Genomic DNA, 72089 nt, shown 5'->3' with positions numbered 1-72089 from the left:
CTGACATGCAGAAGTGACACATCCTAAATATCCCATTTCAGCAATGTGGCTAATGATACGTTCAGTCTAAAGACAAGTATTAAAAACCATCTTTCTTACTAGATAGACAGTCCAACATTTTAGGCCGTAGTTCTTACAGAGGCATTGGGTCATCTTCCAGGAGAGCAAAGTCCTTTCTTGGATCTGTCCCAAAACTTCTAGAAGGAGGACCAAATATATCCCAAGGTGCATCAAGCACAGCATGGCTAGCTGGTTGAGGGAAGTGATTGTACTGCTCTACGCTGTGCTGATGCAGCCTCACCTCGAGTACTGTGTGCAGTTTGGGGCACCACAGTATAGGAAAGATATAAAACTGTTATAAAGCATTCAAAGAAAGGCAACAAAGATGGTGAAGTGTCTGGAGGTGAAGATGTGTGAGGAATAGCTGAAATCACTTGTGGTGTTCAGCCTGGAGAAGAGCAGACTGAGGAGAGGCCTCATGGCGGCCTGCAGCTCCCTCAGGAGGAGAGTGGAGGGGCAGGTGCTGAGCTCTGCTCTCTGGGGCATGGAGCTGGGACGGGGGAGGGTCAGGCTGGGTGTTAGGGAAAGGTTCTTCACCAGAGGGGTGGTGGGGCACTGGGACAGGCTCCCCAGGGCAGTGGTCACGGCACTAGGCCTGTCAGAGTAACCAATAAATGGTTACACAATGCTCTCAGACACATGGTCTGATTTTTTTGGGTGGTCCTTGGGGGACCCAGAAGTTGGACTTGATGATCCTTGTGGGTCCCTTCCAACTCAGGATAGTCTATGATTCTGCTTAATATACTTGCAGGAGACATCTGCAATACACCTGAGCTTTAGCTTCTTACTGGTAGCTCTAGGTGACTGCGTGCTGAGTTTGAGCTCTTAGCTTAGCTTCGCGAAGCCTGATCCCAGGATTTCTAAGTGCATAAACTACAATCTTACATCTTAACATGTCAAAAGACTACCTGAAACTAAAAGATGTTTTTGATGCTCACTTGTCTCAAAGATACTGATATCACAGGACAATCATCCAGTTTTGTAATTCTTTTATTTTTTCATTAAAAAAATGCAGTCACAGAGCAGGAAAGGTGGAGGAGGTGGAGTGGATGCAGAAGGTTTGTAGGAGGACAGAAACTCTGGAGAGCCTGGTCTTTTACTGCTGGAAGTGGGAAGGAGAGATAAAAGTGGGGTCTGTCACTGTTGGGAGGCAGCATCCTCATCCATACCCCAGACACTGTAACCCGCACCCCATGCTCAGCCTGATGCATTTGTGCAGTATTTTACATCTGAAGAGTGTGGGGTCATGCCTGCTTTAGGTGGTAGGGTTTGAACTATATGAAGTGAAGAATCTCCTGCCTAAACTGCTCTCTCTGCTAATCACTACAATTCCATAAAAATTAGTTTTAAAAATGCATTACATTTTAAACTGGTTTTGCAGGATTCGTGGCTACCAGATCCCTAGGAATTTAGGAAAAATAAAATAAAACAAAACAAAAGAAAGAAAAGAGAGAGAAAGAAAGGAAAGAAAAGAAAGAATGCTCTGAAATGTTGGGCATCTGCATCCTATAACAGAAAAAATGCAAGTTTAAAACTGCACTCCTGTCTGCTCTAGCTCATGATGCACAGACCTGTAGCAATGAGAGTGTTTCCCAACAGATTTCTGGGGATTTAGATGAAGTTCAGTGGCAGTCTTGGCGATAGATGCTCTGACGTAGTTGAATAATTGATGAAAACATCTGCTATGAAACGATTAGCTAGTCACTGAAATACACCTCCTGATCTTGCTTCTTTCATTAGAAACACTTGCAGAAACCAAACCCGAGCCCTCCCCACCACCTGATGCTGAGCTAATTGCCTCTTGCCTCACATGACAAACTTCTCTCCCCTTGCTTAATGCAAAACTGCTGACTTGGCTCCTTTTCCCCCACTCTGCTCTTCAGTTTTAACCAAGAGCTGAGTGCAATCCTTTTGAGGTTGCCAGTGTGCACACTCACTCTGACATTTCAGTATAGTACCATCTGATTTGTATGCACAATCTCTAAATATTAAATGTGACTCCTAGATCATTCTGATTTTTTTGTTGTTGCTTTGTTACAGCATTTTAAATTTTTATTTATTTATTTATTTTGAAGGAATCCTAAGCCTGGAACCTCAGCTGCAATGCAGTGAATGTTTACAATAAACTTCACTTCCCTAGCCCCCAAGCCCACTCAGTCCCTAAAAAGCCCAGACCATTACAGACGTATGCTGGTGGGCAGACCTGGAAAAAAAATGTCTGTGAGTACAAAGCCACATACACAATGAAAAATTTCTAGCTTACAGGGTGATAGTATAATTATGGTGTTTCAATTTATTATTATTATTATTATTATTATTATTATTATTATTATTATTATTATTATTATTACTTAGCTGTTGGAGAGTTGGAAGTGTTAGAACTAGCTACAGTCTAGTTTTGCCTAATGAGAAAGGTTAAGGTGTGGGACAGACTGAATCTTTTAGGTTGGAAAAGACCTTGGAGATCATCAAGTCCAACAGTCTGATGTGGAAAAGTTGGGCCATAACTACTGGGACTGGAAAGCTGGCCATAACCAAGATGGTCTCTGGGCAAATGTCTCTTATGGGTCCTTGAGTAAAATACCAAATCTAGATAAAAAATCTTTTGAAAAAATAAACAATTCTAATAAAAAGGAGCCTTCTTCTGAAAATTATAGGTAGGAAAATTCACATAGCAGATTTAGATAATTCCTTTTTTTTTTTTTTTTTTTTAGATTTTGTTTTCAGTGGATATAGGCTTTTTAGGACCTTGATATAGTTCATGTAGTGTACAATAAGCAGCTCTCATAAAATAAAACGACCCTTTTAAAATGCTGATTCACTTCTTGCAAAAGTTCTTTTAAAAACTACTAAAAGCATTCAAAACATGACTTGTCATTCCTCATCAGAAGCTCAGAAGCTTCAAAACACACTGAAATGGACATTTAGAATTTATTTATTTATTTATTTATTTATTTTGGGGGGGGGAGGGGTATGGAGGGGAGAGGGGAGGTTGTATCTGGGACAATTTTATCTGTTTCACACCCAATGGTGATCTCGGCGGACAACATGAGGGCTTCTCCCTGCTCCAGGAAGCCTGCTGATTTGTCCACAGAGGTTCAGCTGGGTGTCAGCACCTACTCCCAGCTGCTTGCCCCATTTGATGTAGACACATGACAAATGCCCTCATACTTCATGGCAGGATCCAGACATCGCCTCACTGGTCCTCCTTCAACAGCACTTCCTTAAATATCAGCTACCTATCAGTCATGGTCTTTTGAGCCAGCTTTCCAGGAAGACAAAAGGTGTCTCCCCACCAAAGAAAACTGACAATAATCAACACTGGGCACATGGACAGAGGAATGCTGTCTGGGCAAAATACAAAAGGCAGCAATAAAACATCCTGCTGCTGTAAAGTGTTCCCGTCCAGCCTTGTGGAAGCCAGCCTACAGCCAGAGAAGCCTGTCTGTGAAAGAGGTGGAAAATTTCACAAAGTGAGAAAAGCTTCAATCTTTGAGAAGAATTTGGGTTTGCCCTTCAGAGCAGAGTGATAAGCATCAGTCCTGCACATGGCTGGGGATGGTGGTGGGGGGAATGGTCTCAAGTTTCCATTATGGTCCTGTGAAAAAGATATTGGGTCTGTGTGCTGCAACCACGGGGTGCTGGCAGGGGCCATCAGCTGCTAGCCTTCCTCCCTTCACTTGCCTCAGGAGCCTGCAGGGCTGCACAGTAACTTGGTACATGGGAAGCAGAGTGCCTTTGGGGAAGCAAACAAGATTTAATCATAACATCTTCCTAGAGGGAGCACCCAACTCCACTTGGCCATCTTCTCATCTTGCCCCACTAGTGGGAGCTGTGCTGTGTCTTGTAGTATCTTCCTGTCCCTCTCTGGCACAGCAAATCTCACACCACCAGGTAAGTCCAGGAAAAGCAAACTCCCTTTGGGAAACCTTGTCTACATTAGCCTGCAGGAATGTCTGACTGTGAGTTGTAAGAAACATCAGCTAGTAAGCTCACACACTTTAATTTTAGGTGGTGTAAGCCACTCTCATTTTATCTAGGAGTAATTTTTCTTGATATTTGAATGGCTGGGGCTGGCAAAACAGCCTCAATGGTTGACATTTGGCACTTCATATATTTTCCATGCAAGGTGAGCCAACAAACCCAAGGAAGCTGGGGCTGGCCAAGTCCTCCTCCCTGTTGTGCAGACTCACAATGTGCCAAGGAAGTTCCACGAGTAGCTGCATGAAGGTGGGAAGACAGCAGGGGGGAGAGAAAACCTTGGCTGCCAGTTTCACTGCTCCTCAAATGGCTCCCATCATCCAGGAAGAGACACTGTGGTGGAAACCTCTCTCTGTGCCCATAGCCTGGCTAATGGGAGACCTTTCTACTCCAGCCCAATATGTTATGGTCCTTTATTTGGATGCAGTTTCTGTCCCACCCCCTCACCACTGGTGATGACAACCCCCAGATTTGTCCCTGAAGCAGTGTACCTGACTGTGTGGAAAAGGACAACCGTCTGCTGTGGAAAGAACAGCAGATTGGGCTGTGGTTACTGACCCTGTCTGCGGCTGAGGGCTCTATTGATAGAGGAGCCTCCGTCTAGCCCTCAGTGATGCTCCTGCCTTCCAGAGGTGGCTGGCAGATGTTGCTGATGTCTTTGGCTGCCCTGAGTGTCCCTTGTTCAGGCCCTGAAGAAAATTATCTCCTCTGCCAAGAGATTTTTAAAAAAATGAAAAAAGAAAAAAAGAAAAAAAAAAAAAGAAGAATTAGACTTACATTTAAAAAAACACTTTGGAAAATATGTTGCTTAAAGTCAACCCCCATTTAAAAAAATTAGTTCAAGATGTTGTCACTTCCCAAGCCAGGAGACATTGGGAGCACAATGCAGGAAGCCCGCTTAGCCCTGGCACTCCCCTCGGACAGAGACAAGTTATTGTAGCGTGGGTGAGATAAAAAAGGCTTTGAGCACCCAGACATTTTCCTTTGGCTGTGTGCTGTGTATGTGTAACCCTGTATGTGCCCTGCACTGACCAGGGGGATGGAAGAAAAGTTCATGGTCCTTTCTTGACTATAGCCCTATGAGCTCACCTGTTTTGGACAAATTAGAAGCAGCAACATGTACCTGTTTTCTGCCATGTCACCGGTGGAACATTATGAAAGATGGATGTCATGGACACCCTTCAGCACCCCAGCTAAGGGCTGGGCAGGCTTACAGCCAATCTCTGGCTTACAGCAGTGAGCAAAACCCTGCTGCAGCATCACAGAAAAACAGCACTGCAAAAAAAGCACCGTGACACTGTGTTTGAGGCTCCCGTTGTTGTCTGAAAGCATGGCAAAAGGTATCTGGGAGAGCTGATGGAGGAAGGCAGCAGCATGGTGCAAAGAGTGGAGCAAACTGTAGGACTGTCATGTAGAGATGCCAGTGGGATGTTGATGCCAAGGAATGCAAAGAGAAAGTGACCGAAGCACAAAAGACTTAGGAGTAACTAAATGTCTTAAGTAAGCAAGAATACTGCTCTGTACATGTGAGCACATGCTAGAAGCACTGAGACATAAGGTGCCTGTTTATTATCTGTTATCACAAAATATATCTTCCAGCGTGACAGTGCAGTCACGTTCATGATTTATTTTGGAAGGGGGAAAAGATAGGAGAAATAGCTGTTTTTTTTTTTTTTTTTTTTCCCCTTACCATTTCAGGACTAGATCCAAGTCTAAAGTCAATGGGCACCTTTCCAGTGCTTTCACTAGGTTTCAGCACACATCCTGATTGCAGTAGAGCAACCTGGCATTGTTATATAGGCAGAAAAACCTCCGACACCTTTAATTAGTAGTAGGTTTCAGTGCTAGAGAAACATAATTCATATCTGGGAATTGGCATATTACTTAACAACTCTCTGGCAACACAGTATGTGCTTTTGGAAGACTCCCTAGAACTGAACATCCCAATGAGAGGAGAAATGTAACCTGGCATCTGCGGAGTGTAATGTGTTGCTTCCAAATGCCCTTTGTTTTTCTTTTCTTTTATTCACTTTTTTTTTTTTCCCCTTCTATTTTTCTTTCTTTTTCTTTTTGGTCATTTCTATAGCCTGCCCAACCTTTCCTTTTATCACAAGTTTATTATTTTGGTGAGCCAATGCTCAGTGTGTACAATATGGACTCCAAGGTGAAATTTTTGGTAACACAGTTTTAAGGCAACACAGATTTGATTTTTCTTCATTCATTAGCATTGCAGATATTTTCAGTATCTTGTACATTAAATATATGTTATTACAATATGAAATAATGAGTTATATGACACAGCTGAAGAAGTGTAAGTTCCATTCTTAACACATATTTTAGTAGACAGAACCACGTGTTCATTAACTTAAGGAACTGTATAATTTAACAAGAAATGTTAATTGTTTATAAGGAGAACTCAGAATTATTTATTCTCAATTCAGTCTGTATACGTTTCTGAAGAATATAAAAAAATTAGTTTGAAAAGTCTAAAGAATATTTTAAAATAACTTTTAGATATAAAATATTATAGTATGACTTTGGATCTCCCAGGATCCTCCAAGGACAGTATTTTCTACTTTTAGGGTTATCAGAGTCTTGACTGTAGTTTTTGAAAGTGAATGTCACAGGTTAGGTTTCAAGTTAATTTGCTGGCATTTGATTTTATTTTTTTTTTCAGGAGTGAACATTTAAGAAACTACTGCGTTTGAAATTATCTTATTAAGTACCTAAACAAGAACTTAAGAAGCTGAATTTTGAGAGTTGGGTGACATCTCTTTGGTTTCATTTAACTTTTTTTTTTTTTTTTTTTAAGATTGTTGGCTGCATTGAAATATTGGTTGATTGGAATATATATCTATAAACAGACAAGGTTTAATTTCATAAAGTGATTTGAACAAAACAAGTGTTTTTCTCTCTCACTTAGAGGCAATGCATCACAGAGATTTGCAAATATTAGATAATTGCCTCCTCAGCTTTTGTTAAAAAAGGAAACAATCAAATAGTCATTTTCTCACTGAAGTAAAAACCATCTTATTTTATCCTCAGTTGTAGGGGTATTTGCTCCATATTTAAGTGAATGAAAACCCTGGCTACAGACTACAAGGTTTTAATTGCAGTTCAGGTAATAATGATACTAATATACTAAGAAAACAGTTATGTGATAAAGAAGGATGGAAACAAAAGATCTAGAAAATGAATCACTACACAGTGTAAGATTTGTATCGCTATCCAAGGGGGAAATCATAGCAAATGTTGTTAAAATATGCAGTATAAGGCAATAATACTTGCACCAAAAAAAAAAAAAAAAAAAAAAAAAAAGAAAGAGTTTGGGTGCCTAAATCTGGGAATTTTGGGCATCCAATACCCTTTAGCAGTAAATGGAAAAGAGACAAGATTCTTGTGGTCCAAGGGAGATGTCACCAAAGTTGCTTGTATTGCAGTAGATGAAGAGATTCCTTTTTAGTCAATGAAGATTACAAACAGGCATTCTGAGAGACTAATTTGTCTCTGCCTAAAGCAGACTTCTCACCTAGGTCATATAGCTTACTCCATAAAGTACGTCTTTGTATTCATTACCTCCAAAGAGAACCGAGATTGCTCAGCCACATGTAGATCTTCCCATGCTGGTATCTAAAGTTAGGTACAATGAATCCTACCAAAACTGTCCAGACTGTGTGTGTAGCTTTGAAAATATTAGAGCAATTTTTAATTGAGAGACCTAAATCTTCCCCTCCATTTTTTTTTTTAACAGATGCTAAGTTTAAAAATTCTTTCAGATCTGAAATATTTGTTTATTTTCATTAGAGAGATATGAAATGAGTCAAGAAGTCTTTGACCTAAATGCCTGCTTGTTTGCATAGGTTTTCTCCAGGAAATAAAACTAAAAATAATTGTGCTTTAGGTTCTTTTTCAAACTATATGCTACTTTCCAAATTAAATGCCAGAAGAATTTCTAATCAGTTTTACATTTCTATTGCTTGCAGTTGCTTTGCCCTCTCTTTCATAGGCACATCTGTACTGCGCATTTCTCTCATAAAAATAAAAATAAAAATAACTTCCGATCAAGTTTTCTTCCTAAATCAAAAATATAGGCAAACAACATCAGAAAAGAAGAGGTTAAGAATAATTTCTAACACTACAAAATCATTCAAGACATAAATAACAAGGTGATTTGGATTCTTAGTGTTTACTTTGAATGTAAAACTGATAGAAACAAGATTAAAATGCCAGAAAGTTGAAGGTTGTTAAGAGCTGGGAAAAGCAATCAGAATTTAGATGTTAGACATGAGGTATAAAACAAGCAAAAGCTGTGCTAGCTCTGAAGAAATAAAGGTCAGGAGCAAAACTTGCTGAGTTTATGCCAGAGAAATGCTCGTTTGAACAAATCATTCCGTGAACTCTATTGCATGTCTGTATGCCAGCAGCTTTCACAAAGGCAAGACATCACAGCAGGAAATTTTCCTGCTTGTCCCATGCAATCTAATATGCCATGTTTTAGATATCCAGTTCAGACTGAGACGTGTCATGCCAGGTGCCACAAAACCAAAAACCAAACCAAACCAACCAACCAACCAAAAAAACCAACAAACCAACAAATGGGAATACTTGCCCAGAGCTACCATAAAGGTCTCAGATTAGTTCCTTTGGCCTTGAATTAGAGGTGCCCATTCCCAGTTCTCTGGTTAGAATTTGGGCTCTTTTTTTTTTGGTGTTCATTTACACTGAATGGGTGCACAGCTCTTTATCTTGACATCCTCATGTCAGCACAGGTTTTTCAGTGGCTTTTCTCAGTTTTTCTGTTCTGGTTCAGGTCTTCCCCAGGTATCTTTACAAACATCTTTGTGGCTGGAATTTTGATTCTCTCCAGACATTTCCCGTGAGTGGAAGAGATTGTTCAGATTATTAATAAAGGATCCCACACGCTGCTTCAAGAAGCAGAGGTCTCTTGGATTTGCATACATGCCAGTACATGCACTACACTTTGGAAAGCCAAGAATTGATTATTCTGTTTTATTGGCTTGGGACTACCTTCTGGGGAGCTCCAGATGCACAGAGGTTAGACCTGTAGGGTCTGAGCAACAAAGAAAACCAGATTTGTGCAGAGGTCCAGCTTGCATGGCTTCTGAGCCTTAACCTTGTAAGACGCATGGCATGTCAGAAAGCAGCTGTTTGCTTCCCCTTTCTTTTTCACTATATCTGTGGCTTTAATAACAGTGACTGCCACCCCTGAGTGGTCCTGCATGGGTTTGTTAGGGGATGCTGAGCTCCAGGCAGCCTCCTGCCAAGAGTTCATTAATTACAAGAACAGTAGTGCTGCCTGTGTGCTGCGCCAGTGTGCGGCTTCCAGGTCTTTGATGGCGTGTGTTTATGCAACTGTGGGCAGCTCTGGCGTCCACTGTGCCTTGCAGGGTGACAAGGAAATGACAGTAAATTTAGGGGTGTGCTTTTGCTTGTGCGAAAATGTCCTGCTTTCATCATGCCGGAGAGGGGACAATGTCAGTGCTCAACGTCACAAGGAAACTTCACTGGTGTCATGTCCCGTGTTCCCCAGGGTGGTTGCCTGGACAGAATAGCAAAGTTTAGGGGATTAGCATTTTGTCTCAGGGAGTTGACCAACACGCCACTCTTTAGTTCGGTGAAAACTGAGATAAAACTCTGCAGGCTGCGTAATGGGGAGCTAATTTGGCCCGCAGAGCTCCCTTGCATCTGTAGCCCAGATAAGCTGTCCGCCTGGATTTCACAAAGACCAAATGGTAGATAAGAGTCATCTGCTTGCTCGGTGCCAGCCAGCACAGTTCCCCTGGACACTGTGGACTGACTCTGGTTTGTGCCATGCAAGGACCTGGTGCATCATCTTTTGGGCCTCCTGATTGCTGTGAGTCATCCACATTCCAACTGGAAAATAAACTCATTTTAAGACAGTTTAAAAATGTAAAATTAGTGCTTAGTTTCTTGACTGCTAGCACCAAACCTAGCCAAGGCAGCTATCTGTAATTTTAGAACGTCTCAAGAAGATTTATAGATCTCATGAAAACACTCTTTTCCATCTCCCTGGTGATTTAGCCTTCCACTTGCTTTTTAACTTTAGTCCATCTTTAGATCCAGTGGAAACAACACCAAAGTTAAACACAGAATGAGAATGAGCACACACCATCTGCAAAGACTTCTCTACTGGAGATGCCGTGTTTAACTTAGGAAGACCCCTACCAGGGCAGCAGGAGTTCAAATGAAAAGCTTTCTGTAATAAATGTATTTTAAGGGTGTATACAGTGATACAAAGCATCATATTTGCTGATATCCTTGCCAGGATTCACTACAAAGGAACGTGAAAATAGAAATGAGTTTCATGAGCAGAGGTCAACCTTTTTTTAGGTGTTAGACCAAAACACAGTTTTGCATTAAAAGGAAAATATAGGAATAAGATTGGATAAACTCAATGCAATGACGATAGCAGTGGTGCTCTTTCAAACATAGTGTTATAACCATTGTGTGTGAGATGAGCAGGTTTCTTAACAGTTCTTATGTAAATAACCAAAGTAAAAATGATTAGCGCTTTTATACTTGGCAATTACATATGCTATCCTTACATGTAATGCACATATAGATATAACATTCATCTATTTATATATATATGTGTATATACACATATAATATGTTGCTAAGGTTGTGGGTTGAGGTGTTCTCAACTGTCCTCTGAAAAGGGATTGACCGTTTCAATACCATAAAATGAGAGGGTTACGATAAGCCTGTGAGTAAGGTAGCAAAATGCCTCATTCCCTGTCCATCATTCAGAAAATGGAAGCAGTGGGATGGAGTAATAGGAAAAATGAAGTGGTATGAAAGAGCTTGAAGCAGAGGCCAGCCATGACAGGGGTATAGAAGAAAGGACTTTTGACAGGAAAAGATAAGCTGAAACTTCAACAGGTGGCAGCTGAGCTCTGCAGCTACCACAGTTAACTTGAAATAAAATACTGGGAGCTGCAGAGCCAACAAGCCTGTGCTCTTCTGAGAACTGCATAATTTTAGGACACTGGGTTTTCTTTTTAGAGTTTTCCAGTCTTCCAGAAATAAATTTTACAAGGGAAAATCAAAACCTGCAATGAATAATGAACAATCAAGGAGCCCAAGTCATTGCCATATTGGACCTGTAATCAAAGATATTTAATATTCTTCGTCATCAAGCTCCTTTGCGTTCATCTGAAGATTACAAAGCCCTGAAGGCTCCTGCTACTGAATGTTTTATTTTCAGTCTTAAATTGTCTGGTGGGATGTCATACTTGTCAGGAAAACATGTGGATGAATGTCTGATTTAAAGCTAACTACTTTACTTCTGTTACCTGATGCTACTCAACGGGCAACACTAACTTTACACTGTTACTCAATGAAATACAAGAACAGACCCCTTGCATACATTTTCCAAAATCTGGTATGAAGAAGATTTGAAAGTCAAACTAAATTGTCCATGGCCCCGTACTTGTATAAACTCATATAATGTTTAAGCTTTCTAGAGAAATTGGATAATATGTTAGTTCCAGTGCTATCCACAGAAGGCTATATTGGAAGTATATTACCCTTACAACTGGTGAAAAAGAGCTGTGTTCTTGAAGGCATTCTCAAACTTCCTTTTTGCAGCCCAGAGAAAGTTAGCCAAGTATGCTACTCCAGCAAACTGGTGGTGGAACCATGTGTTTTTATACAGATGTGTTTATTTACAAGTCTTTTGTTGCTTTCATAAGTCAAATAATGATGAAACTGTGTTTTGCCTGAAATACCATGGGTTTTTTAGCTCCAGAATCATGTTCAAGGCCGCATATCAGAAAAGTTTCAAGTAGTAACAGGATTTTATTTTATTTTTCTGAATCTCTTTCTGAATTCCATCTTCTGAGCTATTCAGAACAAGCTGCAGCCAAAAAAAAAGTACCTAGAAAAGTTCTTCCAACCCTCCTTGAACAACCCTAGCAGCTCTACATTTCTATTTACTGTGGATGGGAATATGAGCATTGCTCTTTTAACAGGTATCTTGCATCTTAGGTTTATTGCTTCCATTTTTGAGTGGTGGAAAGGAGGTGACACAACCTGTTAACTTCACAAGTACTTTATAAGTGCTCATTTGCTGGTATTAAAATACTAGCTGCCTACTCAGATGGTTGCTGTAACAGCTGCAATATACTTTAACACACACACAACAACACACAGAGCTTGGGATTCATGGGAATCAACTCAATGTGCATGTGTTGCCAGGAGCAGGCTGATGCAATCCTCATTTCAGCTTGAAAAAACTATCACTTGAAGTCTGGCAAAGTAAAGTCATAGAGCTACAGAAAGTTGCAAATCCTCTACGTCTTGTGGAGAGCTGTATGCTACAGAGACAGCACAAGGAGTACCCATTTCTGTCTCATTCATGCATCTCTTGTGACAAGGAATTAACAGCACAGCTAATATCCAGAACAATAGCTCTGAACTCCACCTCTCCAGCCACGTTTTCCCATAGAGTTTCTTCCAATATCTTGAGTTATGGGGTTTTTATCTTCCTTGTGAATGTCCTTCACCCAGGCATTGCAGAAAATGAACATGCTGGTCTGTAAACATTCCTTCATAGGACGTACTTTATTTTGAACACAGTTCCTTACTGAAACCCGCCTTGTAGAATAACCCAAACAATGGGACTGCCTGGAGCCGAATGAAGGGATGTCAGCTGAACCCAGCCTCCTTCAAATCAGAAACAGGCACTGGGTCATCCCACAGGCAATACAGTAATTCTGAAAATATGCAACTGATATTGAAGAAGGAAAAAAAAAAAAAACAAAAAAAAACAACCCACACCTATAAAATATTAACTTTTGCCAGAAACAGGAAAACAGATAATTGATCAATGAACAGAGAAGGCTCTCTCTACAACAAACTTAAAAGTTTTAAGAATGTGATTTTTTTTTTTTTTTTTAAGAGGGTAGTGAAGGTTTTTCACAAGTGTTTTTATTTTGGCATTAAAGAAAAAATTCCTACACATGGTTTATAACTATTTTCTCTTGTGTTTATAAATTGTTTTTTCTCTTAGCCTTTGAGAAGAAAGGACTTGACCAATGCCACGTGTCACTTAGGATGTGAAAACTCAAGATTCATGGCAGCATGAATGTAATCCAAGTGATCACTGTCTCCCAAAGAGTAAGAATTTGAAAAATTAGGAGTAGTACTGATTGCATACAGAAGAGCTGTGTGGTACTGCGCTGTGTTTTCAAAAGTGTTATGCATATCAATGACAACCATATTTCTTACTTGAAAAAAAAAAAAAAAAATTCTCTGTTTTGTTGTTTGGTCAGTTCTGCATGAAAACCACTCTCATGCATGCATACTCCCATGGTGAAGAACCTTAAAGGAGCCAAGCTGGGGAAGAAAGCCATTGAGCATGGACAAAAGCAAGTTTAATATCAAGAAACTCAGATTTGAGCAGGTGATAGCCATGGTTTCATCCTTTTCATCTTAGGTAAGAAAATTTAATTCTAAATGAAACCTGAATAGTTTTCCAGTACTTGCAATAGGTTTGCTACTGGTGGAAGGCTACTGACTGCTGGGAATTCATACTAGGAATGAGCCTGGATGTCCCTCCTCCAGACAGAGAAATGTGGATTAAAGATAGAGTCAGGTCTTAATTACTACTGGAGAAGAGGTTTAATCCCTTTCTTTCATGATCTTTTTTTTTTTTTTTTTTTTTTTTTGAAAGAATAGTTTAGCACCAGTATATTTCAGATGTTTTATGGCATGGGAAGACTAACAAATAAATACTGGACATGACTTGTTTGTTAATTCCTACATGGATTGTGCCAGTTGACTTGTTTCACTGGCCATAAATGTGTCCTCTGTAATTCTGCCTTGGAGGAAGGCTAATGCCGGCTCCCAGATACAAACCTATTGTTGCTGCTTTTCTCTCAGGCCATGGCAGAAACCAATGTTGCAGCCAACAGACTGCCCCACTAGCCAGCCCTTCTCTGTGACAGAGCTAACGTTCACAGGGCCATGCAGTGAGAAGAACCAGGGACATGATCTGGCTGAAAACAAATCCTTTTCCAGAGGTAGGGATTATTTCGGCTGCCACAGCCTGGAAGAAAGCGAAAGTATAACCAGAGACATAGGTTGGGATGGATGGTGCCAATAGACTGCAATGGAAATAATACAGGGTTTTAAAAAAAAATGAATGGAGGTTACACCAGTGTGGTTGAAAGGTTGGTAATTTTCAAACCTAGAACATCTGGATCCATGCCCAAAGCTCAGTGAGGTAAGCTACGACTCTTCCAAACTGTAAAAATAGCCCATTGCTACTATCACCGTGACATCACCTTTTCTGACTGAAACCAAGCTGTGCAACTCCTCTATTAAACACACCTATTGGCTGTGTTTGTATGGGATACAATATGTGCTTCGACCGTGTGGTAAAACTTTCATAGCTCATTTGTGCCTTTAACCTTTTTGAGAGCTATTTGTCTACCTCATTTTGTGGGAAGACGTTCAGATCTTATATAAAACCCTGACAAATCTCTTACTCCTTTAGGATTTCATATTTTTAATACTGGAACAGGAAGAAAAGTACTATTCTTGTCATTTTGTACATTTTTGAAAAAATTCATATGTACATTCAGACTATGTAAATAATGGTATTTATACCATATACATTTATTTGGTTGTGGTAATGCCCAAGGTGAAAGATAGGGTTTTGTTTCCTCTACATAACTTTTTGCAGAGACATAGAAAGCTTGCATGATTTTCTCACCATCCTTCACCAATGTATCAGTGACATTTGCTACTACACTGTTTATGATGAGGTCTGTATCTTGGAAAGAAGCAGTGAATTGTTTCATGTTCTTTACCTTATTTTTCTTTGCACTTTTTCCTCTTTTGGTCTTAATTCCTGAGATCTTCATGAAAACTGACTGTAGCCCTCTCAGTCTTTGTCTTGCTCAGAGTCTTCTTTCCTTCCCCTATAGGCCGTCTGTTCCCCAGTTCAACTGCTTAGCCTTGGTCTTCATCCTGGACTAAATTTATCTTTCTTGAAGTAGAGTAGTGAGAAATGTTTATAGCGCTACATGAGTTATCACCAGAGCTTTGCACAATGCTTGCCCTTGCTACAGAAATATCTTGCCTGATATATAAGAATACATTTGTCTATATCATCTTCCTGGCTTATAGTCACCATCTGATATACTTGTTAGAATTGAAGTTTACTCTCCAGGAGTATGAATAAAAGTGTTTTTTTTTTTTTTTTTTTTTTTTTTTTTTTTTTTTTTAATGAACTCTGCAAGTATTTAGAGAAGAGGAAGGTTGTTCTAATGAACTGGCTGTGAAGGTGACCATCTGACTCCAAAAGGAACTGCCCCTCTTCTTTAACCTCTATGAGGTTATGCAGATACAAAGGAACTTTTGTTTTTGTTGTTATTATTAATAATAATAACAATAAAAGAGACTATGAAAAGCAATCTTCTAGTACACACTTGGTAATTACTCAGTTTGCCAAACTGGTGCAATTAGTGCAGAAAGCTGCCAGACTATTTCCATCTTAGGATTTTGATGTGAGCTCAGTGTAAAGAATGTGTCTAAACATAGATCTGAGAGATCAGCAGGAAGTATGAGGCTAAAGAGCAATTTCCCTGCCCCCTTACCATGAGTGCCCTCTATCCAGAGGGCTTATAGGAAAGACAGTCTTTAAGTAGTGAGTATTTCAAAATATATAGAATTAAACTTGTGGTTTCAGTTCTGCTTGAAAATAAAGTCAGTGCTCTTTAAGACCATGCTTTCTTCTTTGTGAAGGGCCCCAGAAAGCAAATGAATGCTGAAACAGCACATCCTGAAATAATTAGCTATAACTGTACTAATTGCATTCTTGTACTGTGCTGTATATAACAACAATCCAGACTGGAAGTAACAAATTCCTAGATAATTGCATGGACTGCCACATCAAAAAGAAAGGTCACATCTTTTAGCCAATGTAGATGGAAAATATTTTGGAAGTGCAGGTGTTATTTGGCTTTCTTCTTTCTTTAACAATCCCTTGGATTTTTTTCTTTTTTAATTTTTTTTTTTTTTTTTTAACTATAGCCATCAATTGCCAGATCTTGGTTTTATATCTCATCCCAATGTTTTCCTATTAAATCCTATTGCTCAACAGGGTACTTCAGTGTGATGGTTTTCAGTATGAAGTGAGTGCTGTTTACAGCACTTGAGTGCAACACTTCTGCAAACACCCCTGGGTTCAGGTGGCCCAAAGTTCATTGTAGTGCTTGAAACACCTGACCAAACAGACGCCACATATGTCTTCCTCTTCTAAAGCCCTTTGACAGCCACGTTTCAAGCAGCTGCTGTAGAAATAAAGAAGAAAGCTTTAAAAATGTATTGTGTTTGGCCACTCTTGTATGGTGCTTTTGGCTGGCCGGGCCACAACTTGCTGTGGAGGCATTATCCAACATTTCCTTCTGCTCTTAAAAATGATCCTCCAGAGAGGGCCATTTCATTAGTGAGCAACACATTTGACATCATGCAAGCACTGCTATAATATACACAATGTTAGCACCAATCTTTGAAGTGTAGCAGTGCTTTGCTTTCTGTGGCTTAGTTTTTGTGATTGCTTGTTTTGCAATTGCAGCTCCAGTGTCTCTTATGATGGAAAAGGCAGCAGGTGCATGGGAACTTGTCCTGCCTTGTTCCATTCTGGACTTCTCCCTCTGGTTATTTCTTATGATGTTTCCCATAGGGATCTTCTTTCCTTTTAATCCACATCTGTAAGAGTGAAACTGCTGGAAAAAAAAATCCTAAGGGCAATATCATTTTGGCAGCATGAGCTAGCACAAGGTGGAAATTAAATGGAAGGGAGTTAGGTGCTTCTAATGTCCAAATACAGCAGCTCAGTTAAGAAAACTTTTATTGGAAAGAAAAGAACAGGGTCATACAGGATGACTGTTAATTTCCACTGACTAGATATGATTTCACACTCAATCTTCACACTTCAATGGGAGGTGCAAATGTTTGGTACTTCCTTGAAGTGAGCCTGAAAGGTCAAATTCTCATTGGTGTAAAGGCCACCCAAAGCATCCTTCCTTGTGTGGGGCACCCAAAAATCTTGCACTTGTCCCCACAGAGGCACTGAGTGAACAGTGTCTATGTGAGCAAACCTCATGGGTACTCTGTCTGGGTGGTTGCGACTTTGGATTTTCATTGCCTGATGCTGATGTTTAGGAACCTTTCCACTTAGAATTCGTCCCCTATGTTGTTTCTACAAGCCCATATACAGACTAAGAAAGATAGGCAAAGACAGATTGATGTCTTCTCCACGCTCCCCTTTATTTAAGGATGGGTTGACTGGTTTCTGGGTTATTAGTTTGTTAGAATACTTTAGTTTTGTCTATTTTCACTTCTTTTTTCATCTTTCATTGCTGCTTTTCTCCCATTATCTCCTACATAGGCGATGATCCCTATAGAACCCTAAGTGGGATTTCCAGTCTAGGATGCCTCTGATGGCAGAAAACAGGGAAAATGTCATTGGTTTTGGTAAAATTTGTCCCATGGAAAGGGATGCTGACTGTTGCTCATAGGCTGTTCTGTGTTCAAGCAAACATATTTGACCAAAAATATCCGGGACACCGTAAAACATAATCTTTCTCGGTAATTTGCAGAATGCTGGGTGTACACACAAGTAAACAAACCCTATCACTTTGATAAGACAAGGTTTGTAGGAAGAAGCAGTAGCTTTCATTAGCTCAGCTGGTATGGTTGGAAGAAGTAGCATACATTAGGCAAGAGCCTATCTTCCAGTCCACAACAAAAGCAGCATCTTTCAAAGCAGAATGTTAATTGGAACTATTTATTCACAGTTCAGTTCTTCTGACAAGCTTTATTTCTTATGTTAATGATTTGAGAAAGTATTCTTATTATCAAATGTTGATGATGCAAACTCATGATTTGCTCACCTGAGAAGATCCACTTGTAAAGTAGAGAATTTATCAGCAAATAAACATACATTTTATTCAGTGAGATGGAATTTCAGATGGGTAAAATCATTTTACCAGTTAGTAATACAACATTGTCATTGATCTCCTTTGTCAATGGCATCTGGTGGCCTGCAGCTACCAAGGTGTAATAACAACACAAAACTAAATGATATTCCAAAATTAGCAATTCATTTCATTTAAAAATTCCCTCATCTACTACAAGTGCAAAGCTAAACAGCATTTGTGGGCAGAAAGCAAAACACAGGCTACATGTAGAGCCTCATAAGGGTCCTGTGGCAAGCACAATACCATATTTTCTGTTTTTTGTAGCCATGTGGGCTTCACTTTGAGATCTTCCAAGAAATTACTGATTATTTCTAGCCTGTTCTGTTCAAAATTAAGGCATTTTTCCATCAAACACCTTAACTGGATGGAAAAATATATTTTTAGCTGTCATCCCACCAAACAACTTTGAAAGTACTTGCTTTCCTCTGAATTCTTCACTTTCCATTTGAAAAGTATAAGTTCTAAGGCTGAAAAACTTAGACTTTTTTATAGATACAGTTTTTATTTCACTACAAGTCTTTGCAACTTTTTGCACACTATTTCTTTAACTCAGAAGTCTACATTTTCTGTCTATAACTAACTTTTATATCATTTCTGTAGAAATGCATTAGGAGAAAGCATCTGTTTTTCTGTCTCTCTATTGAAACAACTGCTCAAGAGGGAGCCACAGTCATGCATATAGGCTTCTGGTCATGTAGCACAACATGCTGCTTTCATAAATTAATGCAATGCCCTGCAAAACTCCCACATCTGCTTTGGAGAGGTGTGGGGTATTTATTGGGTTTAAGCACCTCCAGAGCCCCATACCTAGATGTTCAACTGTAACATGGTACTTGGGCTACCAGTGACAGGCTCTCTGCTGTCACCCATCATGATTTCCACTACTTTGCCATCTGTGTTCTTACTAGTGCAAGATGCTAACAGCACCAAGGATATCTATTTCTACAGAAGCCTCAGCTGACAAGCGCTAAGTAGGAGATATAGCAGCAACAAGGAAGGGCCGCTAGCTGGCACCAGGAGAGTGGTAAAAAAAATGCACGCTAGGCATCCCAGTGTCAAATTGTCCCATCAAATTAACAGAAGCAGTTCTCAGATGAAGAAAAAAACAACCATCTGAAGCAACCACATCAAAAATGAGTGTTGAAACACAGAAGTGGGGCAGGGATGCCTGCACACCTTTGCTCACACAGAGGGAAGTGAAGAAGGTCCTGTGCCCTGAGGCCCCTGCTTCTCCTGGGGAATGTGGGGACAGAGAGGGAACACTGCGGGACTGGCTGAGGAGCACTGTCCAGTGAGAGATGGGGGCCATGGGAATGTGTGCTCCAGTGAAAATGATAGTCCCTGGCCCGGCCTGCAGGATAATTTTAGCACGGGGGTGAAACTTGACCTTCCCTTTGGTGAGACACCAATGCCAGCAACTCAGCTACCACTGTTTCAGGAACACCAGAGCTGTTTATCAGAGTTGGACAAACTTGGGAAAAAGCCCTGCAGGGTACAGAACAATCCTAGTAAATTTTCCTCTCCTTCCCCTTGGCCCAGCTTCACTGAAGCCCGTTCTGAGCCCAGTTAAAAGTGATGGCTGTGAGCTGAGCTCCGGAGCAGGAACCCAATACACTTAGCAAGCACATGAGTGCACACATTCAAACACATGTATAACACATGTGATTTTGTCACATGTGGGAAGGAAGGCGCTGGGGACCCTCCCTGACATTGGCGTTGCTGTAGCAATGTCCATAGGCCTGTGTGGGCCCTGTTGTGTAAGGCGATGGTGTGGGCCTACAGGAGCAGTCAGGAAGACAAAAACAGGACCAAAACTGTGTTTTTTGTCCCTCTTGGCAAAGCAGGAAGATGCTGAGCCTGAATCTGATTCCCATGGGTAGGGGGTTGTAGGAAGAGTAACTGTGTTGTCCTCTGAGGTGCTCAGAGTCTCCTTTTGGAGGGGGATATATATTCCTGCAGCTCAGCAGGCAGGCCAGCTGCCACTCCCTCATGCCTGAAAAATGCACTCTACTGGGCCTTTTGTCCTCACCTCAAATGAAATACTGTACTGTAACTACGTGCATTATTTCATTCAGCACACAGCTTCAGGATTTCTGATGAAAGGGCCACAATGAACTGCATGAATCTTTGCCCTAGAGCATGTTAAATTAGTGTGTACTAATCAAGTTTGGAAATGTACCCCAGCAGTTTCATAGCAACCTCTTATTCTACATCTGGTGCTGTTTTAATGAGGATAATGGCTTTCAAAAGAGACCATGGGTCACTAAGACTGTCAGAAGAGACTGGATCAACAAATGCCAGAAGTTTTAGTTTATTGTAGGAGAAAGGATTAAGTACAGAAGTCAGCAGTGAGAGGTGGGCCTGGATGGCCTTTCTGGTGGTTCACAGGGACTGCTTCCTAGATTGCAACCTTTGCCCCTTCTGCTTAAAGGAAGGAAATGTTCAGACATACTTTAAAAGTCTTCAAAACTCAGTTAATCTGTTCATGTGCGTAAATGCAGATGTGAAGATTAAATCTGTATGTGACCAAGCCCATGCTGTACATGCAGTCTCCTGGAAGGTTAACTAACAGAGACTTCAATATCCTTACACTCAGGGGCTTCTAACTTTTTGAGTGGCATCTGGGTGATGTTTTTTTAAATCTTTATTTCCCACAGTTAAGTATCAGTTGAAGATTTCACTACATGCCTTTCTGCCATGTGGGAAAGCATTGCAGCTAACCTCAGGCACCAGCTTGTGACAAATGTGATGCAAGAGCCATTCTGAGGCCTCTCATCTGTCTGGATTTTGGGACACTGACAATTGCTTCTAAGCCAAGGCTGCTCACACTGTTGGTCACCTGAATGTGTTTCAGAGATGCCTTGTTCACATTTTGTTACAGCTTACCTCTAGACTGGATTGTTGTATTTTTTCCTACAAGCTTCATGAAAGAGCCTGTTGGCATGACCTGGTAAATGGCAGTACTTTCACAGTGTGCAGCATGGCTTTAGGCAGCAAAATCTGGCCCTAATACTTGAGTTAAGCAAACTGTTAAAATAGGAACTGAACCAAAGGCCCAGATCTCCTCCCAAAACTCAAACTAAACCTGTTTTGAGGTTCAGGGATGTTTGGATAACTTTAAATAAAACAATGTTGTATTTCTACACATCCTGCTTTCAGCTAAGCCTCCAAGCAGAAATACAAAAAAAAAGTATGGCAGGCAGATCTATATTTGCACTGTTTCTGGCCCAGCTGAAACCAGGAAGCACTCGAAAACTCACAAAAACAGCTTTGTCTGACAGGCTATCCAACCCTGAGGTCCTGTTACTGTTACCTACTATAATGTATCTCATATAAATACCAATTTATTATAAATTTTCTACCATAATAATTGTGATTAAAAATATCTCCAGACTACTAGACATAAGAAAGCCTCATTTTTACTTACTGTAACAGCACAGTATATATCTACTTTAAAGTCATTTTATGTTCATTCTAACTGAATCGTTGGTATAGTCACATAAAGACAAAATGTTTCTTGAGGTACATGACAACAAAGTGCAGCAAATGGTAACAAATCAGGCCCAAGCATTTTGTGCATCGTATTTGGTTCATGGCTAATTTACAAGAAGTAATCAAAAAAATCTGTAATTTGTCATTTTTGACAACTCTCTTTATTAAATTTTCAGAGCATAAAGACAAAGACAACAGCATTGTTTTAGAGGTACATATTTAGCCATATAAAATCACCCTGGATGTCACTGCAACATTTTTAAAGCATTTCTGTGTAACAGACTTCTAATTCATTTTTAAAGGAACATCTAATATTATTGCTAGAAATTATATCATTGTCAGCAAAATGTAATATAAGCACTCTGATTACTCAGCTGTCTTGTCTACCACAACAAAGTAATCCCAAACAATATGGTACCACAGCTTCATGTTTGCAAGCCATATTTATTATGTCTTCCAGATTCCAGCAAAAAACAGATATTAAGAAATACATGTTAATCATTGCCCTAATGAGAACAATATGCAGTTGGTTTTTAGGTTGTCACAAAATACAGAAGACCGGTACAGACTAAATGCATCTTAAGTTCAAGGAAACACCCTCCTTTTTCCCACTAGCACATTTCAGTTAATGGTCTTTTCTGAGAGAAAATTTTTAATGAACTATCTAAATTTTAGTGTATATGTTTTCACTAGGCACAAGGCTAAAAAACAAGCCTGACCACAACTGTAAAAGGAAAATAGCCATGGTATTACTTGCATATGTATAAAAAGCTATGAGCTTATAAAGCACTAAAAGCCTGCCCAGCATCTCTCTTCCAGAGATGGTGAAAGCCTTTAGTTTTCCTCAGTTATGGTACTATCAGACAGTAGTAAGTTGTGTATCCTATTTATGCAAGACTTCCTATCATTGTCAACTTGGATAATTTTTCCTCACTAAAAGGTGCCCTGGAAAAGCGCACTGTTTGTGGGGAAGAGTCCAGCAGCCTCTAAGGAAGAAGCAGAACTTGGTAGCTCTGCCCAAAACCACACTAAACCTCCCAGTGTTGCACTATTTTCAGCTAGACAACTTCTGGAACAAACTACTACCCAGCACGTGCAAGAGGACAGGAACCTGGCTTTAAATATGCAAAGTAAAGGATGTAAAGGATGCATAAAATGCATGCCTAGACTTATAGAATGGAATAATTAATTTCATTTTATAAATGCACAAAATCCATCACCATTCCATGCTTCTGATGACCTGCAGGTGCATGCAGATTTGGTCTGAATTTGTTAAAGCAAAATATGTGCACCTCTTGCACTATTTTGGTTATTTATTTCCCTTACAGAAACTTTCACTCTGCCCACCAGAAAAGGATGTGGAGATGACAAGGTTTGAAATGCTGACTGAACAGCAAATATGGTAGTTATCAATAGAGGAGGTGCAAAATAAAGCAAGATTGGCACTTCAGCTTAGATCTCAGTGCCTTCCCATCACACCATACATAAGACATCTAAAACCTTTCTCTCCAATTTCTCCTTCCATCTCCTTGCACTGGTCAGCTTTGTCTTTCCCAACATTGTGAGGCACTATCTGAATACTAATTTAGGCTTTCCTAATTATGTACTAAGAACACTTTTTTCCACTTCTGTATGGAATTACAATGGTATTTCCATACTTTTTGAGTATACAAAGACTTTTGAAAATATTTACAAAATATTAAAGCCATTTAGAGTGCAGTATCTCTCAATCTTTTTGCATAGGTTAAAACTAGTATTACCTCAAAAAAATGAGTGCTAAAATAAAATATCATTGAAAAATGTCTAATTGTACCCTTCTGGAATACTTCACCAAAAGTGTAGTAAATGCAAGAAAACTTTGGCTTATTTTTTGGGGTTGTCCCTCTCCCTCTTTCCCTTCCTTTCATGCCCTTCTCCCAAGAAACAGAAAAGGATTTTTTTGCATGTCAGCCAGCATTATGTGAATAGAACTACTCTAGCAGAAAGCAAAAAATCATCTCAGACATCAGGCAACAAAACCAAGGGAATGGACTTCCATACTTTTGATGTACATTGTACAAAATGGAATATTTTTTGGTCTTACCCAGGACATATTTCCCCTTCTCTCGAGTCCCCAGAAGTAACAACAAAATCTAGCTTTTTCTTCATGATGTTACCATTATTGCAGTCTGCTTATGCTTTGTCTTCTTGAAAAAATAAATAATAAAACCTTTGCAAAAGGAAAATCAGCCATAGTTTAAATAAATAGTATCTATAAATATTATCTTAGTGGTAACTATATAGTACTTCTAGTGCATCACTGAACAGATTAACATGATGAAAGAGATCTTTTGTGTTACATATTTTATTCAGTTAAATGTTTATGTTCTCTTTCAAGTGAAAACTTACAATTCTGCAAAAGAGCAACAATAAGCTTGAAAAATCAGGCTAGACGTCAGCAGTGGACTATTAATAACCATCCTCCTGGCTATATTTGTTTGCCCGGGGCAGCCAGTTTCCATAATCAGCATTCATCTTTCATTCTCCTTGTCTGAGCTGTCTGGCAGGTGCTGGGTGGGGTAAACACTGATGGGTCAGCAATACCTAGCTGTAGATCAAAAAACCGAGTGGAGGTTGTCACGCTGTAGTTCTTTGTATAGGTTTCCTGTACTGGGTAACAGTCTTTGACTGTATAAACGCCAACCCAAGATTCCACTGAAACAAAGCAGAAATTTGACTATTTTAGATGACAAGCATGAATGAAAGTGTCACAATGATGTTAGATTGGCCGTATCTCAAGCAAAACCTACAGGCTGGAACTGCCCATATTTCTTGATCGGGCCTATCTTTCTGACAATCTTAATGAAGAATTGAGAAACAATTTAACAGATCCTGAAGAAATTTTGGAAAATCCAGTGGTACTTGCAGTGAAATAGATTGACCTGTGCTATCCTACAGGCCAATAGTAGCTAAGCAATTTTAGGTTTCTATGCAGTCTGCTTACCATGGCAGCATTCCCTATCAGAGGATGCGTGGCAATACAAGAAAGGCCACAAAGCTAGCATAATTTGAACACCACAGTGATCTTAAACCTTAACATTTTGGTGTTGAGCACATTTCAAATCATGCTACCAACACCTTTCAAGTTTACCTCTTTTGAAGGAATGTCACTTCTGCTTAGTCACAAATTTAGTTGTTTTGCACAAATCCGATCTTTTCTAACCTTTCATGCTACTTTTATGTCAGCACTTATTCGCTTCACCATCAAACCAATGTAATGCTCAGTGAGTTGTTCTCCTAGAAAGCAAATTTTGGTGCCTCCAGCTTGGGTAGCATGGGGACAAATTGTTTTACATTCTGCTTTTAAGAAGTTGAAAGGTATGAATACTGAGAACTTGTGGTCCACATTGTTGGGCCTCAACACAGTCTTCAACACTCTAAAATACTGAGCTCCTACAACTATTTAAGACATTCAGTTCCTTCCTGTGCCTGGTTCTGCACCCACCTACACAATGAATTGCTTGTCTTCTGCTGTGGTTACATCCTGCCTTCACAGCCATCTGAAATCTTAAGCACCATTTGTATACTGATGATACTCACCACATTTTAATTTAAATAAACATGATGCTTTTTCTGTCATATTGTCACAAGCACTGGAGTTTATCTTGGAAGAACAGTAATATTTCCAAATAAAACTCCTCTCTCACCCATCTCTTAACTCATTCCTTCTGTCTACAAGCATCTGCTCATAACATCAGTATCATGGTAACTATAAACTTTTGTAATTCCAATTCCCCTCAAACATTTCTACTGGGTCACTCATTACTTCAAGAATGCACTTAATGCTGATCTCCTCCATGTATGTGATGTAGCAAGTCTGTCCATTTTTTTAAAAGAAATCAGTTTAATTCCATGCGCTTATCTCAAGAGTTGTTCTGTCACTCTTTTCCACCCTTGTCCTTTGCTATCACCTCTATCTACTTCTGTTTCTGCAGTTTCCTTTGAACACACTTCACTTTTAAAACCTCACTTTAAAATTTATTTATCACATACACCCCCCTTCTGTGATCTTTCTTTACCCCTTCCATCATACAGCACTTCATCCAATTGTTTCATGTATTTCAGATCTCTTGATAGCAGAAACTCATGAGGTTAAAATATGGTTCCTCCGAGTACCATCTGTATGAAATTTTTCTAGTCACAAGGAGGCTTATTTTCTCTCACTCAGCAGCAATCAAACATACTTATTTTCTATCCTTCCAGTACATTTCATATAGTGTACCACAATGGCATTATTGGAAACAGACAAGTTCTGACATGAAATGTCTGTGCAGTATCTAAAAAAAAAAAAAAGAAAAGGTGTCAAACTAAGCAATATTTGAACATACTTCTCCGGGTCATCCTAATATACCAAAAACATCCTGATCTCAATGAGTTTGGTTTTGATTTTCCAGTAATGGAGGGTTCTTTTCCTCAACAAGTCATTTATCAGAATTTTGAATAAAAAAATAAGGTAAAATATAATGCTACCAAGGTATTATGTATCTCTGCTATAATCTTCACAATTTTAACAATTATAATTTCTAGAATCCAAACTAGTATTGTCTGAAAGGTAGATGGGCAGACAAATTTAAGACTTTTTTTTTTTCAGAATGATCATACAGAAAAGCACTGGAAATACAAAATACTACAGGATAAAAATCACACATCATTAACTGAAGGTATCTGGATATTAAGTTCCATAAAAGTTTCCAAAATACTGGATCAGAAAAACAAAATTCTTGGACTGGGTGATAATTTGTCTCTTGTAGAATACCAGAGGATATAGTGACCTAGTTATAGAGGTCTAATGACCTTATCCTTCATTTTCTTTCTACTTTTATTCAAGAAAGAAATATTTTCCCCTGCCAAAATGCTCAGGTTCATAACCAGCCCATATATTAGGTGGCTATAACCATAAGTATTGCATTAGCTGAATAATGCCATAAACTTCATGGCTTTTTTTACATTATTTTTATAGTTGTCTGGGTCATCTCTAAACCATAGATGAAACTGAAGCCAATTTGCTAATAAATTGCTATGCATCCAAAAGCTAACATACTCTACCTTGGAAAATTCAGCCTACTTTCTTTTACGATGCAGGTGTTCAGCTGCCAAGTGCAGAACTAAGCCTCAGGAGCAGATGTTTCTTACTAGCATTGTGGATAACAAAACTTAGGTGCATATTTACAATGTCCATTGCTGCAGAGCCATGTTTTGGATGTATTTTATGACAATATTAAATATTAGAATGCAGACACACTTTGATACCTGTTTTGCTTCTATTATGCCTTTTACCAGAGATACAATGAATGCTAGTTTGTGTTTCTAATTATATTACTGATTCTTCTATGGATAAATTTTGCATACAGGCTGCTGGATTCAGATGCAAAATAATGCTCTTCCGTGCCAAAATCTGTATGGTACAGAATAAAATGCAAACAAGTCCCTTGGACATATTTGATCCTACTTAGATACAAAACATTTTCTTAATAAAATAAATTTGATAATAAAACAATATGCTGTACATAGGGGATATTTATTATGTCTTCCAACAAACTTCATAGAAATATGGAAGGCTGGGGTGAAACATGAACAATTTTACTTTTCCCTGGGTAGCAGAGACAGTGATTATTATTAAGATGAAACAAAAGTATGCACATACATTTCCTGGCTGGTTTTCTGTCAGACCATTCCTGTACCATAATTTGATCTCCAGGTCCCCCAATGTAGTACTGATCTTCATATGTTGAATTGGCGGGGATATCATACGGATCCCATGGCTCTGTCAGAGCAATCTTCGAACAAAGCTTTGTAACTTGCTCAATCTGAAACATCACTGCATCTTTATAGAGCAATATATACTCAAAGAATCTGAAACATAATAATAAAAAAAAAGTTAATGTAGATAATCTTTTCCTATACTAAACAAGAAGCACTGCTGATAGATAAGCTTGCCTTTGACTTTCAGTATAAGACCATTTTCACTTGCTTTTAACTTTGCCAAAACTTTGAGAAAGGCTAACCAGTTGGGCTGAAATTTCCCATGCTGGAAATTCGTCTCAGCTGACTCTTTCCAAAATAAATAAATCAGGCTGAACCGGCTCAGCCATTTCTGAGAACAACAGAACAACTTTTCTGAGAACAACTGAGAGAAAAACATCTTATTATTACCAGTTTTGTTTTGTTTTTTAATAACCTTTTCATTAAAAAGCTCTAATGCCTCCATGTTTTGGAGAAGAACTTGAAATTTGGCAGGAGAGAAGTTTTTACAAGAAGTTGCCCGTATTTGGCTGAGTTATAAGCCTTTTGAAAAAATCTGTTTGCATAGGCTGAATGAATGTGGTAGAGCCTTTCTTTGTGCTGGTTAGATGTGGTATTTGCCACTCTCAAAGATGCTCCTCAATGGAAACACAAGTAGCTTAGTGTGATATGCTGCTGAAGCAGAGAACACGTGGTTCCAAATGCAGAACTGAGAAGCTCTCCCTCCTAATGGCAAAGTTTCTCTTTGGAAGTCACCAGACCCACGGCAGTAATTAAAGCAGGAAGGAGAGGAGAGAAAAAAATAAGGCAGGGATAAGAAGAGGTGTGGAGATCAGTGAAATTGAGAGGCCAGAAGGTGAGGTCAACAAAATCAGTTGATTTAAAACTGATCCTTTATATTTAGAGTATAATACATTTAGAGTGACAAAGCCCTGCTCTGAGGGGGAGATGGTAAACATCTTCATGAACCTTTCCATTTACTTCATAGTTACGATAGTTGCTTCTACCACAAATACAGTGACTTCACCTATAAAAGAAAGTGATATCATCCTTACCTTATAATGAGATAAAAACAGAGAGAAATTGAAATTATCACAAACATCAACTGATTTTGAATATGCAACCAAAAATGCAAAAGGCTTAACTTTCCAGGGTACTTAACATTACCTATCACACAATGAGTTGTTCAAAGCACAATTCAGAGCATTCTCAGGAGTGCTCTGTACCTTTGGCCAAGGAGAGTCAGGATCCACACTCTAAATCCCCTAGAACTGTACATTCATAATTAGAAGCATCCCATGAATATCTCAGCTGAAATATTTGGCTACAGTCTACTATCATTCAGTGACTCTAGAGAAAAGAAAAGGATGGGATTAATTCCCTGGCACAGCTTCATCTTGTCCATATGTAATAGTGTCTCCTTCCATCTGCAATTCCTTGCCCTTGTCTTTTCAGGGGAAAGTAAAGTTTACATAAAACAGAGTTGACATCAAAACAATTGAAAATGTTAATTATTGAACTGTACAACTACATTAGATAGGAATCACTTCACTTAAAAGCATGTCAGCAACAGTGCAGAGCATACTACTGAAGAACTACCTGATTCCTTATATAAATCAAAGCCTGTTATCACATAAGCACATCCATAATTTTTACATCATACTCAGTCTAGAGAACACAGTCACAAGAACAATAACATACACTGATTTTTGTTTGCAGCCAGACTGTAATGACTCAACTACTGTTCAGCTGGTGGCCTGTTCACTCCCATGAAAGCAGGATACGGAATGCCTTACAGATTAGCCTAACAACATTTAAAATATTTGAATGACAATGCAGTCATTTTGTGAAAGGACAAAACCCCAATGTTAATTAAGCAGTACAAGCTACTGGAAATATAATGTACACATTTGCATTTATTTTTTAGTTTAAATCTTCAATTAAAACGTATCTCCTATGATTTTCTTTTTTTTATATATATATATTTTTAAACATTTATTTCCCACATTTTCTTTTTCCTTATCATTTCCTTTAGAAATTATTTCATGGAGCCAGTATCTTTTGTTCTAAATTTTGTAACCTGAGAATTGACGTAGTTGCATGAGGGAGACATACCGCCTTTACACAAGTGAAGCAGTAGTTCAAACCTCAATCTGACAAATGCAAACATTTAATTTCCAGCTCATGAATAGCCACTGTGGCTTCAGTAAGATGACCTCAGTACTTGCAGAAGTAGGGCCACAATCCAAAGAAGCCTAGTCTTGAATTTGCCTCTTGCATGCAGATGGCAACATGTGTGTAAAAACACGTTTTTATACCCCATCCTATGCCTCATGCACTTTGTACACTATGCCCTTACTAAGACTCTCTCATGCTCCGTAATGCTCTCTTTGTCTGGGCCTGAAAATGGATAAATTTGGTGAGAAAAAAGTCATTAGACTTGAGACCATGCTATCTGCTCTTCTTCAGGTGCCTCTGCACTGAGTCCTGCCAAAAAATGCCCAGTGCTCTTCCCAGTTGTAATTTCTGAAGCATGCAAGTCAGCATGCCATCCAACATATCTGCACTACCCGTGGTGTCTACTTCTACACTTCCACAGGATTCTCTCAATTCTCAAGTCTAGAAGGAAGCTGGCTGCCTAATTGCCTTTGTAATGAGACAGAGGAGCAGAAGTGCTGGTATCAGCATGCATGACATATTGAAGCACATCAGACAAGATCATTTGCTAGAGAGAAGCAAAATAATGGTCTGAGGCTGAGACAGGGTGAAAGAAATTCCTTGTGCTCTAAAACTGGCTCTGCATCATTTCACTCTGTGGCTTTGGACAAGCAACTTACAGTACCGGAGCCTTAAGATTCCATTCCTCTTACTCCTTACTTTTTGATTGCTGTAACACCAAAGAGCCACTACTCAAGAGATCAAGAATCAGTTGTGCTAGGCATTGTATTAACAAAGAACAGAAACACAATTCAGAAAACAATGGAACAATAGCTCTTGTAAAACAGATGTTCCTTTCCTGCAAAGACATATGGGGTTTTATGTGTCCGGTATTTTAACCTGTTGACTCAGTTTTCCCAGCTGCAGTTATTGTGTCCTTAAAACTCCCACTCACATTAGCCAGGATTTATACTACCTAGTAATTATTATGAAGCAATTGAAAAAATGGAAGCAAAATTTTATGCATTATTTGTATCAGAACCGTTGTATTGCTCAGCAGGGAACAGTATTTGATATTTATAATATCAAGTTGAGCTCACTGCAATTATTCCAAAGCTAACTTTGCCTTCTTTTTTTAAGATTAACTGAATGTGTGGAACATCTGTCTGCCAATGTTGTATTATTTAATTCTTTACCATCTCTATTTGTAAAAAGATGCTTTTAAACACTCTGAAAGAAGTTAGAAACACTTCTAACTAGATGAAATTCCACTAGAAATATCCCAAACAAATCCCCTGTTCTTGTGAACATAGGTACAAATCTGTAATTCTAGTTATCTTATACCCTCTTGATAACATTGCCCACAACATTTTTGTGACAATACTGCTTTCTATGGAGTTGTTATCCAAGAAAGATGTACTGAGTGAATGGGAACCTCTAGTAGAAGGATGACTAACAAATATCATCTTCTCATCTCTTCAGGTTAAGAAACTTTTCAAAGGAGCAGAACTGCTAAGCAGACATTCGGACAGTTGATAAACACTCTTCAGGTCAAGAACATTCGTCTGCTTTTGGAAAGCTCTGGCTAGCTCACTTAAAGACTGAGAAGCATTCGTGTTTCAGTATATTTCTGGGAAATCTTTTCCTCTTTCCCATGAAGTTTCGGTAATTTCAGACTTCTGTTTTTCTTCTGGTGTATCAGACCTCTACAACAACAGTAATTTACCATATTTGATCTCACATGTTTGGCAGTGATGCTGGATTATGGTATACTGTATAAATATAGTATTGTGCAAATACATGTGACAGCAAATGTAATCTGATATTGTGTAAAAGCAGTATTTTTTAGACTGACTTAAATCATTCACAGATTGTAAAAGCCTTTTTTATTTTCAAGATGACCAAGCCCTCTGTATCAGGTATGTAATTAGCAAGGTATCTGAGGAACTCTGACAGTATTACCAGTTTCCAAAGCAGAGAGAATTAGGCAGTTTACATCCTGTTAATGATGAAGTTCATGTGGAAAGAAGATCTTACATATAGGAATCAAAATTTGGAAGTCAAAGCTATATTAACTGAAGAATTACATATTTCTGTGACTTTAACTACAAAACTTATTAAAAATTGTGCAATGTCTTATTCTTTTAATTGTTTTTCCATAAATTAGATTAGCTACTTGGCAAATACTAAGGGAAATAAGTTCTTCAGCAAGAACATTGTTTCCCTGGCTGTTCTTTTTTGTTTGTTTGTTTGTTTGTTTTTTCAGTTTGACATTCCATAATAAACAGCCTGATCCATCAAGTGGTACCCCTGAGAAGAATGCATTCTAATTTAAGTTAAAATTCGGGAAAACAATAAAGCATTGTGTTTAAGGGAGTTGTGTTTTACAAGGGGCTAAAAGATGTACTGTCTCTAATAGAGAGCATTTGTGTGTTTCCCTAAACAATGGAAAATGTGGCCAGAATACCACAATGCTTTCCAATTAATGATATCACCTTCTAGGGAACATGGTATATCCTAGTAGAGACACACGACATCAAAATATACTTGAGGTCAGGGATTATTTTCCTGTTTGGCTTCCATAAAGAGGCTTATGAGGTAGGTTAACAATAATACAGGTTACTAGGAAATCACAGCAGGGCTTGGAGAAGACCCTAAAGAATGAGGAATGCCAGGACTTCCATCTCAATATTTATTAAAGACCTTAGGAATGGCAGAGGAAGAAAAAGGAAAGAAATGATTGAGGTACATTATCATTTATTTATTATACTTCTCATCTTCTTTGCATTATATACAGAAGGGAAGTAAATAACTCAGTTGAAGGAGTGGCTTCTTAGAACTGAGATGTGAAAATGTTCTTTTGAGCATGCAGTTATATTAAGGCACTCTCTAGGCTTGGAAAAATGTAAAATTAAAAAAAAAAAAAAAGGAAATCTAACATGTAGAGATAGCCAGAAAAATCATGGTTACAATAATTTAGAGTATTCCCAAAAAGAAAAAAAAAATACAGAAAAGACATACCTGTGTTTCTGTTTTTAATTTTACTTCTAATTGTCAGATTTATCTGGAGTTTTTACATGTTTCTCTGAAATAGGCTCAAAGACAAGGTATTAAATTGTATCTTAGCTCTGCCCCAATATAATATCTATTGCACATATAAGAAAGTCATAAAAGAATGAAGTCCACGATCACAAATAACTAAGCTTAAACAATCTCCCTTTTCCAGGCATTTATTTTGGAATAATAATAATAATAATAAAAAAAAAAAATGCTTTTTCAGCTAGGATTGGGCATTGCAGCTTCATACACATCTTTACTTCTATATATAAACAGAGAAGAATCTTCATGTACTATATGAACAGGGATACATGAAATTCAAGAGAACTATGTTACTCTTCGTTAAGACTGAAAAAACTATCACCCACATACTTGGCCAGTTAGTTGCTCTTCAGTATGAATTCCCATATAAAAAGTAGTAACAAAGAAGTTTGAAGAACAGATTGCCCTTTAAAACAGATAGGGAGTAGGTCCCTTTTCTGATAGAGCAAACTTTTACTTTGTGGTGGAATACTCTCTGGAAAAAATTTGTGAGGATACTCACTTGTACCAGATTACTTCCCCAAGATGTAATGATTTCCACCTTCCATCTGCAATGATTTCCTTAAAAGGGATGATTCAGGTCTTTCAGATATCTGTCCAATGTAAAAAATAAAAAATAAAATAAAAAAAAACACTAGGTCTATTTTCAAGGGATTTTGGAAATCAGGCCAGCTAGGCTAATCAGACAACACAGTCTGAAACTTAAGTACACTATAACTTTCTAACATCTTTATCCAAAGACCTGGGTATAGCTTATTTTTAAATAAACTTTGTGGAAGATGGAGATTCACTTCACTGAAAATAAATGCAACCTGAAGTTCTGGCATTGCACTTCATTCTTCCTCCCCACCTCCAATGTAAAAATAACTTCATTTCTTCCAGAATTCTTTGTGTGGGTCTTTTTCCTTCAGCAGCTATAAATCACAAACAATATTGTTTGCTGAGTGCATAAATTAGTGACTGGATTCAAATACAAAGAGTCGGGGCATGAAAAGTCCAGGTGGAGTTGACTGCAAGTGTGCAAAATAAAAGAATTAGGGGAAAAAGGGGGAATGTCTGTATGAGAGAAAAGGCAGCATTAGAGACAAATGTTAATTGCTCCATGGCTATAAAGCAAATGGTATTTTAAACATATATCCATTGATCTGTGGTACAATAAATGGTAATGCTATAGGAAGGTAAGCCTACAGATAGCGCTACCTTCACCTCAGGCAGAGAAGGACTGTATGCTTTAAAATGGAACAGATTTAAAGCTGAGAAGGGACACTCAGATCTCAGCAGGCAGGAGCACAGCAGAGTGCAGTTCCTCACAGCCCTGACTGTAAGGATCACATCACGATTAGAGGTTAAAAGCAGAGAATTACAGCCTTTGCATATCTGCTGAGTGGTGTCTTGCCTTCACCTATCCCTCTGCCCACATCTCCATAAGCATGTCCACAAAATGCTTTTGCTTCTTCCCTATAATCACAGAATCACAGAATCACAGAATTTCTAGGTTGGAAGAGACCTCAAGATCATCGAGTCCAACCTCTGACCTAATGCTAACAGTCCCCAATAAACCATATCCCTAAGCTCTACATCTAAACATCTTTTAAAGACTTCCAGGGATGGTGACTCCACCACTTCCCTGGGCAGCCTGTTCCAATGTCTAACAAACAGATACATCAGATATTAACACAGGCAGCTCACAAGCTCTATTGATACAGACGTGAATTTGAATTATTTTTGTTTATCCTTGCAGACATTGTATTTACTGTCAGAAACTGGGAGCTATTGGCCAACAGTTTCTGAACAGAAGGCTATGCTGGCTACTATCTACAAGCTAGCAGTAGGTATTCCAGCTCATGTGAATGTTTCCAACATTAAGCTCCCAACAAGTTCTAAAAGGAACAACCTTTTACTATTGGAAAAAGAAACAGATTTGTTTTCAGATTAACAGTGATTTGAGGAATGGGGTCACATTGAGATGTAGATGAACTGACAAAAATCTTCTGTCCAGTCTAGGGACTGAATGCCTTTACTAAAATACAGAAAAAAAACAAAAAAACAAAAAACAAACAAACAAACAAAAAAAAACAAACCAAAAAACAAACAAACAAACAAACAACAACAAAAAAAAACAACCAAACAAAACCAAACCAACCAACCAAACAAACAAGAAAAACCTTGAAGGTTTTTCCACCAAGGATGATCTTCAGAAGTGGGAAACCTTCCTTTAAATTCAGTAACAATTCAGTAAAAAAGTAAGCATTTAAGTAAAAAAAGTCATTATTTTGGAAATTTCAAAAGCATCCTCTCAAGATCATTACACAGGGACATAAGTGCACTGCTGTAGTTTCTAAATCAATCAAATGAGAAGGATTGTATGCTTTAGTTATTGTCTGTAGTGATATCTGAAAGCAAATGCATTTGATTGCTAATATTGGTCCCACTGAGACCCCACTCATGACTGAATATTATGAACTACCCTCTCAATAAGTTTTTCCAACCAGTTTTATATCTACCTTTAAATATTTTTCCCTGTGTTTTCCTGGATTGCTTATGAGAATATCATGGGAGACTTTTAAAGCCAAAATTTATGGCATCTGCTGCTTCTTTCTTATTGACAAGATGTGTTTTTCTGTCATCTAAAACTCCTGGAACTGAAGAGTTTCATTTGAGAAGGTCAAATTAAAATCCCTTTGCAAAGAGGAAGTCATTGAAACAAATGTTTTAGCTAGTCTGTGAAAAGGCCATTTTTGTCGAACTTTATGAAAAGATGCATATTTTACAAATAGAAAAGAACTTCCTAATTGTGATCTTTTTCCTTACCAGGCTTCAGGTCAATGTCCACAGTTTCTGATATTCTGAGACATGAGTGCATGGTGCTGGGGCAGGTAGGCTTCATTTCACTGAGGCCCACATCTAATATCAAACAATTCACCCTCCAACTCATAAAAGATTCTGCTCTTGAAATTTTTGGTCTCATTGTGTGTCAAAGTTTTAACGTTACATTTTCTGTTGTGCAGAATGATGTTACAGTTTCTGCTAAAACTCACAGAGCACCGAAACCTACAGAGAAACCAAAGTATTTCAATTGCAATTTTGGCAGAGATTAATGTAATACTGACTCTCTATCTATTATGTCTCCCAAATGCATGTTGTGCTAGTTTCATACTAAGAAGTGAATTTTTTACTCAGTTTGTCACGTATAGCATGGTGGGGAGGGAAGCAAGATTATATCTGTGTTTCTGTTAACTGCATGCAGTACATCAATGGGCAGAATTTTAATAGAACTGAAAACAGTAGGAAGAATGGAGAAAAAATATCAATTATTAGTAAAAAATACATAAGAGCAACCTCTGGCTCTGGGCATTGCTTTGCACTTGAATCTTCTCTTGGCAATATTCAGAGATTTTCACTATGTTGACCAGACAAAATGGTTGTGTTAATTATTGCATGTGTCTATGGGAGAGAGCCACAGCATGCTGAGGCCTTCTGCTTTTGTGTTATACCAAAGCCATGCTATAACAGGGCAAAAAAATCAATTCATAAACATGACAAACACTGGCTGCTCTCTGAAGGATGAAAAGAAAAATGGTTTGAAACACCTTTAAAACCTGTTGTCATAAATTACACAGAAGGGTTTTTAGACCAAACCTGGGCTAGAGAAGAAAGATCTATTGGTCTCTTCTACCTTTTACTATTTTGCCTTCCCTTGTATGGCCCTGCAGTTTTTCTGGCATCTCTGCTAATGGTAACTGTTATAAGCCTGTTGTAGCTTCCATTACTCTGAAAGAACTATTTCTTTCTAAAGGCACCCAAAGATAGAGTGTGCAATTGAGAAGTGATTTTCAAACTCAAAGGAAGGAGGAAAGTCATGTTAACAAAGATTGCTGGAAAAGGAACACTAAACATTTCTGATTGCCAATGTTGCTTTCGTGTGGCTGGTGCCAAGAGATATCGAAATCGATGTGAAGTGCATGCTCTCAGCATTTTTCTCTGGCTGAGTAGCCACCCTACTGAAAGCTAATAGTACATTTGGGTGGCAAATGATTTTGTGTTCTGGATGGAGCCCTGAATCCTGTGCTGAAATTCAGCATTGTAGTAATCTCCATTCCTTTATCCAAACATTTCCCTCCTGTGTCACTTGCTACTTCCCTTCTCCTCTAAAAATGTTGGTGGTGATGGGAAAACCAAGTACAAACCCTTACTTCAAAAACTGCAGTTTTTTTAGTGAGATACTTAATTCCATTGAAATCACATTCTTTTTATTGTCAAGCAGTTCAGACTTTTTATTTTAACCTGTCTTGAATAAATAGCTTACTCTGTTGAGTACTGGCTTATAGATGTCTTTGCTCTGTAAAGAAAATTTTGATCTAATTTGTATTTGGTGAGCTGAGAAGCTGTAAATGACCATATGCGTCATCTTGGGAACATTATAGCTTTATGCACTGTGTTCGACTAGACGAAGGATCCATTAGTGACCCAACGGAGGTGTTTTAGAGCAGGAAAGGAGAACTCTCTAAACACCATCTGCTCATACTGTTGCTTGTAAAATGATGTCACATCTGCTGCTCTAAAAACATTATGCTGATCTCTTCTACAGTACAAGGCTGTTGCACTCCTCTTAGCAATGGGAAAGGATAATGTAATGAAGCAAGTTCAAATCCACAAGATGCTGTATTGCAGGGAATGAAAATAGCTACAAGTTTTCAGTATCAATACTGGGAAGCCCTTTAAAATGGAGATACCTCCCTCCCCGAAACAGATTTATCTTGGGCCTGGTTGTAGTCATTAAAGGCTTTTATTGATGAAGAACGTACTTCACTAATGAAACCCAGTCAGAAAGGGTCACAAGCACTTTTTTAAAAAAAAAAAAGATCAGTTTTATCCAGATTATCAACTTCAATATATATCAAAAATTTATATACAGCATCAACAAGTGCAAGTTGTTAAAGAGGGCAAGGATCACACACATACACATATATAAAAAGTGAAATAATTACTAGGACAGCGGTTCTGAACAAGAGCATCTGTGAGTCCTGTAAATCATGGACTAAAGATAAAACAGGACATGGACCTGTTACCAAAAGGAAAGCTTACTCTCAGACCTACTAACAGCATCATGATATGCAAGACATGGGAGGTCATTTATTTTATTCTGCTTAGCCCTGGTGAGGTCAGAGTGGTAATGCTCTTTCTGGTTTTGGATGCCACACTTAAGAGAACAGATAAACAGACTGGATATAGTTCAGAGAACAGCAAGAACAATGTGATGTTTAAAAAACATGACCTGTGAAGAAACTGGGCCTGTTTAGTCTACAAAAGCAAGACACAATAAGCTTGCCCAGTATATAAGAAGTTAAAAAATAATACCAATCATTCTTCTTGTTCACTGAAGGTAGCACTGGAAGAAAACAGCATCATTTTCATCAAGAAGGGTTTAACTGAGATATTCTTTATGTGCAGGCCTTGCAGGAACAGGTTTCTACAGAATCTTCTTAAGTTCCAGATTTCACAGGATAAGCAGGGGTCAGAAACATGCCAAATAAAGCTTTGCTTCCCCAGGATGGAGGAGCAGGTTACATGGTGACTCAGAGACCTTCTCTGCCTTACATGTGGGTCATGCTTGAATACTGATGGCTGCTCCACTGTTCTGGTAACAGGTAAGCTTAACAAATTAGTCCTGAAATTATCAGTTCTATGACTGACTTGGATCCTCGACACCGCTGCCTACCCAGAGGTGCTGAACAACCTTTGGTGACAATTTAATAGCTTTAAACTAGAAGAGGGTAAGCTTAGATTAGATATACGGAAGAAATTCTTTAATGAGAGGGTGGTGAGGCACTCTAACAGGTTGTCCAGGGAAGCTGCAGATGCCCCATCCTTCGAAGTGTTCAAGGCCAGGCTGGATGGGGCTTTGGGCAACCTGGTCTGGTGGAATGTGTCCCAGCCCATGGCGGGGGGGGGCGGAATTGGGTGATCTTTGAGGTCCCTTCCAGCCCAAGCCATTCTATGATTCTATGATAATTTTCCAAGACCTTCCAAAAGCAATAGTAGTGACTGTCCATCCTCTCTGAGGAGTCTCAGCAGAAAGTTGAGCCTCTGTTTTTATTTCATGGGGATCCTAGAGATTTGAAGGACAGTGTCATGTCATAAATTGTAGGACTACTCTTTGAGCAATATCCATGATGCATCACAAGAAACTAACAAGGAACCACTGGCTACAAAGTGGTATAGAGACAGAAACATGTAACAGCCTGATTTGGTTTGTTTTATCCTGACAATCTTACTACAGATTCCCTAAAGCAATACCCTAAGGAAGTGGCATGTAAAGGCAAAAGAAGAGAAACTGCAAGAATGAGATTCAATGTAGAGTTCATCTAAAGAAAATAAAAGAACTATCCATCTTCAAACATGACACTGTGAATGCTATTGCAACAAAATTGTTGCACCAAATCAGTGGCTACACTGAAAACGGTCACCTACATATTCTGTATTGACAGAGCTCAGTATGTTCTTAAAAATCAACTGGAACGCAAATACATAAATACTTAATAGAATTATAGAATCATAGAATCATAGAATATCCTGAGTTGGAAGGGACCCTTAAGGATCATCAAGTCCAACTCTTGACACCGCACAGGTCTACCCAAAAGTTCAGACCATGTGACTAAGTGCACAGTCCAATCTCTTCTTAAATTCAGACAGGCTCGGTGCAGTGACCACTTCCCTGGGGAGCCTGTTCCAGTGTGCAACCACCCTCTCTGTGAAGAACCCCCTCCTGACGTCAAGCCTAAATTTCCCCTGCCTCAGCTTAACCCCGTTCCCGCGGGTCCTGTCACTAGTGTTAATGGAGAAAAGGTCTCCTGCCTCTCGACCCCCCTTACGAGGAAGTTGTAGACTGTGATGAGGTCTCCCCTCAGCCTCCTCTTCTCCAGGCTGAACAGGCCCAGTGACCTCAGCCGTTCTTCGTACGTCTTCCCCTCCAGGCCTTTCACCATCTTCGTAGCCCTCCTCTGGACACTTTCCAACAGTTTCATGTCCTTTTTATACTGTGGTGCCCAGAACTGCACACAGTACTCGAGGTGAGGCCGCACCAGCGCAGAGTAGAGCGGGACAATCACCTCCCTTGACCTACTAGGGAGGTGATTGTCCCCCTTCCTACCTTTAAACTAGGTAGGAAGGGGGATGGGGCTGAGGCTAGGATTGTTGGGGCTGTGCCAGGGGGAACAATGGCAAGGCCGGAGGATAAGGCAGTGGCCCAGCTGAAGTGCATCTACACCAATGCACGCAGCATGGGTAACAAACAGGAGGAGCTGGAAGCCATCGTGCGGCAGGCAGGCTACGACTTGGTTGCCATCACGGAGACGTGGTGGGACCAGTCTCATGACTGGAGTGCTGCAATGCCTGGCTATAAGCTCTATAGAAGGGACAGGCAGCATAGAAGGGGTGGTGGTATGGCTCTCTATATTAGAGAGTCTTTCGAGGTTGTAGAACTCGAGGTTGGGAATGACAAGGTCGAGTCCCTTTGGGTTAGGATCGGCAGGGACAACAAGGCTAGTGTCCTGGTCGGGGTCTGCTATAGACCGCCGAACCAGGATGAGGAGACGGATGAGGAATTCTACAGGCAGCTGACAGAGGTTGCAAAATCATCAGCTCTTGTACTCGTGGGGGACTTCAACTTCCCTGAAATATCCTGGAAGCACAACACAGCCCTGAGAAAGCAGTCTAGGAGGTTTCTGGAGAGCGTAGAAGATAGCTTCCTGACGCAGCTGGTTAGTGAGCCTACCATGGGAGGTGCCCCGCTAGACCTTCTCTTCACAAACAGAGAAGGACTGGTGGAGGACGTGATCGTCGGGAGCTGTCTCGGGCAGAGTGACCACGCAATGGTGGAGTTCACTATTCTTGGCGAGGCCAGGAAGGGGACCAGTAAAACCGCTGTATTGGACTTTCGGAGGGCTGACTTTGAACTGCTCAGGACACTGGTTGGTGGAGTCCCTTGGGAGGCGGTTCTGAAGGGCAGAGGGGTCCAGGAAGGCTGGGCGCTCTTCAAGAGGGAAGTCTTCATGGCGCAGGAACGGTCTGTACCCACGTGCCCAAAGACGAGCTGGCGGGGAAGAAGACCGGCCTGGCTCAACAGAGAATTGTGGCTTGATCTTAGGAGGAAAAAGAGGGTTTATAAGCTTTGGAAAAGTGGGCAGGCCACTAAGGAGGACTTTAAAGAAGTAGCGAGGCTGTGCAGGGACAAAATTAGGAAGGCCAAAGCTCATCTGGAGCTCAATCTGGCTACTGCCATTAAAGATAACAAAAAATGTTTCTATAAATACATCAACACAAAAAGGAGGACTAAGGAGAATCTCCATCCTTTACTGGATGCGGGGGGAAACTTAGTTACAAGAGATGAGGAAAAGGCGGAGGTGCTCAATGCCTTCTTTGCCTCAGTCTTTAGCGGCAATACCGGATGTTCTCTGGATACCCAGTACCCTGAGCTGGTGGAAGGGGATGGGGAACAGGATGTGGCCCTCATTATCCATGAAGAACTGGTTGGTGACCTGCTACGGCACTTAGATATGCACAAGTCGATGGGGCCGGATGGGATCCACCCAAGGGTACTGAGGGAACTGGCAGAGGAGCTGGCCAAGCCACTGTCCATCATTTACCAACAGTCCTGGCTATCGGGGGAGGTCCCAATCGACTGGCGGCTAGCAAACGTGACGCCCATCTACAAGAAGGGCCGGAGGGCAGACCCGGGAAACTACAGGCCTGTCAGTTTGACCTCAGTGCCAGGAAAGCTCATGGAGCAGATCCTCCTGAGAGTCATCATGCAGCACTTGAAGGGGAAGCAGGCGATCAGGCCCAGTCAGCATGGCTTTATGAAAGGCAGGTCATGCCTGACGAACCTGATCTCCTTCTATGACAGAGTGACGCGCTGGGTGGATGAGGGAAAGGCTGTGGATGTGGTCTACCTTGACTTCAGTAAGGCTTTTGACACTGTTTCCCACAGCATTCTCCTCAAGAAACTGGCTGCTCTTGGCTTGGACTGGCGCACGCTTCGTTGGGTTAGAAACTGGCTGGATAGCCGGGCCCAAAGAGTCGTGGTGAATGGAGCCAAGTCCAGTTGGAGGCCAGTCACTAGTGGCGTCCCCCAGGGCTCGGTGCTGGGGCCGGTCCTCTTTAATATCTTCATCGATGATCTGGACGAGGGCATCGAGTGCACCCTCAGTAAGTTCGCAGATGACACCAAGTTAGGTGCGTGTGTCGATCTGCTTGAGGGTAGGAAAGCTCTGCAGGAGGATCTGGATAGGCTGCACCAATGGGCTGAGGTCAACTGCATGAAGTTTAACAAGGCCAAGTGCCGGGTCCTGCACCTGGGGCGCAATAACCCCAAGCAGAGCTACAGGCTGGGAGAGGAATGGTTGGAAAGCTGCCAGGCAGAGAAGGACCTGGGAATGATGGTTGATAGTCGGCTGAATATGAGCCAGCAGTGTGCTCAGGTGGCCAAGAAGGCCAACGGCATCCTGGCTTGTATCAGGAACAGCGTGACCAGCAGGGCTAGGGAGGTGATCGTCCCCCTGTACTCAGCCCTGGTGAGGCCGCACCTCGAGTACTGTGTTCAGTTTTGGGCCCCTCGCTACAAGAAGGACATCGAGGTGCTTGAGCGGGTGCAGAGAAGGGCAACGAAGCTGGTGAGGGGCCTGGAGAACAAGTCCTACGAGGAGCGGCTGAGGGAGCTGGGCTTGTTCAGCCTGGAGAAGAGAAGGCTCAGGGGTGACCTTATCACTCTTTTTAGGTACCTCAAGGGAGGCTGTAGCGAGGTGGGGGTTGGCCTGTTCTCCCACGTGCCTGGTGACAGGACGAGGGGGAATGGGCTTAAGTTGAGCCAGGGGAGTTTTAGGTTAGATGTTAGGAAGAACTTCTTCACTGAAAGGGTTGTGAGGCACTGGAACAGGCTGCCCAGGGAAGTGGTGGAGTCACCATCCCTGGAAGTCTTCAAAAGACGTTTAGATGTAGAGCTTAGGGATATGGTTTAGTGGAGGGCTGTTAGCGTTAGGTTGGAGGTTGGACTCGATGACCTTGAGGTCTCTTCCAACCTAGAAAATTCTGTGATTCTGTGATTCTGTGACTAGTGATGCCGTGCTTGATGCACAATAGATGAACATACATTTCAAAATCTTTCCCTTCAACCTATTGAGTACTCATGCTAGTGTACGTCTGTGTATTCAATGGAGAATTTACAGATTCTGTTAGTCCATCACAGAAACAACAGCTCCTGAAGACAGGAATCACCTAAAGTAAGAGTAGCTAAAAATACAATTCTATTTTTAAGAAAGTTTATAGCCATTTTAATTGTATTAAAAACCTGACATATTTATTTTTCATTCAAGGACAGTTCTAAGAAACAGTAGTAAGGAGGACAAGACCTGTAAATAATATTGGTATAAATATACTGCACTGGCACAGCTGAAAGTTTTCCATGACTCAGGGAAAGGTCACTAGACTTATTGAACATGTTTAGACTACCCATGCTGATTAAAACATGACAGAAATAGGTTTACCATTTAGCATGTGACACAAATACAAACCAAAGTCTTTAGCGAACAGGTATGTCTACCCAAATTTTTTAAAATTTGTTTTCTTCCCAACAGAGCTCATGCATATGATACTGGTAGGGAGTCACAGTTTTATTTGAGCTTCCTTAATTAATGTGAATTCAGAACTTCTGTATATACAAGAATTAGTTTCTTTTACTGTTCATGTAACAGATACTACCATAAAAAATAATTTCTGTTTTCAAAGCTCAAATGACTTTATTTATAATTTAAACTACATTTGCATATTGTAGCTTTCTGGTGTTTCTAATTGCATTTTTACACATTTAATGGGCAAGATTTTCAAAACTGACCAGTGATTTTGAACATCTTCATAATTTGAATGCCCAACATTAAGATACATGAAGAAGGCTGCTTTTCAGAGGAACAGTAGTCAGTGTTTTCTAAAATTCATTGTGTCCGTGTAGCCATTGCAAAATTGAGGTGCCCAAAATTACTAGACAATTTTTGAAATCTGTGTAAGAAACGCCTGAATTCTCTCCCCAGGAAAACACATTTACACAAATCACTCTTGTATATACCAGATTTTCCCTGACATCTCTCGTGTTTCCCCTGGCTGTCAGAAGATGGTTGTTCTTCCCACATTGTAACAGCAGATCCTCATGTAACTGCCACTGTTTACAATTTCCATCTGTCAGCTACATAATTAGAGATAAATCAGGCCATATAACTCCTTCTCCAAAATTATATATTAATCTGACCCAAAACCTCATGAGATCAACCAGAAAAGTTTCACTGATTTTTACAGATGTTAGATCAGGTGTTTATTACTAGAATGATTTGGATAGAAAGGAACCTTAAAGACCATCTAGTTCTAACCCCCATGCCATAAGCAGGGACACTGCCCACCAGACCAGGCTTCCCAAAACCCCATCCAGCCTGGCCTTGGACACTTCCAGGGACTGGGCATTCAAAACCTAACATAACACAATTTCCAATTTATCTAAAATAGGTAATCTCTGGAGATGCTGGAAGGCAAACGTAACATGTTTTATGCAGTCTAAACTCCCCAAAATGTATCTCCACAAGTTAAAACTGACTGAATATTCTGGGTCTTATGATATTTCTTCTTCTCTTATTCATAGCATTCCGGGCTTTGTTTTTAGGTAAAGTAATTAATGTATTTATATTGTTTATATATATTAAATTATTTGAATCTTAAGTTGTAATTTATATTAATTATCATTATATTGTTAAATTACATTATTACTTTTTATTAAATTAAAAGCACTTACATTTTTTAAACATCTTTTTGTCATAAAAACAAAACAAAACAAAACAAAACAGAACAAAACTATTTGGGGCCTTTTTAATGCAGTCGCTTGGTACAGCTAACTTGACAAAAATCCTAGTACTGAGAGTGTGGAAACTCAGAAAAATGAGTTCAGTCATGGAAAATCCTTGCAGCGTTTTCATTTATCTGCTTTCTCTGGTCTACTGTGTCTCTTGGGGTACTTCCTCTCCTACATTCTTTGTATTGCGTTAACCCTGTAGATGGATTCATTTAGGGGCAGAGCTATTACAGTTTAGGTGGGTTGAGGAGCAAAAATCAGGGAGGAAACTCCCACTGTGGGTGAGATGGCAGTTCTGCTGCTCTTCACCTCCTTTTCCCTTTTATCATCCCAGAAATTCTCCCAACCCTTAAAGCTTTAGAGGACAGCAAACAAAAGCTATTTTTTACATCATGGTTGTGACAATATGGTCCATCTTCCCCAGCAAACTGCTTATCAGTGCGGCCAGGCTTTGGGCACAAGGCTCAGAGGGCCACATCAGTGCACTTTTTCCTGAAGTAGCTGGAGAAGCAGAGGATGCAGAAGGCTGCTGGATGTAGATCCATTGAGCCCCTCCAAATAACAGGTATATCCCAAGTCTGAAAGCTCATGGTGGCACCCAGAGGCTGCTCTGATCAGCTGTAACAAAGTATAATTTCTACATGAACAGTTCAGATTAATAATGACTTAAGCAGAATTTTGTTGATATATCTGATGTTTGTTCAGACACCACACTAACTTTTTGGCTAACAAAATATACATATTGTTTTCCCCCTTTTCATAAGATTCTAAGTGACATTTTCTAAAATGCAGAAGTTTTCTATGGATTTCTACAGTACAAAACTACATTCAAATATTTTTGGGGATAATTACGAAGACCAGACTGATTATAAATGCATCTGTTAATTGCAGACAGCAAGTAATTCATTAGACCAATGTGTCAGAGAATACTGGATATTTGAAGAATACTTCCATGGTAAAAAATAATAATAATAATCCAGAGGACATTGAACACACTTAACAATGTTTATAGTTACTATTGCTACAGTATATAAGCATCTCAGTTACAATACATATCCTGCAGAGACATACAAGCTTTCTAAGTGAATTTTTCCATTCTTTCAGAGGAAGGAAATTCAGAGAACCAAAGTGTGTTTCAGACATATGTGAGACTTCCAAACACCGGTAAAAGAGGAGAGCCCAGATGACCCACTATGAAGCCATTCACAGGGACCCAGCTAAGCAGATGTGCTACCAACACTTGGCAGTGCCTCAAGCAGCAGCCTGTGCCTCCATGCCAGGCTATGCGTCACTCAGGCCTGGCTTGACCACGTTAAGGAGCAGGTACCCTGAATGTATCTGAATTACACCCAGTTCTGCCTCCACCTCTGCCTGACCAACTGTTTTCTATTTCAAAGACTACGTTACTTCACATTAAGGATTTATGAGCTTAAAATACCCTGCCTATGAGGTATGTATGATGTGAAAACATATTCTCCTAAAGTTAAGCAACAAACTAAAAACTGTGAGAAATACAAAGAATACCTGTAATTGTATTGAGAATAAATATCTGCATGCTTACACTTGGTTTTGGAGACAGGCAACCCAAAACAGTAAGTTAAAAAAAAATAGCAGTCTTTCTTCTTCTGCTACACTGAGGTAATTTTTCATTTTCACTCTTCAAGAAAAAGGGGAATAAACAAAATGCAAGGCGTATGTCCACTCTCCCACCATTATCTCCTTTTACTTGTCTCCTAAATCATTTTTTCCTCTATAAAAAGTACAGTAGAAACCACACCTTCACACTTTGTCAAGCATGTTATCCAAATTTCACTCTTTTCTGAGAAGGGTGAGGTAACAGACTGGTCGGACTTTGCAAATCCATCTGTGTTTACATGCACAGGTATTTGAAGTGATAAAAGGAGGCTTCCCAGTCCCCAGATGCCACCACAGATAAGGAAAAAGATGTGTTTCTTCTACAAAAGATTCAGGCCAAGAAATCTGGATCAAATTAAGTAGTGATACATTAATTTGGGAACTAATTGTAGTAAGAATTCCTCATCCTGTATGGAGCTCTGTTTTCCAAATAATAAACATCCTCTGAGAATTACCATAACTGCATAGCATGAGTAAACTTTCCAGTGCTGGCTGCCTAACGGTATGGCAGAATCATAATTTTCCTGGCAAGAAAAGTATCTGAATATGATAAAACCACAGTTGCAAATGGTATTAGGAATGAAAGAATGGTATTAGGAATGAAAGAAAAATGGTATTAGGAATGAAAGAATGAAAAATGAGATCTCTTTGCTGCTCTCAATACTTCAACTCTGTGCCCCATACAAGCATTTAAAAGTCCTTAGCACTGCCATGCACTAAAATTCCCTTTGAAAACTTTGGGAAAAATCTGGCCGTTCCCTCTCAGAAACCTCCAATTCTGAAACAACAGGTATCCATGCAGACACGACTTAAAGAAAACAGGTTGCTGAGAAAGATGTGGATGCCCCATCCCTGGAGGTGTTCAAGGCCAGGCTGGATGGGGCTTTGGGCAGCCTGGTCTGGTGGGAGGTGTCCCTGCCCATGGCAGGGGGAGTGGAATTCCATGGTCTTTAAGGTCCCTTCCAACCCAAACCATTCTACGATTCTATATAATTCTCAGCTTTTTGGGAACTATACACAATAGTAGCCTTGCACCAACCTCCTTGTGCAGAGTTTTACCCAAACTCTTGAAAATAAATGGCAAATGCAAAGCATGTCATGTGTTCAGGAGCATTCGCACCTTCTGAGACACATGATTTTCAGATGAAGTAGTGACCTTGCCCTGAACTCCCACAAAAAAGTGACAGGACAACACACATTGCTTGCTAAGCGTGACACTACCACACCAGACAGAAATGGGCAACATCAGAGACTGAAACCTCAGTGGAAAGTCCTGTAAGGTCACCACCTTCATTGCTATCCTACACCATTTTTGCTCTGTAACTAGTCCCAAGCTCAGAATAAGAATGCAGCGGGACAAAAGCAGAGATTTTTGTTCCTTATCTTGATGGTAAATAGTAGTACCATTCTGCAGTGATTCTTTAGGGAAGCCTTCTTTCTCACCTCACTAAAGCTTTCAGAAAAAATATTACTTCTTTAAAAAAAAAAAAAAAAAAACTATTAGAAAACAGTTTGTTCCAATAGACAACTTGGGATATTAGTTACAGATGCCATAAAACTTTTACTGCTTTACTGCTAACTTCAGTGAAGATGTTGACAACGTGTTTTGAACATACACTCAAAAATATGAAATAATATTTGGCAATAGCTGTAAAGAAGCAGATTCTGAAGAGCACTTGACTGCACAAGAAGTCAACCAACAAGAACCGGTGAAGCCATTTTTGGAATGCATCACTTCTGAACTATTCAAGTGACCAAAAGGTAAATATGCAGGGCCTCATTACAATGTTATTTTTTAAATAGAGCAAAGAAATAAGGTTTATCATAACTGGCCTTAATATGTGATGTTGCAATGCATGTGGTAATTTTGGTCTTCTACATCGTTTTGCTATCAGTCACAATATCACGTTTCATTATGAATTATCCTCCAGATACATACTACATGTAGAAAATAAAATACCCAGTAAGCATGCAAAGTTACCTTCCAGCTGAGAAGGACAAAGAAGTTTAATGAAGTTAAGAATTAACAACTGCTTGAATATTTCACTCTAAAAGACAATTTCAACTACAATGAATAGATTGCTTTTACTTATAATTTAGGGAGGAGCTAGAGGAAAATTGCTTCACTGGGTTGGAACTTCATAAGATCCAAAAGAAGGCAGCAATGAAGATTTTCACTACTACTTCCATAATTCTACAAATCTGATGTTCCTCTGTATCCCGTAGCTTTTAGATGGCTCCTTGGAGAAATAAGGGTTGAATCAGACAGTTATGCATTTCCACACATATCTCCATTAATTTTTGAAACATAATATTATTTATTTACAAAAAAGATCCAGAGAGAGCTCCAGATTTAGATTGATTTGGTACCTGACTATACCAATGATATCTGATAATCCAGGTCTTAACCACTGAAGTCTCCTTTTTTTTTTTGGACAGACAAGAAATTAAAAATATAAAAAATAACTAAACACTGAATTTTTTAATATACAAAATAAATATGCTATACACATGTAGTGTGGCATCTGCACATATAACCATTGACTTTTACATTACTTTTCCAATATAGCATTGCCAGACAACTATGGAAGCAGTATTCAGCTGGGAAAGACAGCCCCTCTGGGCTGGATTTGGCCCACATAATAATGATAGAAAAAAAGAGTAAATTTCATTCCATAAGGAATGAAAGGGATAAAATAGGCTTTCACAGAATGAACAGTTAAGTAGCTCCTGAGGCATGTGAAATCATAATAGCTGAAGACTGAAGAGCTGTAATGACTACCGTATGAGTACTGTACAAAAAGAAAGTGCCTGCCAAATTCACGTTCTGATGCCAAAAATTCAGAAAATCATGAAAACCTAAAAGAAAATTTGAAATAGCAAAAATATGCCAATTGATAAGCTATAAAAGCAACCCTACTGACTATTATGAATACTACTAAGAAAATTACTAACAAAAGAAAGAATTCAAAAAAATACTATTACCTTGTTCACTTTTTTGTGGCATAAGGAAGTTTCTTTTAATAATCAAATGGGACATAAAGCCAGAAGTATATGCATAACCTTTAAAAAATGATTAAACTGATTCTCAAATAAATGTTCTAAATGATCTATATTTATAAAAACATGAAAACAAGTAAAAGTTCAGATGGAAACAACTGGTTCTTTCTTTTTCACTACCACCTGTCATAAATTAGTTTTTGGACAAGGACAGCTGTGCTGCTGTTGAAAGCCCCTAATTTACTCTTGCGTATAAAAGTATAAAAGGTACAAACTCTGGAAACTAATACACTACTGAACACAAGGATTGTCTCACATGCTGAACCTCCTGTTCTTTCATGCACGGGAATGAACTCTTGGCAGAAAATCCTGTCCTTGACCTATGACTCTCAGGTATCAGAGAGCAACCACGCTATTGGAAAAAAAAAGCCATGGAAGGACACAGTTTCCTATGGAACCTAATATCTCTTCTCAACATACATGCACTTCCCTCAGGGCCATAAAAATAAGGCAGTAAACAAAAACAGATGAAACAAACAGGTCTTTTTGGAAGTAATGAGAACAATTTTCACTGCCTGGTGCTACTTCAGGTTATGCAATGCCATGCAGGCATAATGCTCCTTATTCTAAGGGAGCCAAAATATTGCACAATGTGGCCCTGTTCCACACAGACATCACCCTTCCCCAGTGTGCCAGACACTATACCATACTTGAAAAACACTCTGAAGAAGGAAATAATTTCTACTTCTAGTAAAGAAGAGCAACAGGTAAAAAACAACAACAACAACAACAACAAATTGAGAGTGAGAGCTCAACAAGATGCAAGCAAGAGATTCTTTGCAAATTTACAGGGAAGGCCAAGCTGAAGGTCCTCTGAAGAAAGCTATGGAGTTGAGCAGTGTACAGGTAAAGAGTTGGACTTCCGCTGCTGCAGCTACACACACCTACAACCCAAACATCACTGGCCACAGGTCATGGGTAAACAGAAAGCAGGCCTAGCATGACAGGCATGAAAAAAAGCTCTCTCATGACCTGCATGCAGTTAACAACATAACTGACTATCATTTCACTGACTTATCTATAAAAATTTCCTCCACCTGAAAACCTGTCCCCCACAGTTACTAAATGGCCAAACCTGTTGATATGTAAAACAAACCAGTCTTCAGCTGGAGGAAATTCTCATAAGTTCTCATCACATGAACAAATCAATAGCAATGCTAACCAGTCAACAGTAATAGGATAATATCATGAAAATGAGGTACATTAGTAAACAAATGGACTAAAAAATGAAAGGCAGGGAAGGTAAACAAAAAAAAAAAGGGGGGGGGGGGGGAGAAGGGGGAATTCTTTTGTTTTTATAATTAAAACATTCTGCCTCCTTCCCTGATCACTTTATCTCCCCTAACTGGCAATTGCCTACCAACATTCATCCCTGGAAGTGCTGGCAGAGGCAGGGTGTGGACCAGATTCAGAGGCACACGTTTTATCACCACATCTCCCAGTTCCACTCAGATGACACAGTACTGAAAGCTGTCCACCACAGTTTTACCATTGCTGTCATCTATAAGGCTGGAGAGTGAATGATGGCTTCATTTTTGGCAATGTGGACCAACCTCAGGAATTGAGGCTCAGTTTGAACTGGAAATGGAGAAATGTATTTCTTGTATATACCTCCCACATACGTTACAGATGTGGATCTAACACAAAGTCCTGGGATGAGATCCTTGTGCCAAAGGCAAAATTCTCATTGACTTCACTAAGTTTGCAACCCTGAGTTACAAAAGTAAGCAAAAATTCATGAAAAGATCTTTTTCCTGTTAACCAAACATATAAAACCCTTCTCTTTCTGGTATGTCAAGGAAAATACAGGTCCTCTGCATATGAAAGACAAATCATGGGACTGAAAAAATCAGTGTGTCCTCAGGTCCTATGGCTCTCTCCAGATTCACATAGGCAGCAGTAGCTCCTAAGTTCTGATCCCAGGACCATGCCCCAGCCACTTTATACCGGAGCAAACTCCCTCACCCTGCAATGTGGGAGCCCAGGCATGCACCGCACCTACCCCTCAGCCTAGCAGTGGCCACAAAAGAAACCAATGGATACACATCACTAGGAATAAGTTGTGCTCTAAATCCCCATCATGTCACATGCTGTGACATTTTCCCCTCTGATTTCTCTAAAATCAATGTACAGTCAATTCTTTCTCAGCTCACAACAGTGAAAGATCTTCTGTATATGAGAAGGCTATGGGTGTACCCTTTAAAGATGCTTTTTCAGACAAATGGTATTTGGTCCTGGGAGAATAGGTGTGATGTTGCCAGTCATGCCATCTGAATTACATCAGGCCTCAAGATGAATAGAGCCCAAATTAAGATCATGAATATAAAGATTCCTTTCATCATGTTTATTTAGCTGTGCAGTCAACTCCATCAACTGTTTGCATGCTGTCTGTGAGCACAGAACAAATTGTGAACTTGAATCTCTCTCTCTATAAATTCATTTGCATTCTGTCTTCCAAAAAAAAGAAAAAAAAAAAAGCAATACAATAAAATAAAAATGACAGTGATTTATCTTATGAAAACTCTGGTCCCCTGATTTGAGTTCCAGAAATGTAGGTGTACACCATCTTCAGTGCTACCCTAGTGTAGCTTTAAGTTTTTAAGTTTTTTCTGTTACATCCAATGTTACAAAACAAGCCATAAATTTCAATGTCCTGGACAGTGCAAACACACTTTATCCCAGAGTTCAAATAGACAAGGATGATGTGATAAGAGGGATGAAGCATTCCCATAACTTTAAAGGGTTTAGATGGATAAAAGGCAGAGGCCAATATCCACTACTATCAACAGCAGCAGCATGCCAGTGGCTATCGTTTAACAATGTTTTTTAGAAAAACAAAACCTCATCATGAGGAACTCTGTTCTTTTAAGAACATCTGGTCAACAGCATTTATAACTGATGGGTGTTGAAGACCCCACTGAATTTTTTGACAGCAGTTTCTAAACACACTGACCAGCACCCTGTCAAATTATCAGTTTGAGATCACTGGACATTGGCTATCTACATTTTCTTTCCAGCTTTAAAGGGTTTTGGATCCTGCTCTTTCAAATTTAAGAGACAGTTTATATTTTTGCAGCACGGGCTGGTGGTGTGTTTTGGTACAGCACATAACTGCTCCAGAATACAGAGAAGAAAGAAGGGTTTTGAGAGCACTATGCCACACCAAGTGTGGCATCTCATGCAGCGAAACTGCTTTATTCTTACTCAGTTATCCTTGGTTTTCCTTTTCTTTTTACACAACTCTGACAAAGATGTTACAGGCCAAGGAAGTTATCAAAAGCATAAAATAGAAGACAGCAAAACCATTGCTAAGCCAGCAGCTCCCAGCTTCCTTTGATACAGTCCACTTGCTTTTTAGCACAGCTGCTCAACTCCTGAAGACATTCACCCTCCTCTGAACTGTGTTTTCATCTCTTTCCACCCAGCCCAACTGTAACAATGAAGGCAAGGAGCTTCACTGCCTCCCTGAGCTGTGTAGCCTGGCCAACCTCCACTAAGACTGAGTACTTCAAAAAGAAAATGTCTCTTGCTTCTCATATACAGAAGCAAGCAGAAAGAAAAGTCCAGGCGAGATGCTTCTCTGTTCATTCCCCCCCAGACCATGGCCCCTCTTTGAGAATTGGTCTTCTCCAGAGAACTGGCTGCCTTGTCAGGAAGCATCACTTAGGGACTCAGTAAACCAATTCGGAAATCGACTCACGCTAGGAAGGCAAAGGTTAGTGCTTGAACAGCCAACCCTCTGTGCCCCAAAGGCAGACAGCTCTCACTAGCAACCGCTGTATGCTTGAGACTGCTGCCTGGCATCCAGCCACCAGCCCCATGCATCACAGCAGCTCTCTGGTGCTGGCTTCTCCAAACTCAGACCTGTTAGCAGCACCTGAAAGAATTTGTCACCCATGGGAGAAAAGTAAACTGCAGAGGTTGGAGTACCTTCCCTTAGTTCTTATTCTCAAAAGTGAACGCACATGTAAGTATGTGCGTGTTACATCCACATCAGCTTATGAAGCATTTTAGATCCCAAGAATTAGATATAGAGAAACTGCTGAAAACTCAGTTCTACATTTCACTGCAAATTAAGGGTCTGAGAAGTCTGCACAGTCTACATAATCTTAAAAAATGGGGTTTGGGTTCCCAAGTCATTTGGCCAATTTTGAAAATTTTACCCATGACCATAGATCATTCCCCTAAACGTTAAGCTGCAGAAACCACTCCCAAAACCAAGTCTGGGAAACAAATTTGCAGTTGCTCAGTGTAGCACAATACTTAGCCTGTTGAGTCACCATAATGACCACAGAACGGATGGATTATATGATTTTAATAGGTCAGACACCACTGTTTTTTCCTTTACAATCACACATCCTAAAACAACTAAGAAGTAGCTTGAGATAAGTCAGACACACGTGCTCACATGCTGTTTATTCTCAAAACTCATCACCTCTTCTCCTGACGAATGCTCTTATATTTGCACCTGACCAGACAGTGCTTCTCTTCAGTCCAGGACAAGGATTGACACGTCTACACAAACACCCTGCAGGAATGATGGATGTATTTCTCTAAACACAGCTTTGTCACTCCTCTGTCGAACTATCAGCTTTTGCTGCAGAGTGAAGGAGTTAATCCTGTTCATGGCTGAGCCTGTCTTTTGCAACTACAATCAAAACTGAAGAAATTACCACCATTCAGCTCTGTTTTTAAACAAACACTGATATAATATCTTTGGGCTGATTTTTGTTTGGTTTGTTTAAGTTTTGTTGTTGGCGGATTTTGTTGTAGTTTTTTTCCTACTCTGCAGTTATGGCTGTTACGAAAACAAACTTTGCAATCTCAAATGTGCAGGCATCTCAGTGTGCTGCACACTGCATAACAAATGCAAATGTCTCACGGTAATTCCTGTTAGAAGACACTCATAGAAGAGATAAATTAATTTTCTTCCTCCTAGTGATGTTGCTGATCACATGGAAAAATGTTCTTCCCCACCATCACCATGTCTTATAGGACAAAGTGTTACTGTGTCTCCTCTGAATATCACTCTGCAAAAAATAACACGGAAGCTAAGAGTGAAACTCTATGAACACAGCATGTAACACCCCAACCCTCAAACAACACCTGCATGGTCTTTTGCTCCCTCCCCACCTCATGCCTTCCTTCCTTCATAACCAAGCACTAATACCTCTTGAGTGGCTTCAGCAGTGCCAGGATGTGTTTCTTGCTCTGTTTCCCCCCCAAAAAAAAAAAAAAAAATAAGGTGATGCAGGACATCTGGCATTCTGGAGGAACAAAACTGGCCATGCTGCAGTCAATGTGATTTGGGGTTTAGACCTTGATAGTGGCAGGGCTTAGAACAGTTTGCAGTGATGTCACACTCAAATCTGAACCCAAAGGAAGACATTACCTTACAATGACACAAACACCTGACATCCCAACAGCAAAACTGTGCTGATGACTGCTACCTAGCCAGTGAAGTGTTCAGAGACGACGGCCAGCAGAGCATTGAACAGGAGCAAGAAAAGATTGACACACAGAGGACACAAGAGGAAGTAACTCCATGCAGTAGAAAATAAAGGATTAAAAAACACCTCCTGTGTTTAACACAGACCTCTTCCAAACAGGAAAAGGCAATTTCTGCTCAATAAAATCTCCATTTGTTTTCTTTTCTATTTTCCTGCTGGGTGCTTCAGAAAACCAAAAGAGAAGACTGTCCCTGCTCTCCTTGTCTATGCCCCAGATTTTGATCCTAAAGGGGAAAGAAGCAGTACGCTGGAGAAAATGTAAGGTGAATAGAGAGATCCAGAATATAGCTAAGGCTGGAACTGTAAAAGAAGTGAAAAAGAAAATTTAGAAATGAATCCAACCAGAATGGGTTATTCTATAAAATTCTCAGCCTAAGATCACAGTCAGGAGTTTTCTACGCTCTAAGGAGAAGCACAAGCAGTTAGCAGTGTTACCCACAAAGACCACACCACTGGCGATGTCTTTCATCGTTGTGTTCTCCCATGAGGACGATGGCTGTTCAGATGGGTGGTGACAAGGTTGCAGCTGATCGGATGGGGAGAGCAACACAGCAACAGGATCTCAGGTGCCCATGTGATGACTGGTGAGTAAAGAACTGATGTTAATGTAGCAGCGATGGGCAACCTACCTTACGGTTACTTTCAGGAGTTTAATCAAAACACTGTGTTGATGTAGATATGGAAATGCCACACAGCAAATGACATGAATTAGAAACATATACCTACAAGGAAAACTGAAAGCTTTTGGTTTTCCTGTGGTTAGGAGCTTGCAAGCCACTGCATATAGGCAGATCTTTGTGTCCCTGATTAACCTCAGTCAACTAGCTTCAACGAGGCTGCATCTGATTACGGCCCACATTTGTAAGATTCAGAAAACGCTTTCTATAAAAACTTGGTCTTTGGCCAACACTGATTGCTGTGTGTAAATTACATCTGATAGGAGCAAATGTGTCTGTCTGTGAGAATTTAGACTGAAATTCCCCGAGACCAAGATAGCACTATTTTTCTTACTGCTTTTGTAGTCACTGCCCAGTGTAATTATCCTTTTCTTGCCAATGTCAAACCAGAGTGGGAGAGAGTTTTTTTCTCAAAAGGCAGGATAAATCCCCTCGCCTTTAACTTCTGAAGGGTTCAGTTTATGACTCACTGTGTCCAATGTGAAATGAAGTTGTGATCACAGCCCCAGACCTGATCCAGCACACACTGAAATCAATAGGAGTCCTTCCGTTGACTTCAATGGAAGCTGGGTCACACCCTTAGCAGACACAAGCTGCGCTCATAACAAAACCACCCTCTGGTCTTGGATGACAGAAAACACGGTCAGCCCAGGAACAGCAGGGATGCCTGAGGTCAGAAATTGTCTACAACAAAAAATTAATGCAGGCAAGACCAACAGCGGGACGCGTCCAGTGCACCTGCCTGCACTGTGCCTCTCTCTAGCACTATCAGCCCAGACAGAACTGAGTCCAGAGAAAATATTTACCAAAAACCCAAAAAAGAGCAGATCTTGGCAAAGGCAAAAATCTGGCCCTGAGTGGAAAATGTATAATAATTGTTCAATCTTAAAATAAAGTCTTCAAATAAAGCAAACATATGCTTAAAGAAATGAGCTCAGTACAGCTTAGGAGCTAGAAAAGACTTGCATCGGGCTTTGTAGAGCAGTTTTACCCTTGTCAAATGTGAAGGTTGACCTGGGACTTCTCAAAGAAAGTGACTATGAGCATGGGCAACATCAGACTGTATTTTGTATGTTAGCAGACCACCAACAAACCACTGTAGGTTACCTTTACCATTCTTCATATCGCTCCTATTTAAAATAGTAATAAAGAAAAGCAAAAAATCACACTGAGGGAAAGTGAACCTTTACCACAAGATTCATATAAAACTATTTCTAGAGCCTGTTTTGAGACTGTCAGAGAAAACACCCAGGGGGAGTACATGCTTCAGAAAGATTAAAACACTGACTATATGATGTTAGCAAAGAGTTGATTATTGGCAGGAACAAAGCCAGGAGCAAAAAGGAATATTGATCTCTCAACAGCAGAGAACTTTTGGGCTGGATGACACAGCATTTCTAGATTGGCCTTCACCTTGGCTTACTCATCCCCAGTTGTGATGCACTATTATTTGAGCAATTTTTAGGTGGGAGAGGTGGAGTGGCTGCCTCACAGCAGATATGTCTCGACACGGTGTCTGCGTGTGACCGACACTCAGCACCTTGGGAGGCCTCACTGGCTGGATCGCATCTTGCTGTCAGGGCCTGGGCTTGTCAGGCTGGGGAGACACAGGCCCTTCTTCAGCCGGCGTTTTCCTGCACTTATTTTCCATCAAATCAAGAAATGCAGGATGAAGGAGTGATTCTGTTGTGTTGGCAGACACAATCAACTCTAGTTAAGAACAGTGAGGTCTTCTGGGGCTGGGCAGCTTGTGCAGTGTGATTGAGCCCCTGTGCAAAATGGGCAAGCCCCTGTGTAACATGGGTGAGCCCCTGAACAATGTGGGCAAGCCCCTGTGCCACAGGTAATGGAGGTGCCCTCACCCTCGCTGTGGTGACTTAGCATTTGTAGGCACCGGGAATGACTGGAGAAAAACATGACTCAAACTTGTCAGCAAATTACTAAGCTAGAACACCCACCCACCCCCCAACATCATGGATCTGAGGGTAATCTTTCCACATTTTACTGTGCATTTGGGGGATATATTTTATTTTTTCTGCTCCATTTAATATAATAATAATAATAAAGGGAAGGGGAAGATGAAGGGAAAGGGGAAGGAGAAGAAGGAGAAGGAGAAGGAGAAGGAGAAGGAGAAGGAGAAGGAGAAGGAGAAGGAGAAGGAGAAGGAGAAGGAGAAGGAGAAGGAGAAGGAGAAGGAGAAGGAGAAGGAGAAGGAGAAGGAGAAGGAGAAGGAGGAGGAGAAGGAGAAGGAGGAGGAGAAGGAGAAGGAGGAGGAGAAGGAGAAGGAGAAGGAGAAGGAGAAGGAGAAGGAGAAGGAGAAGGAGAAGGAGAAGGAGAAGGAGAAGGAGAAGGAGAAGGAGAAGGAGAAGGAGAAGGAGAAGGAGAAGAAAGAGAAGGAGGAGGAGAAGGAGAGGAGGAGGAGGGGAAGAAAGCAGCTGTGGAGAGCAGTATCTGTGCAGCAGGCAGGCTGCAGGCCTGCTGCCAGCCGGTCCCTCCCCAGACACCACCGTGCGGGTGCCGGGCCCCCTCCTGCCCGGCGCAGGGGGCAGGTCTCTGGCTCCCCCGTCCCGCCGCGGCCAAGCCGCCCCCCGGGGCCGCCCCCCCGGCATTCCCGCCTCGCCCCGAGCCCCGGGGGGTGCAGGATCCCCCTTCCCCCCGCCCAGGGGCCGCCCGCCCCCACCCCTCTGACCACCTACTTCTTGCAGGGGATGAGCGCCTTCCTCTCCTCCAGGATGCGGAGGCGCTGGTTGGGGCCGTCGTAGGAGACGGCCGCCCTGGTGATGCGGCCCGTGCCGTGCCGGTAGAACACGGTGCGGCCTTCCCACTGCCCCGGGGCCTGGCACGGCTCGGCCCCGGCCCCGCCGCCCGCCAGGAGCCCCCCCAGCACCAGCATCAGCACCGGCACCGGCACTGGCACCGGCACGGGCACGGGCAGCGCCATGGCTCCGCCGCACCGGGAACGGCGGGGGGGGGAGCCGGGAGGAGTGGCGGGGGCGGCCCGCCTCCAAACCCGCAAGGCCGCAGCCTGCCTCCCCCTTCCCAAAATTATTCCCCCCCCGCTTCCTCAACGTCGCCTGCTGGCGGCCGAGGTGGCACCTGCCGTCGGGGGAGACCAAGCGTCAGCATCCCGGCCCCCCCCTCCCCGGTGTCCCCAAGCCCCCCTCACAACACGGCTCCGGCACCACGGGGAGACGGGGGGGGGGTGGGGGGGGCAGGGGGCAAGTCACTTCTCGACGACACGGAGGGAAGATGGGGGAAAAGGGGGGGGGGGCTGGCCCCCATCCAGAGTAAAGAGAGCAAAAAGTGAACACTTCCCCCCCGCATGCCCAGACCCCCGGGGCTACCCCCACAACCCCCTAGACGGCAGCTAGCGCCGCGTCTCTCTAAAGAATAAATAAATAAATAAATAAATGTATATCTATAAAAGTTTCTGCGCCGTGTCTTTCGGAGGAAGGCAGGACCAGCCCCCCCGGGAGACGGGGTCAGGTCCACGCCCCCCCCCCCCCCCAAAAAAAAAAAAAAAAAAAAAAAGAGAGAGAAAAAAGAGGATGCTTTTATGCTTTTGCTTTGCTTTGCCCCTCCCCCGCCCCCCCCCCCCGAGGAGCCCCCGAGGAGCGCGGTGCTGCCGCCGGGGGGCTCCGGGCGGGTGGCGCTGATGTCACGGTGCCCGCACACGCACACGGGTCCCCCCCCGGGTCCCCTCCGGGCCTCCCCCGGGCCCCACGTCACGCGTGCCACCGGTATAAAGCCCGTGCCGCGATTTCCATGGCCGAGCGCAGCCGGGTGCCGGCAGGCAGCGCCGCTCCGCGCCCGTCGGCCGCCGCGACCCGCGGGGAGGCGGCGGCCGAGGAGGAGGAGGAAGAAGAGGAAGAGGAGGAGGCGGGGGAGGATGCTGCGCGCCTTGGTGGCGGTGTCCCTGTGGCTGCGGGTGAGCCCACGGGCGCAGGGTGCGCCGTGCGAGGCGGTGCGCATCCCCATGTGCCGCCCCATGCCCTGGAACATCACCCGCATGCCCAACCACCTCCACCACAGCACCCAGGAGAACGCCGTCCTGGCCATCGAGCAGTACGAGGAGCTGGTGGGCACCGGCTGCAGCCCGGTCCTTTCCTTCTTCCTCTGCGCCATGTACGCCCCCATTTGCACGCTGGAGTTCCTCTACGACCCCATCAAGCCCTGCCGCTCTGTCTGCCAGCGCGCCCGCGACGGCTGCGAGCCCATCATGCGCCGCTACAACCACAGCTGGCCCGACAGCCTGGCCTGCGACGACCTCCCCGTCTACGACCGAGGCGTCTGCATCTCCCCCGAGGCCATCGTCACCGACCTGCCCGAGGGTGAGCCACCCCCTGCCCCGCCGGTGCCCCCCGAGCATCCCCCCCGAGCATTCCCCCGAGCCACGTCTCCGCTGCCCTCTGTTTGCAGATGGGAAGTGGACGGACTTCACGCAGGGTGTGCTGGTGCCCGACGGACCCCCGCAGACCGAGTGCAGGAGCCGAGGCCAGGGTGAGCCTAGGGGTCCTCCCCATGTCCCCCTCCCCTCTGCCAGACCTACTCCTGCACCCCTTAACCGCTTCCCCTTCTCTTCCTCCGAAGAGCGATGCAGGTGCAAAAAGACAAAGCCCACGCTGGCGACCTACCTGGCCAAGAACTACAGCTACAGTAAGTCTGGGAGGGTTTTCCCCACTTTCTTTCGCCTCCTCTGTGCCCCGCCACATGCTTGCCCCCTCTGCCAGGTTCCATCCGAAAACCTAAGGGTGCCTGGGCTTCCCCTTCCAAACCCAAGCACGTAGCATTTTTCCATGGGAAGTGTCAGTAGTGTGCACTGGGATTGACAGGTCGCCCTGCAGAAACTGTTCTTGCTACTGTAATGGTCACTAGCGAACGCAGCAACAGCTAATGTAAACCTGGCGATGTGCTGTTGGCCAGCTCCTGTTTTTGTCCGGCAGGTGGGGTAAACAGAGGTTTTTCACCTAAATAAAGCTCGTAAGTGTGCATGAGACCAAAAAAGGGTAAAACTTTGTGATTTACAAATCTGTGTATCCTTTCGCTCACCACCAGAGCTTCAGCTGGTTGGGAACTGTCACAGATTAATTGAATGCAGTGACAATTGGCACCGGCCTGGCAAGGAGTTGGCCCATAGTTTTTATGTTGCATGACAGAAAACTTTTTATGTTGCAAGATATATTGGCGATACAAGTAAGTATTCATCCTGTCCTCCCTACCCTCCCATCCCCACTGCCAGGTTTTCTGATGGTAAGAGTCTGGAAGAATGGTAGCTAACATCTGATAAATGCCAGATTAAATATCTGCAATGTCAATAGAAAAATCCTTATTAACCATTAATTTAACATGCAATACAACGGTCTTTTGCACTGTATGGGCTTTTTCTCAGAGAGAAGCTGTTTCTTCAAGGGAAGTACTATATTTTTTTGCAATAGGAATATTATACCCAGTCAATTCCTGTTTGTCTGATATCAAATGAAAGTAAGTTTTTAGTTATTTGCTTCTTTGTTAGTACCTGGAAAAAAAAATCCAAATCAGTTTGGTGGAACTAAGCAAACTGAGCATTTAACTTAGAAAGGAGTTTATATACTTTCTTGTCATGGCATTTTGGTACATTTATGAGATATATTCTTTTTATGTAATGCCTTAGTCCTTCTCAGTATGCTGTAGGGATGTGTTCAGGTGGGACAATTAACTTCCCCACCTGTCTGAAATACATGAGTAAAAAGTGCTATAAAATGACTGTTCAGAAATGAAATACAGGTGTTAGCCACACAAATTCTGATTCCGGTGACTTCTGTGGAGTGTTGCTTGAATAAAAACTATGGGTTGGGATTCAGAATTTAGAAAGATTGAAGGATTTCATTCTGTTGAATTTGCAAAATCAAGATTTTGGTTTTGACTGGTAGATTTTTATTCAGCCTCCACTAAAATAATTAGATGTTCACACTGAAAAGGGATTGAGAAACAAGACAAGGGAGAACAAGCTGCAAATAAAAAAAATAAAATAAAATTCCTGAAATCCTTTAAAGTAATATATATAGACAAATTGTATTTCTATCTGGTCAGAACTTTTTTTAGTTGTCAAAACTGAGAGCATCAGAGCTGATTACTGGCCCATAGCTATACCCTTAGGTATAATTTCAAAATGTTTTCATAAATCACTCCCTGCATCAAATATCTTTTATGCTAACAGTGCAAGGCCAATACTGGCATTCACTGCTGAAAAGAAAATTCCACCTAAATTTCTTGTAAATACTATGGGTAAACATTTTAAAAAATAAAACCGAACACGCCTGTTATGCAGGAGCTGAAATACTACTTGGCTTTAACCAGACTTGAAAATGGATGGTGAGTCTCTAAAACTGAAATTCTCTTTCTTCTTTCACAGAAGAATGTTGTGATTGATAATAGGACTATTTTGACTTTTGACTTTTATTTTGACTTTTCCCAGAGACAAAGTCCCTCATGTAAAATTTTTGTTTCATTTCTGTGACTTGGTGCTCACCTCAGGACAGTGGCCGATACCCCCAGGGTGCTGAGGGAGTCACACAGTCGGTCAGGTGTCATCCTCAGAGAAATCTGCAGAGTTTCTTCTTCTTGTGGCTATGCAGATTCTTCAATAAATGATAAAAACGTGAATGCTTATGTGTTCAGAATGAGAAGAACCCTCTTCAGAGTTTATTTTATGTGAGAATCTTACTACTGATACATATCTGAATGTAAAAGTATTTGAAAAAGGTGTTAACTGGGTGCATCACAGAAATGCCAAGCCTCATCGTTTTTTAGTACGTGTTTCAAACCCTCCTTTCTTTCTTACACTCAAGAGAAGACTTGAGTTCCTGGATGCAACCTGCACTGAAATGACTTTGCTATTGCAAAGGCTGGATTCAGGTTAACAGTCTGTGAGGTAAATTATTCATCGCTTAATTGGCAGTAGCAACACGTGGCTATAGAACAGCTCTGATTTATGCGAGGGGTTGTTCATGGCTGAGTCAAAGGAGCTGTTTGTGCGTGTGATTCCCGGCTAGATTGCTTGGCCTGATCTGGCAGGGATTTAAGCACATGTTTAATTTCACAGTTGTCAACAGTCCTGCTGAAAACCAAATTGGGATCATGCCTCTGTTATTCTAAGCCACTGTATGTGCCCACACATGGAGAAGTAGTTCTGGTTTCACAGCCAAAACAACAGCTTTCAATTTAACATGTTTTATTTAATTTTAGGTTGTGTTTAAGTTTCTGAGACTGTTTGTTGTTCTTACGCCACTTTTTTTCTAATTGCAGTCATCCATGCTAAAGTAAAAAGTGTGGAAAAGGGGAACTGCAATGAGATAACAACCGTGGTTGAAGTAAAAGACATTCTGAAGTCTTCAATGCCGATTCCTCTGTCCCAAGTGCCTCTTATTACCAATTCCTCCTGCCAGTGCCCACCTCTGCAGCCGAAGCAGGATGTCCTCATCATGTGCTACGAGTGGCGCTCAAGGTGAGCACTCGCTGTGCAGTTCAGAAAGGTGTTATTGCTGGCTGTGGTGGGAGGGAAGGAGGGACAGCACAGCTCCCTTTCTGGTCACGAGCCTGGTTGGCAAGCCTATAGTCAATATTACACCTACATGTTTCAATTACCTTTGCGATTAACTTTTTCCATGTAGTTAATTTCAGTTCTAGCCCACAGCGTGGTGTTACAAAACCTGGCTCACAGATGGAGTGCAACCCCTGGTATCATTTGATGCTGGTGGCATGCTGCTTAAAGCACCTCCAGCTGTTTGGCAGGGTGTTTTAGGACCACTGGCCACGGGTGTGAGAGGCTTCATACTCTATGAGCCTGATGGTGGTCCGTGCTGGTAGGACTGTGCGGTGGCTCAAGGGAAAGCAGAGTTCTGCCTTACTAGCTCCGGGGGGGGAAGGGGGGGGACACAGGAGCCGAGGGAGCCGGCAGAGCAGCTGCAGTCAGGGCCAGGCCTTCTCTGCTGTCCTATCCATACTTCGGACCGATGCCATCAGCGAGATGTTTCTGATCCCACAACTGCGCTGGGACCGGCCAAAGATGCAGCCACTGGAGCTCTCCTGCCCGGATGGCAGATGAAAAGTAAATACTCTCAGTGCAGCTTGCCAGTTCTGCTGTAAGATTAAAAGACAAAACAAAACTAACTTTACCAGACCTTGCCTCTGGCAGTCAGCCTAGCCCCAGGCACAGAAGGAAATCCAGCATGCTGGTCTGGAGCAGAAGGAGTGATGCACTGCAGGATGCTTTTCTTTCTGGGTTCTCGAGGCAGAAGGCAACATCCCATCCCTGTTAGCACCCCAAGGGTACCAGTAGCAACAGATCCCAACAGGACAGGTTGTGGTGTGATAGGTACTTTGGTTTCCATGCTGTGGGTTGGAGGTAAGTTTTTTTGTAAAATGTTCAAGCTATTTTTGCATATGACTGATAATGGAATACGTGCAGCTCTAAGGATCATAAAACTTTTGCTTGCAGAGCTTGATGGGCCATAATCATATTTTCAGTCATGATATTTTAGAAGTCTTTTACAGGCATTTCTAACAGTTGTCATATCATACCTTATTACCATAACTTTTTTTTATATATATATATATATATTTTGTGTGTGAGCTAATGGGCTTGCAAACATTATATTATTATGAGTATTTGTATTATCATATAACAGCTTGGCCCTCCAGATCTGGAAGTATTTCACAGAGATTTGTTTAGAACCCTCTACTTGTGTTGGCCACATTAGAGAGAGATACCCTGGGTCAGGCAGAAAAGGTATGACCAAGATACCTATTGAGGAGCTCTGAGATGCAGAGCGTTGCCAGAGCAGACCCTCAGGAGGTTCTTAGGGGGAAGAGATTTCAGAAGTGAAAGATCCCAATCAGCTTCTCCCCTACTATGGAGAAAACACAGCGATCTCTAAATATTTTGTGATGTTTTTTAAAGGTCACTGAGGTTTTTAATTTTATATGGATTTGCAAAAGAAACATAAGCTATTATATGTGTTTCCTGTTGAACTCAGTGGTATGTAAACGGGAGGTTTTGAGTTACAGTAGCTTTTTAAAAACATGTCAGAGGCAAAATGGGAGGAAGCTGCAGCCTTCCCAAAGTCAATAGCGAAACACCCCTTTCCCATCAGTAGGAATAGGATTTCACTAGATAACTTGACCTGAGCAGGAGCTGCATCAGGTTGTCCATCAGGTGTACATTGTGTCACAGTTTCATTCATCATGCTGTGTCCATGCCTTCAGTCCTGTACATTAATTCTCCAACCTCTCCTCGGAACGAAGAGGAGATGTGGATCATGTCAGTCTTGGTTCTCCAGAGCTTGTGCTCACTGTGGCCCTTTCATGTTTGGGCAAAGTGGGTGCACAGTGACTAGTGGCTATGAGTGGGAAAATTTCGTACTCCTGTTGAACTGCTGTGAGTGACAGCATTGCTCATGGACACTGGGGAGTCAGGCCCCGCTGTGCTGTGTGAACCTCACCCACCAGCAAAATGCTGTACAATGGCATATTAAGGGCCAGTATCTCAAAACAAACAAACAAACAAAAATTAGCAGCAGAGAAGATACAGAAACTGCATCAGCAGCCCTCTTCTACAAAATAGTTGTTTCAAGCTTAGGACTTAGAAAGTGTGCTTTAGACTAAACTACTTTAGAAGCTTTTTAAGGCATATACTATTTCATAATTACACTTTGGTTTCATTCATTTCATAATATCTAGACTCAGTATTTTATACAGGAGATGGCCAGAATTCATTGCTAGACAAATAGCAATACTCATACATGTTCCAAATTCACTTTAAAACACTCATTAAGTAGCTATGAGTAGCAAATACATAATACCATCCTAGTGTACATGTATTAATGGAGACAATTATAAGTGGTTATGTAATGTTACCATTTGTCAGAGGAGCTGTATGATGTGGTGCATATTAACCTAGCTTTTTTTCCAACTCAGAAGTCAAATGCATTCATTTAAACTGCTCTTCTACACATACACACATACACACACACACAAACATATATAGTGAACATAAGCAGAAATCTATGTGAAAGATGTTTAAACAGTTTCACAAGATGTTACCCAACCCATCACTTTTTGCTAACTGCAATCAAGACAGGACAATTTTCCACCACTGAATAGTTGCAGGTGAAGACAGAGGACTCTAAATGTTTTCTCAGTACTACTTATGTGCTGTAGTTTTGGCTATAAAACCTGAAGGAAAGTGATGGCTTTTATGTTTATTTATATATTTATTGTTTGTTTCTTGAAAGTCTGAAATATGTTTCTGCCCATCTTCCTATATCAGTACCAGTATCCAATGGTTTGTTTCAACCTCAACCAGTGCAAATTCATCTGGAATGACATCTCGGCAATCAAAACTAGAACTATATGTAACATCTATTGTTTCTTAATTTTCAGGTTGATGCTTCTTGATGGATGTCTAGTTGAAAAATGGAAAGATCAACTAAACAAAAGATTTAAGGTAAATACAATCAGAGAAAAGAATGCTGATATTCTTGATAAAAGTTAAACATCTTTGTGCATTTTTTGTCATTGAATATCTTGCTTAACATTTAGATATGTAGAACACCTCTGGGTATTATTACTTTCACTTCAACATTTTAATACCTCCAAAAGTCAGGTTATTTTTCTATGCATACTTACATATAAATGTAAGTGAAAATGAGAAAATTTTAGTCTTTTATTTTAGAGTCTCTAACATTTTATTTCTATTTTATTTGCAAACTGTCCCTAAGTAGTATGTTGGATGACTTTTGTGTGAGCTCTCATTACAACAATTATGCTAGGACTTTATAATCACTGCTAAGTGAAGTAACTGCCAGGTGATATGCAGATGAATATATAGCACACACTATTTAAGAAGAGTAGTTAAAATCCTGATAAATGGGCTTTGCTGCATTAAAGACTGCAGGCTTGAGACACAGACTTCTCACCAGCTATTTCCAACTGAAGACCCACTGAAGGTATTGAGCATCCTCTCACTGTTTTCTAGGAATACGGAGGGAAAAGTCTATACTACAGCAACCTGTGAGACAGAGGCAGCGGATTCCCTCACTTGTTATCATTCCCTGCTTGTAAACTCTTTCTAATGGAAAGAAGGGATTCCTCACACTTTTAGAGATGAAAGAAAATTATTTCTGTATTTCAGAAAAGGTTTCAGAGCCTTAAAGATATGTAGGTTTACAGACTTTAATTACGGCCCATGGATAGATGTTAGGAGGAAAAGGGTTACATGTTTACTTCAGTAGGAGCTTTTAGATTATGTAGCAACTTCTTGCTGGGACCTGTATGACGCTTTTATCATTCCCCCTTTCTCCTCTTTTACTCGTGTTAAACCTATGTGTGAAAAAGAAAATGTGATTTAATTTTTTAAAAAATAAATATATTGCAATTGCAGGTGATACCAGATGGGATTTAGGAGAATACTGACACATGACTTGGACTCCTGAAATCCGTTAGCTGTAAACTTAATGGCCTGTTGCTGGCAGACAGTGTGTTTTAGTGGGCTCCTCACACTGTTTTTTCATTTCTAATTGTATCCTGAAACCTGGTTGGACATTCATTTGCAGACAGTCAAAATAGACACATGACTGCAAAACAAACTATCTCTCAAAGCATGTGTCTTTCCTTCTGATACTAATAGCTTCATAAATTAAATCCTCATTTAAACATGTTTGAGTGGGACACGCCTAAATGCTGGCTGATAGTTTTCGTTTTATGAAGATGTGTATAATGACTCTGACTACATGAATATAGCCACCACGGAGCTAGGTGTTGCAATCTTTCCTTCTGAAGACTTGCATCTTTTGTCTCTGAAGACTTGCATCCAACATTTATCTTGAGTTACAGCTTAAAGTGAATGTTTTCAGTGGTCTGTGGACCACATAAGACTGCTACACATCTGTTAACATAATCACAGCATGGCTGATCTCTTCTCTAGCCAGGCCAAGAGTCTGAGTAGCAACAAGGTCAATGCAGAGAAAATAAACAGGAAAGCTGCAGAGCATTTCTCTTCCTCTGATCACTGGGCAAAGCCCCTATCTTTGTTTCAGACAAGAAAGTTCATTATTAGAGGGGAAAGGTGAGACCCCCTCCAGCTTCTACTATCTACCTTGCTTTCCTTAAAACAAGTGTTTCTCTTTCTAAAGGTGAAAGACTGCAATCTCTGCCACAGTGTTGTGGATCTCTCCATATTTTGAACCACCTAACCACTTAACCTCTCTTCAAAAACCTGTTTTCTAGCCACTGCACTTTGGGGTTTGGTAGTCTAGTGGGCTCATTGACCTAACTGCTTTCCAAAATTTCTCCATGATGCTACTGAGTAAAGCTGCAGATACATTATTCACAATTGCAGACTTTTCTTAGGAAAACTCAAGTAGCACCTTCAATAAGACAACAAATAATAGTTTTGCAAAATGAGTCCCTGGAAGCAGACCCTGTCTTTTTGATGGCATGATGCCTACTTCCCTGGATTTCTGGAAAGGCACGAGAAGCACGCTCACACGCAGCATGCAGCCAAGATGTGCAGTTGTCATTTTCATCAGCTGATATTGTGGAAATTCCCCCACCCAAGAATATGTCAGGTTCCCACTACAGCCAACATACATACTACATACTGAGATCGATGGCTCTGCCGAACAGAGCACAGAAATGTTAAGACTGGTATCAATGGTGCTGGACAATTATAAGATGCAATTATTTGCAATGTCTTTCTCTAACTCATCCTCTTTTTCTGCCCTTCTACAGAGGTGGGAACAGAGACTGCAAGAACAAAAGCTGCGAATGGCCCGCAGTAAGAACCAAAATGCAGGGCGCAGTGGTCGGAGCGGGCCCCCAAAACCAGCAACCAAGAACACCAACCCACTGGTCAGTGGCCCCAAAAAGGCCACTAAACCGAGAAATGGCCAGAAAGAAGCCAATGCTAAAAAAGTATGAGTGTGACGTTTCCAAAAGGAAAGACTTTTCTTGTATGATGAGGGTCACAATCTGGCTTGACTGGCATGTTTTATTAATCCAGAACTCATCGACTTAAAAACTCACTGCAGTTTCTACATAGACATTTTTGCTGCACTTTATTTTTAAAGGTTTGCTTTTCCTTTCAAGCCACTGCAAGCCATAGAGCATAGGTTTGCACTAAGAAGTGGTAGGCATATTCAGGCTGACTGAGCTTTACAGGGTTTACAGGTAACTTACTTGCAGTTCTAGATGGCTTTACCTTGGCTGCTAGAAGTTTTATCCCCATGTCCAGGTTGCCTGCCCTGTTACCCTCCAGAGGCTGGGAGAGCTGTGTGGTGCCCCTCTTCTCTGCTCAGAAAGTAGTGTTGGCAGTCGGGTGTGTTAGCTGGAGGGTTAGTCTGGGTCAGCCTGGTGAGTTGGGGACCATGGCAGCTGAGGAGCAGTAGAGAGATGGTAACTTAAGGCAGAGAGCTGGGGCAGTAACTACTCCAGCTGCCGGAGCTGAATCTATCTGCTGTTTGGAATCATGGCCCTTGTTCAGAGCATTCAAAAGCATAGCTTACCAATAAGCATCTGGGTATGCATTAAGTGATTATTATTTTTTATGTGTGTGCCAGAAATATGCTCACAGTGTTAGCATTTGAGTTTTTGAGTTTGTGTAGCAAAAATGCATTGAAAGCAAACTAATTTTTTTTTTTTTTATTGTACTTCAGGCTGGCTTCAGTTGTTATAATTTCAAATATATTTAAACATCTAATTGAAAAATCAGTATTTTTTAAAAGGACATATTAAAGTGAAGCAGATCTGCAAAATTCTTTAAAATAGCACATATTTTTGCTGTAATATAGCTTTGTTACAAAAACTGGAAGAGAAGCATTATTGTAAACAAAACTGACAGCTACTGTACAGTATTAAAGAAAAGATAAGGCTTTGTGTGGCTCCATGTTCACTTGGATCATTTTTTATCATTTGATACCATATTTCTAAATCTTGCTCTGATACCAAATACACAAATAAATAAATAGATAAATAAATAAGATGGCTTGTTCCTATTCATGAATAAAACAACTGTCTAGCTGCAGTTTTGCAGATTGTGAGGTAACATTCACCCTGCAATATGTCACAGGCAAAGCAGATGCTACTATTTATGTACTAAGATTTACTGCCCTTTTAAAAATAGCAAAGATCATATAAGCCTCACTGGCATTATCCAAGATGTCATTTATGCTGTTCCTGTCCAGGCTCTACCTGGAGGAGGCAGTACAGCTAGCGCAGTCAGATTTCTGTTAACAAATAAGGAGATTTCCCTCATTGACATCATAAAAGTTCATGATGAATGTCTTAAAGACCTTCAAGAATTACTACAGCAAAACTAAGGTCTAGACATGGTATTTCTGATATCTATAAAGCAAACCTGCAGTTTATAATGTAGAGATGGTCTACATCAGAAAATTTAAAAAAAAAGAGTTCTGTGTAGGTTAACGCAAAGAGTTAAAGCTGATCATGCCAATATGTTGATCTATGTTATTACAAGATTTCCAATGAAATTTGCATACATGAATTTTAAAACAGAATATGCCAGAGTGATTTTGGTAGTAGCATTAACACATTCGGCAATATGCTAAACACAGGCCAAAGACATAAATTGCAAGTTAAAATGCTTAAAACAGAGGGACAGAAGTGGTAGAGAAAAATTGAAAAACAGCATGCAGGGTAGTTCAGGGAAAACAAACAAACAAACACAATGCAGGTTACATGGTCATTGGTTGTGTTTTGAACTGTCAGCTAAAATATGAGAAGGCCAGCATTTTTATGTAGGTCAGTACTGCTAATTCTGGGCAGATGCAGAAATTTATCTCTACAGAACATCTGCAGAATTGGATCCAAGATTCAATCCAGGTGCCAGAAATGCTGAGCATATGCTGCATCCATTGACTTCAATGAGAATTGGGTGTGTTTATGTCTAAAAAAAAAACAGACCACAAACTTTGGTGCCTAATTACAGACTACAGGTGTAATCTTAATCCTGTGTGATGAAATGGAAAAACTGAAACTGAAATCAAAGGAGACAGAATTTCACTGCAGGTGACTAAACTAGGCAAGTTTGAAAATGATAACTTAAGTAAGCATGTTCTAAAAGATCAGTATGATTGGAAAGTTTCTAAAATAATTTTTTATACTGTGCAGCAGGAGATCTTAAGCTTTGATCAACAACACTATTGATACCAATTTAAGTACCAAATTACTGTAAAGGGATATCCATTAAAACTGAATGACAGTCCTACCAATGTGATGTTGAAACAACAAATACAAAAGTCATAATATTTCACTTTGTCAAGTTTTATTGTGAATATAGCCCAGTGTGGTCATTGAATGAACCTTTTGGAACAGCTAGCTAGATTTCATAGCAACTTTGCATACTGTTTTTTTTTTTCTACTGTTAAAATAAAACCTTCTTCATTTTTTGATATCAAAGAAGTAAAATGCAAAAATTATTTTCTACAGAGAATTTTCAGCATTCCTGTTGTAAGCTACCATCATTACACTAAGTGTTTCATTATGCTGGTATAAACTTTTATGTACCAAGCCCAGTATTTCCAAATTCCTTGACATATTTATGTATGCTGACTTAGGTTGACTTTTATTCTGATGTGGTAAAAATACTGAAGATGGAAAGGCAATACAACAAAAAGCAGGAGATAGCACAATATAAAGAACAGATGTGCGAACAGGAGAAATGGATTATTAAGGTAGTGTGTTCTCCCAGAATAATTTTCTCTATTTTTTTTTTTTATGAAGCCATGAATCAAACCAATTCAGTACTAATATAATTCACTCTAGTTTGAAAATCTCTTACACATACTAATTCACTGTGACATCAAATGCTGGCTGAGTCCAGATCCAGACCATCTCTGTCCCCCAGCCTGCTGCCCTTCCCTTACAAAGGTGCGAAGCAGATGTTGGATCAGCAAGGGCTGTTCAAGCAGGCAAGTGCATCCTCCTCCACCCTCACATGGCCAGCTCACCACTTTTGCGCCCTCACATGTGGCAAAACTTGTCTCTCCTGGTGCACATCCGTAGCCATATGTAGTCACTGCCATGTCAGTGCACCCTGGCACCAGAGTCACAAAACCCAGATTTAGCAGAGTGGACAAACAGTGTCTATTGAGAGAAGGAAGTAATTATTGTAGCCATTTATAGCTGAAAAATTAGCAGGCCAAAACTTGAAGTGTCAAATGCTTTTTCTTGTTATTATAGCCACCTTCCTACTGAGGGGCTTTTTTTTTTTTTTTTTTTTTTTTTTTTAATGTAAAATAAAAATGGCCTGGAACATCTGGAACATTGAACAGATGTTTCTAGAGAGTGTCTTGCTACCTCCCACACACATGTACCCGGTTTAGTAAGAGCTGCCATTGAATATTTTTACTGAATGTTCTAACCTCAATTCCAAAAGAATGAAACCTGAAAAAATATTTGCTCTAATTGTGAATAATTGGCACTATTTTAGAAACTCGCCATAAATGCAAATCAGAACTCTTTTATGAATGACATAAAAAAGAAAAAGAAAACCAAGAACAACAAAAACCCATAACCTTCCCTCCAACAGGACCTAAATGACCCGGTCACTTTAATTCAGTTCAATGTTGTAATTTTGTTACTTTTGACCAGTCACTGCATATAACTGAGAAATACTTCCTGTACAAACAAAAAGAAGATTTTCCAGTCCAAAATACTC

General features: G+C 40.8%; 2 protein-coding genes across 2 annotated transcripts; one reads left to right on the top strand and one right to left on the bottom strand.

Moving 5' to 3' along the window:
* Positions 1–21727: 21727 nt before the first annotated feature.
* On the bottom strand, positions 21728–58316 carry EPDR1 (ependymin related 1; the record flags this gene model as incomplete). Its single annotated transcript, XM_082755354.1, has 3 exons — positions 21728–24263; positions 27253–27461; positions 58072–58316. The coding sequence occupies 3 exons, from the start codon at positions 58314–58316 to the stop codon at positions 24073–24075; spliced, it is 645 nt and encodes a 214-aa protein (XP_082611480.1). The 3' UTR covers positions 21728–24072.
* Positions 58317–59165: 849 nt separating this feature from the next.
* On the top strand, positions 59166–69400 carry SFRP4 (secreted frizzled related protein 4). Its single transcript, XM_082754803.1, has 6 exons — positions 59166–59706; positions 59795–59875; positions 59966–60031; positions 62660–62858; positions 65795–65858; positions 68144–69400. Exons 1-6 carry the CDS (start codon positions 59265–59267, stop codon positions 68330–68332), a joined length of 1041 nt encoding a protein of 346 aa, XP_082610929.1. The 5' UTR covers positions 59166–59264; the 3' UTR covers positions 68333–69400.
* Positions 69401–72089: the final 2689 nt, after the last annotated feature.

This window comes from Aythya marila, assembly GCF_965140915.1.
Source record: "Aythya marila genome assembly, chromosome: 2".
Classification (NCBI taxonomy): domain Eukaryota; kingdom Metazoa; phylum Chordata; class Aves; order Anseriformes; family Anatidae; genus Aythya; species Aythya marila.
Note: the sequence above shows the minus strand (reverse complement) of the source record. Positions and strands in the feature narration are given on the sequence as shown.

Excerpts from the sequence above, each read along its gene's own strand:
- SFRP4 (XM_082754803.1), top strand. The coding sequence starts at position 59,265 with ATGCTGCGCGCCTTGGTGGCGGTGTCCCTGTGGCTGCGGGTGAGCCCA. Across the intron at positions 59,876-59,965 it reads GTGCAGGAGCCGAGGCCAGG|AGCGATGCAGGTGCAAAAAG; the intron begins GTGAGCCTAGGG and ends CTTCCTCCGAAG. Across the intron at positions 62,859-65,794 it reads TGCTACGAGTGGCGCTCAAG|GTTGATGCTTCTTGATGGAT; the intron begins GTGAGCACTCGC and ends CTTAATTTTCAG.